General features: G+C 38.3%; 4 protein-coding genes and 1 long non-coding RNA gene across 9 annotated transcripts in view; 2 read left to right on the top strand and 3 right to left on the bottom strand.

Annotated features, from left to right (window-relative positions):
* Positions 1-12,572: 12,572 nt before the first annotated feature.
* On the bottom strand, positions 12,573-37,378 carry LOC148188726 (uncharacterized). Of its 2 annotated transcripts, none has more exons than XR_015777505.1 (4): positions 37,274-37,378; positions 28,951-29,155; positions 15,539-27,539; positions 12,573-14,516 (listed from the first exon to the last, which is right to left on the bottom strand). It is a non-coding gene; the product is annotated as an uncharacterized LOC148188726 (long non-coding RNA). The 2 variants fall into 2 exon arrangements; XR_015777504.1 differs by having other exon boundaries at positions 15,539-23,787.
* Positions 37,379-45,957: 8,579 nt separating this feature from the next.
* On the bottom strand, positions 45,958-54,206 carry cbx5 (chromobox homolog 5 (HP1 alpha homolog, Drosophila)). The gene is made up of 5 exons (XM_042492585.2): positions 54,052-54,206; positions 53,369-53,549; positions 51,835-52,066; positions 51,072-51,172; positions 45,958-47,749 (listed from the first exon to the last, which is right to left on the bottom strand). The coding sequence occupies exons 2-5, from the start codon at positions 53,497-53,499 to the stop codon at positions 47,608-47,610; spliced, it is 606 nt and encodes a 201-aa protein (XP_042348519.1). The 5' UTR covers positions 53,500-53,549; positions 54,052-54,206; the 3' UTR covers positions 45,958-47,607.
* Positions 54,207-54,680: 474 nt separating this feature from the next.
* On the top strand, positions 54,681-58,579 carry hnrnpa1b (heterogeneous nuclear ribonucleoprotein A1b). 3 transcript variants are annotated; one of them, XR_015777502.1, is made up of 12 exons: positions 54,681-54,835; positions 55,377-55,493; positions 55,604-55,750; positions 55,844-56,054; positions 56,143-56,238; positions 56,344-56,394; positions 56,471-56,530; positions 56,605-56,739; positions 56,864-56,998; positions 57,080-57,152; positions 58,317-58,383; positions 58,462-58,579. XR_015777502.1 is itself a non-coding variant. In XM_088082154.1 (11 exons), the coding sequence occupies exons 1-10, from the start codon at positions 54,815-54,817 to the stop codon at positions 57,139-57,141; spliced, it is 1,035 nt and encodes a 344-aa protein (XP_087938280.1). In that variant the 5' UTR covers positions 54,681-54,814; the 3' UTR covers positions 57,142-57,152; positions 58,317-58,579. The 3 variants fall into 3 exon arrangements, 2 of the variants coding, with proteins under 2 accessions (XP_087938280.1, XP_042348518.2); XM_088082154.1 differs by having other exon boundaries at positions 58,317-58,579; XM_042492584.2 differs by lacking the exons at positions 58,317-58,383; positions 58,462-58,579 and adding an exon at positions 57,313-57,630.
* nfe2 (nuclear factor, erythroid 2) lies at positions 58,259-64,079 on the bottom strand. Of its 2 annotated transcripts, none has more exons than XM_042492583.2 (4): positions 63,806-64,079; positions 61,860-61,938; positions 61,638-61,775; positions 58,259-60,028 (listed from the first exon to the last, which is right to left on the bottom strand). In XM_042492583.2, exons 2-4 carry the CDS (start codon positions 61,905-61,907, stop codon positions 58,754-58,756), a joined length of 1,461 nt encoding a protein of 486 aa, XP_042348517.1. In that variant the 5' UTR covers positions 61,908-61,938; positions 63,806-64,079; the 3' UTR covers positions 58,259-58,753. The 2 variants fall into 2 exon arrangements, with proteins under 2 accessions (XP_042348517.1, XP_087938279.1); XM_088082153.1 differs by lacking the exon at positions 63,806-64,079 and adding an exon at positions 62,055-63,752.
* A 7,761-nt stretch (positions 64,080-71,840) lies between these two features.
* The window catches only part of copz1 (COPI coat complex subunit zeta 1), a 6,661-nt gene continuing 6,412 nt past the window's right edge, over positions 71,841-72,089 (top strand). The window contains exon 1 of the mRNA XM_042491274.2: positions 71,841-71,977. Coding sequence (XP_042347208.1) covers positions 71,960-71,977 — 18 coding nt within the window. The 5' untranslated portion in view covers positions 71,841-71,959. The remainder of the gene's footprint in view (positions 71,978-72,089) is intronic.

Raw genomic sequence — 72,089 nt, 5'->3', positions numbered from 1 at the left:
GAAAAAATGAAAACAAAAGCAAGGCTATAGTATGGCAAAAATGTCAAAATTTGACATGTTCCAAAAACAGCTGAAAACAATTCAAAACAGCATATAATACCGTGCCGAGACACGCCATAGCATTTAAATGTGTAAAAATGGTCAAAAACACCATAATTTGGCAGGTCAAAAAAATGAAAAAAAAAGCAAGGCTATAGTATGGCAAAAATGTCAAAATTTGACATGTTCCAAAAACAGCTGAAAACAATTCAAAACAGCATAAAATAGCATGCTTACACACGCCATAGCATTAAAACGTGTAAATATGGTCAAAAACACCATAATTTGGCATGTCGAAAAAATGACCAAAAAGGAAGCAAGGCTATAGTATGGCAAAAATGTCAAAATTTGACATGTCTCAAAAACAACTGAAAACAATTCAAAACAGCATGAAATAGTGTGCTGACACACGCCATAGCATTTAAACGTGCAAAAGTGGTGAAAAACACCATAATTTAGCATGATGAAAAAATGACAAAAAAAGCAAGGCTATAGTATGGCAAAAATGTCAAAATTTGACATGTTCCAAAAACAGCTGAAAACAATTCAAAACAGCGTAAAATAGCATGCTTACACACGCCATAGCATTTAAATGTGTAAAAATGGTCAAAAACACCATAATTTGGCATGTCGAAAAAATGAAAAAAAAAGCAAGGCTATAGTATGGCAAAAATGTCAAAATTTGACATGTTCCAAAAACAACTGAAAACAATTCAAAACAGCACAAAATAGCGTGCTGAGTAACGCCATAGCCTTAAACCGTTCAAAAATGATCAAAAACACCATAATTTGGCATGTCGAAAAAATGAAAAAAAAAGCAAGGCTATAGTATGGCAAAAATGTCAAAATTTGACATGTTCCAAAAACAACTGAAAACAATTCAAAACAGCATGAAATAGCGTGCTGACACACGCCATAGCATTTAAACGTGCAAAAATGATCAAAAACACCATAATTTAGCATGATGAAAAAATGACAAAAAAAAGCAAGGCTATAGTATGGCAAAAGTGTCAAAATTTGACATGTCTCAAAAACAGCTGAAAACACTTCAAAACAGCATGAAATACAGTGCTGAGACACGCCATAGCATTAAAACATGTAAATATGGTCAAAAACACCATAATTTGGCATGTCAAAAAAATGAAAAAAAAAGCAAGGCTATAGTATGGCAAAAATGTCAAAATTTGACATGTTCCAAAAACAACTGAAAACACTTCAAAACAGCATAAAATACCATGCTGAGTAACGCCATAGCATTAAACCGTTCAAAAATGATCAAAAACACCATAATTTGGCATGTCGAAAAAATGAAAACAAAAGCAAGGCTATAGTATGGCAAAAATGTCAAAATTTGACATGTTCCAAAAACGACTGAAAACACTTCAAAACAGCATAAAATACCGTGCCGAGACACGCCATAGCATTTAAATGTGTAAAAATGGTCAAAAACACCATAATTTGGCAGGTCAAAAAAAGGACCAAAAAAGCAAGGCTATAGTATGGCAAAAATGTCAAAATTTGACATGTTCCAAAAACAACTGAAAACAATTCAAAACAGCATGAAATAGCGTGCTGACACACGCCATAGCATTTAAACGTGCAAAAGTGGTGAAAAACACCATAATTTAGCATGATGAAAAAATGACAAAAAAAGCAAGGCTATAGTATGGCAAAAATGTATAAATTTGACATGTTCCAAAAACAGCTGAAAACACTTCAAAACAGCATATAATACCATGCCGAGACACGCCATAGCATTTAAACGTGCAAAAGTAGTGAAAAACACCATAATTTAGCATATTGAAAAAATGACAAAAAAAAAAGCAAGGCTATAGTATGGCAAAAATGTCAAAATTTGACATGTTCCAAAAACAACTGAAAACAATTCAAAACAGCATAAAATACCATGCTGAGTAACGCCATAGCATTAAACCGTTCAAAAATGATCAAAAACACCATAATTTGGCAGGTCGAAAAAATGAAAAAAAAAGCAAGGCTATAGTATGGCAAAAATGTCAAAATTTGACATGTTCCAAAAACAACTGAAAACAATTCAAAACAGCATGAAATAGCGTGCTGACACACGCCATAGCATTTAAACGTACAAAAGTGGTGAAAAACACCATAATTTAGCATATTGAAAAAATGACAAAAAAAAAGCAAGGCTATAGTATGGCAAAAATGTCAAAATTTGACATGTTCCAAAAACAGCTGAAAACACTTCAAAACAGCATAAAATACCGTGCCGAGACACGCCATAGCATTTAAATGTGTAAAAATGGTCAAAAACACCATAATTTGGCAGGTCAAAAATGACCAAGAAAGCAAGGCTATAGTATGGCAAAAATGTCAAAATTTGACATGTTCCAAAAACAACTGAAAACAATTCAAAACAGCATGAAATAGCATGCTGACACACGCCATAGCATTTAAACGTGCAAAAGTGGTGAAAAACACCATAATTTAGCATGATGAAAAAATGACAAAAAAAGCAAGGCTATAGTATGGCAAAAATGTCAAAATTTGACATGTTCCAAAAACAGCTGAAAACACTTCAAAACAGCATATAATACCATGCCGAGACACGCCATAGCATTTAAACGTGCAAAAGTAGTGAAAAACACCATAATTTAGCATATTGAAAAAATGACAAAAAAAAAAGCAAGGCTATAGTATGGCAAAAATGTCAAAATTTGACATGTTCCAAAAACAACTGAAAACAATTCAAAACAGCATGAAATACAGTGCTGAGACACGCCATAGCATTAAAACGTGTAAATATGGTCAAAAACACCATAATTTGGCATGTCAAAAAAATGACAAAAAAAGCAAGGCTATAGTATGGCAAAAATGTCAAAATTTGACATGTTCCAAAAACAACTGAAAACAATTCAAAACAGCATAAAATACCGTGCCGAGACACGCCATAGCATTTAAATGTGTAAAAATGGTCAAAAACACCATAATTTGGCAGGTCAAAAAAAGGACCAAAAAAGCAAGGCTATAGTATGGCAAAAATGTCAAAATTTGACATGTTCCAAAAACAACTGAAAACAATTCAAAACAGCATGAAATAGCGTGCTGACACACGCCATAGCATTTAAACGTACAAAAGTGGTGAAAAACACCATAATTTAGCATATTGAAAAAATGACAAAAAAAAAGCAAGGCTATAGTATGGCAAAAATGTCAAAATTTGACATGTTCCAAAAACAGCTGAAAACACTTCAAAACAGCATAAAATACCGTGCCGAGACACGCCATAGCATTTAAATGTGTAAAAATGGTCAAAAACACCATAATTTGGCAGGTCAAAAAAAGGACCAAAAAAGCAAGGCTATAGTATGGCAAAAATGTCAAAATTTGACATGTTCCAAAAACAACTGAAAACAATTCAAAACAGCATGAAATAGCATGCTGACACACGCCATAGCATTTAAACGTGCAAAAGTGGTGAAAAACACCATAATTTAGCATGATGAAAAAATGACAAAAAAAGCAAGGCTATAGTATGGCAAAAATGTCAAAATTTGACATGTTCCAAAAACAGCTGAAAACAATTCAAAACAGCACAAAATAGCGTGCTGAGTAACGCCATAGCCTTAAACCGTTCAAAAATGATCAAAAACACCATAATTTGGCATGTCGAAAAAATGAAAAAAAAAGCAAGGCTATAGTATGGCAAAAATGTCAAAATTTGACATGTTCCAAAAACAACTGAAAACAATTCAAAACAGCATGAAATAGCGTGCTGACACACGCCATAGCATTTAAACGTACAAAAGTGGTGAAAAACACCATAATTTAGCATATTGAAAAAATGACAAAAAAAAAGCAAGGCTATAGTATGGCAAAAATGTCAAAATTTGACATGTTCCAAAAACAGCTGAAAACACTTCAAAACAGCATAAAATACCGTGCCGAGACACGCCATAGCATTTAAATGTGTAAAAATGGTCAAAAACACCATAATTTGGCAGGTCGAAAAAATGACAAAAAAAGCAAGGCTATAGTATGGCAAAAATGTCAAAATTTGACATGTTCCAAAAACAGCTGAAAACAATTCAAAACAGCACAAAATAGCGTGCTGAGTAACGCCATAGCCTTAAACCGTTCAAAAATGATCAAAAACACCATAATTTGGCATGTCGAAAAAATGAAAACAAAAGCAAGGCTATAGTATGGCAAAAATGTCAAAATTTGACATGTTCCAAAAACAGCTGAAAACAATTCAAAACAGCATAAAATAGCATGCTTACACACGCCATAGCATTAAAACGTGTAAATATGGTCAAAAACACCATAATTTGGCATGTCGAAAAAATGACCAAAAAGGAAGCAAGGCTATAGTATGGCAAAAATGTTAAAATTTGACATGTCTCAAAAACAACTGAAAATACTTCAAAACAGCATGAAATAGTGTGCTGACACACGCCATAGCATTTAAACGTGCAAAAGTGGTGAAAAACACCATAATTTAGCATGATGAAAAAATGACAAAAAAAAGCAAGGCTATAGTATGGCAAAAGTGTCAAAATTTGACATGTCTCAAAAACAGCTGAAAACACTTCAAAACAGCATGAAATACAGTGCTGAGACACGCCATAGCATTAAAACGTGTAAATATGGTCAAAAACACCATAATTTGGCATGTCAAAAAAATGAAAAAAAAAGCAAGGCTATAGTATGGCAAAAATGTCAAAATTTGACATGTTCCAAAAACAACTGAAAACACTTCAAAACAGCATAAAATACCATGCTGAGTAACGCCATAGCATTAAACCGTTCAAAAATGATCAAAAACACCATAATTTGGCAGGTCGAAAAAATGAAAAAAAAGCAAGGCTATAGTATGGCAAAAATGTCAAAATTTGACATGTTCCAAAAACAACTGAAAATAATTCAAAACAGCACAAAATAGCGTGCTGACACACGCCATAGCATTTAAACGTGCAAAAATGATCAAAAACACCATAATTTGGCAGGTCGAAAAAATGAAAAAAAAAAGCAAGGCTATAGTATGGCAAAAATGTCAAAATTTGACATGTTCCAAAAACAACTGAAAACACTTCAAAACAGCATAAAATACCGTGCCGAGACACGCCATAGCATTAAACCGTTCAAAATGATCAAAAACACCATAATTTGGCAGGTCGAAAAAATGAAAAAAAAGCAAGGCTATAGTATGGCAAAAATGTCAAAATTTGACATGTTCCAAAAACAACTGAAAACAATTCAAAACAGCATGAAATAGCGTGCTGACACACGCCATAGCATTTAAACGTACAAAAGTGGTGAAAAACACCATAATTTAGCATATTGAAAAAATGACAAAAAAAGCAAGGCTATAGTATGGCAAAAATGTCAAAATTTGACATGTTCCAAAAACAGCTGAAAACACTTCAAAACAGCATAAAATACCGTGCCGAGACACGCCATAGCATTTAAATGTGTAAAAATGGTCAAAAACACCATAATTTGGCAGGTCGAAAAAATGACAAAAAAAGCAAGGCTATAGTATGGCAAAAATGTCAAAATTTGACATGTTCCAAAAACAGCTGAAAACAATTCAAAACAGCACAAAATAGCGTGCTGAGTAACGCCATAGCCTTAAACCGTTCAAAAATGATCAAAAACACCATAATTTGGCATGTCGAAAAAATGAAAACAAAAGCAAGGCTATAGTATGGCAAAAATGTCAAAATTTGACATGTTCCAAAAACAGCTGAAAACAATTCAAAACAGCATAAAATAGCATGCTTACACACGCCATAGCATTAAAACGTGTAAATATGGTCAAAAACACCATAATTTGGCATGTCGAAAAAATGACCAAAAGGAAGCAAGGCTATAGTATGGCAAAAATGTCAAAATTTGACATGTCTCAAAAACAACTGAAAATACTTCAAAACAGCATGAAATAGCGTGCTGACACACGCCATAGCATTTAAACGTGCAAAAGTGGTGAAAAACACCATAATTTAGCATGATGAAAAAATGACAAAAAAAAAGCAAGGCTATCGTATGGCAAAAGTGTCAAAATTTGACATGTCTCAAAAACAACTGAAAACAATTCAAAACAGCATAAAATACAGTGCTGAGACACGCCATAGCATTTAAATGTGTAAAAATGGTCAAAAACACCATAATTTGGTAGGGCAAAAAAAGGGAAAAAAAAGCAAGGCTATAGTATGGCAAAAATGTCAAAATTTGACATGTTCCAAAAACAACTGAAAACACTTCAAAACAGCATAAAATACCATGCTGAGTAACGCCATAGCATTAAACCGTTCAAAAATGATCAAAAACACCATAATTTGGCAGGTCGAAAAAATGAAAAAAAAGCAAGGCTATAGTATGGCAAAAATGTCAAAATTTGACATGTTCCAAAAACAGCTGAAAACAATTCAAAACAGCACAAAATAGCGTGCTGAGTAGCATATAGCCTTAAACCGTTCAAAAATGATCAAAAACACCATAATTTGGCATGTCGAAAAAATGAAAACAAAAGCAAGGCTATAGTATGGCAAAAATGTCAAAATTTGACATGTTCCAAAAACAACTGAAAACACTTCAAAACAGCATAAAATACCATGCTGAGTAACGCCATAGCATTAAACCGTGTAAAATGAACAAAACCACAATAATTAGGCAGGACAAAAAAATGAAAAAAAAGCAAGGCTATAGTATGGCAAAAATGTCAAAATTTGACATGTTCCAAAAACAACTGAAAACAATTCAAAACAGCATGAAATAGCGTGCTGACACACGCCATAGCATTTAAACGTACAAAAGTGGTGAAAAACACCATAATTTAGCATATTGAAAAAATGACAAAAAAAAAGCAAGGCTATAGTATGGCAAAAATGTCAAAATTTGACATGTTCCAAAAACAGCTGAAAACACTTCAAAACAGCATAAAATACCGTGCCGAGACACGCCATAGCATTTAAATGTGTAAAAATGGTCAAAAACACCATAATTTGGCAGGTCGAAAAAATGACAAAAAAAGCAAGGCTATAGTATGGCAAAAATGTCAAAATTTGACATGTTCCAAAAACAGCTGAAAACAATTCAAAACAGCACAAAATAGCGTGCTGAGTAACGCCATAGCCTTAAACCGTTCAAAAATGATCAAAAACACCATAATTTGGCATGTCGAAAAAATGAAAACAAAAGCAAGGCTATAGTATGGCAAAAATGTCAAAATTTGACATGTTCCAAAAACAGCTGAAAACAATTCAAAACAGCATAAAATAGCATGCTTACACACGCCATAGCATTAAAACGTGTAAATATGGTCAAAAACACCATAATTTGGCATGTCGAAAAAATGACCAAAAAGGAAGCAAGGCTATAGTATGGCAAAAATGTCAAAATTTGACATGTCTCAAAAACAACTGAAAATACTTCAAAACAGCATGAAATAGCGTGCTGACACACGCCATAGCATTTAAACGTGCAAAAGTGGTGAAAAACACCATAATTTAGCATGATGAAAAAATGACAAAAAAAAAGCAAGGCTATCGTATGGCAAAAGTGTCAAAATTTGACATGTCTCAAAAACAACTGAAAACAATTCAAAACAGCATAAAATACAGTGCTGAGACACGCCATAGCATTTAAATGTGTAAAAATGGTCAAAAACACCATAATTTGGTAGGGCAAAAAAAGGGAAAAAAAAGCAAGGCTATAGTATGGCAAAAATGTCAAAATTTGACATGTTCCAAAAACAGCTGAAAACACTTCAAAACAGCATATAATACCATGCCGAGACACGCCATGGCATTTAAACGTGCAAAAGTAGTGAAAAACACCATAATTTAGCATATTGAAAAAATGACAAAAAAAAAAGCAAGGCTATAGTATGGCAAAAATGTCAAAATTTGACATGTTCCAAAAACAACTGAAAACACTTCAAAACAGCATAAAATACCATGCTGAGTAACGCCATAGCATTAAACCGTTCAAAAATGATCAAAAACACCATAATTTGGCAGGTCGAAAAAATGAAAAAAAAGCAAGGCTATAGTATGGCAAAAATGTCAAAATTTGACATGTTCCAAAAACAACTGAAAACAATTCAAAACAGCATGAAATAGCGTGCTGACACACGCCATAGCATTTAAACGTACAAAAGTGGTGAAAAACACCATAATTTAGCATATTGAAAAAATGACAAAAAAAAAGCAAGGCTATAGTATGGCAAAAATGTCAAAATTTGACATGTTCCAAAAACAGCTGAAAACACTTCAAAACAGCATAAAATACCGTGCCGAGACACGCCATAGCATTTAAATGTGTAAAAATGGTCAAAAACACCATAATTTGGCAGGTCGAAAAAATGACAAAAAAAGCAAGGCTATAGTATGGCAAAAATGTCAAAATTTGACATGTTCCAAAAACAGCTGAAAACAATTCAAAACAGCATAAAATACCGTGCCGAGACACGCCATAGCATTTAAATGTGTAAAAATGGTCAAAAACACCATAATTTGGCAGGTCGAAAAAATGACAAAAAAAGCAAGGCTATAGTATGGCAAAAATGTCAAAATTTGACATGTTCCAAAAACAACTGAAAACACTTCAAAACAGCACAAAATAGCGTGCTGAGTAACGCCATAGCCTTAAACCGTTCAAAAATGATCAAAAACACCATAATTTGGCATGTCGAAAAAATGAAAACAAAAGCAAGGCTATAGTATGGCAAAAATGTCAGAATTTGACATGTTCCAAAAACAGCTGAAAACACTTCAAAACAGCATAAAATAGCGTGCTGACACACGCCATAGCATTTAAACGTACAAAAGTGGTGAAAAACACCATAATTTAGCATATTGAAAAAATGACAAAAAAAAAAGCAAGGCTATAGTATGGCAAAAATGTCAAAATTTGACATGTTCCAAAAACAACTGAAAACACTTCAAAACAGCATAAAATACCGTGCCGAGACACGCCATAGCATTTAAATGTGTAAAAATGGTCAAAAACACCATAATTTGGCAGGTCGAAAAAATGACAAAAAAAGCAAGGCTATAGTATGGCAAAAATGTCAAAATTTGACATGTTCCAAAAACAGCTGAAAACAATTCAAAACAGCACAAAATAGCGTGCTGACACACGCCATAGCATTAAAGCGTTCAAAAATGATCAAAAACACCATAATTTGGCATGTCGAAAAAATGAAAACAAAAGCAAGGCTATAGTATGGCAAAAATGTCAAAATTTGACATGTTCCAAAAACAACTGAAAACACTTCAAAACAGCATAAAATACCATGCTGAGTAACGCCATAGCATTAAACCGTTCAAAAATGATCAAAAACACCATAATTTGGCAGGTCGAAAAAATGAAAAAAAAGCAAGGCTATAGTATGGCAAAAATGTCAAAATTTGACATGTTCCAAAAACAACTGAAAACAATTCAAAACAGCATGAAATAGCGTGCTGACACACGCCATAGCATTTAAACGTACAAAAGTGGTGAAAAACACCATAATTTAGCATATTGAAAAAATAACAAAAAAAAAGCAAGGCTATAGTATGGCAAAAATGTCAAAATTTGACATGTTCCAAAAACAACTGAAAACACTTCAAAACAGCATAAAATACCGTGCGAGACACGCCATAGCATTTAAATGTGTAAAAATGGTCAAAAACACCATAATTTGGCAGGTCAAAAAATGACAAAAAAGCAAGGCTATAGTATGGCAAAAATGTCAAAATTTGACATGTTCCAAAAACAACTGAAAACAATTCAAAACAGCACAAAATAGCGTGCTGAGTACGCATATAGCATTAAACCGTTCAAAAATGATCAAAAACACCATAATTTGGCATGTCGAAAAAATGAAAACAAAAGCAAGGCTATAGTATGGCAAAAATGTCAAAATTTGACATGTTCCAAAAACAGCTGAAAACAATTCAAAACAGCATAAAATAGCATGCTTACACACGCCATAGCATTAAAACGTGTAAATATGGTCAAAAACACCATAATTTGGCATGTCGAAAAAATGACCAAAAAGGAAGCAAGGCTATAGTATGGCAAAAATGTCAAAATTTGACATGTCTCAAAAACAACTGAAAATACTTCAAAACAGCATGAAATAGCGTGCTGACACACGCCATAGCATTTAAACGTGCAAAAGTGGTGAAAAACACCATAATTTAGCATGATGAAAAAATGACAAAAAAAAAGCAAGGCTATCGTATGGCAAAAGTGTCAAAATTTGACATGTCTCAAAAACAACTGAAAACAATTCAAAACAGCATAAAATACAGTGCTGAGACACGCCATAGCATTTAAATGTGTAAAAATGGTCAAAAACACCATAATTTGGCATGTCAAAAAAATGAAAAAAAAAGCAAGGCTATAGTATGGCAAAAATGTCAAAATTTGACATGTTCCAAAAACAGCTGAAAACACTTCAAAACAGCATAAAATACCGTGCTGAGACACGCCATAGCATTTAAATGCAAAAGTGGTGAAAAACACCATAATTTAGCATATTGAAAAAATGACTAAAAAAAGCAAGGCTATAGTATGTCAAGGCTATAGTGTGGCAAAGATATCAAAATTTGACATGTCCCAAACATGGTTAAAACACTTCAAAACAGCATAAAATACCGTGCTGAGTAACGCCATAGCCTTAAACCGTTCAAAAATGATCAAAAACACCATAATTTGGCAGGTCGAAAAAATGAAAAAAAAGCAAGGCTATAGTATGGCAAAAATGTCAAAATTTGACATGTTCCAAAAACAACTGAAAACAATTCAAAACAGCATGAAATAGCGTGCTGACACACGCCATAGCATTTAAACGTACAAAAGTGGTGAAAAACACCATAATTTAGCATATTGAAAAAATGACAAAAAAAAAGCAAGGCTATAGTATGGCAAAAATGTCAAAATTTGACATGTTCCAAAAACAACTGAAAACACTTCAAAACAGCATAAAATACCGTGCCGAGACACGCCATAGCATTTAAATGTGTAAAAATGGTCAAAAACACCATAATTTGGCAGGTCAAAAAAAGGACCAAAAAAGCAAGGCTATAGTATGGCAAAAATGTCAAAATTTGACATGTTCCAAAAACAACTGAAAACACTTCAAAACAGCATAAAATAGCGTGCTGAGACACGCCATAGCATTTAAACCTGTAAAAATGGTCAAAAACACCATAATTTGGCATGATGAAAAATGACAAAAAAAGCAAGGCTATAGTATGGCAAGGCTATAGTGTGGCAAAGATGTCAAAATTTGACATGTTCCAAAAACAACTGAAAACACTTCAAAACAGCATATAATACCGTGCCGAGACACGCCATAGCATTTAAATGTGTAAAAATGGTCAAAAACACCATAATTTGGCAGGTCAAAAAAAGGACCAAAAAAGCAAGGCTATAGTATGGCAAAAATGTCAAAATTTGACATGTTCCAAAAACAACTGAAAACACTTCAAAACAGCATAAAATACCATGCTGAGTAACGCCATAGCATTAAACCGTTCAAAAATGATCAAAAACACCATAATTTGGCAGGTCGAAAAAATGACAAAAAAAGCAAGGCTATAGTATGGCAAAAATGTCAAAATTTGACATGTTCCAAAAACAACTGAAAACAATTCAAAACAGCATGAAATAGCGTGCTGACACACGCCATAGCATTTAAACGTACAAAAGTGGTGAAAAACACCATAATTTAGCATATTGAAAAATGACAAAAAAGCAAGGCTGTAGTATGGCAAAAATGTCAAAATTTGACATGTTCCAAAAACAACTGAAAACACTTCAAAACAGCATAAAATAGCGTGCTGAGACACGCCATAGCATTTAAATGTGTAAAATGGTCAAAAACACCATAATTTGGCATGTCGAAAAAATGACCAAAAAAGCAAGGCTATAGTATGGCAAAAATGTTAAAATTTGACATGTTCCGGAAACAACTGAAAACACCTCAAAACAACATAGAATAGTCTGCTGAAACACGCAATAGCATTAATACCTGTAAAAGTGGCCTAAAACACAATAATTTGGCATGTCGAAAAAATGAAAAAAACAGCAAGGCTATAGTGTGGAAAAGATGTCAAAATTTGACATGTCCGAAAAATGGTTGAAAACACTTCAAAACAGCATGAAATAGCGTGCTGAGACATGCAATAGCATTAATACCTGTATAAACGGCCTAAAACACAATAATTTCGCCTGTCAAAAAAATGACCAAAAAAGCAAGGCTACAGTATGGCAAGGCTATAGTGTGGAAAAGATGTCAAAATTTGACATGTCCGAAAAACGGATGAAAACACTTCAAAACAGCATAAAATAGCGTACTAAGACACGCGATAGCATTAATACCTGTAAAAACGGCCTAAAACACAATAATTTGGCATGTCGAAAAAAATGACCAAAAAAGCAAGGCTATAGTATGGCAAAAATGTCAAAATTTGACATGTCCCAAAAAAATTTGAAAACACTTCAAAACAGCATACAGTAGTGTGCTGAGACACGTCATAGCATTAATACCTGTAAAAACAGCCTAAAGAAAATAATTTGGCATGTTGAAAAAAATGACCAAAAAAGCAAGGCTATAGTATGGCAAGGCTATAGTGTGGAAAAGATGTCAAAATTTGACATGTCCCAAAAACAGCTGAAAACACTTCAAAACAGCATGAAACAGCGTACTGAGACACGCTGTGACATTAAACGTCCAAATATGGTCAAAAACACCATAATTTGCGTTGTCAAAAAAATGACAAAAAAAGCAAGGCTATAGTATGGCAAAAATGTCAAAATTTGACATGTCCAAAAAACGGTTGAAAATACTTCAAAACAGCATAAAATAGCGTGCTGAGACACGCGATGGCATTAATACCTGTAAAAACGGCCTAAAACACAATAATTTCGCCTGTCGAAAAAATGACCAAAAAAGCAAGGCTATAGTATGGCAAGGCTATAGTGTGGAAAAGATGTCAAAATTTGACATATCCCAAAAAAATTTGAAAACACTTCAAAATAGCATGAAATAGCGTGCTGAGACACGCTAAAGCATTAATACCTGTAAAAACGGCCTAAAACACAATAATTTCGCCTGTTGAAAAAATGACCAAAAAAGCAAGGCTATAGTATGGCAAGGCTATAGTATGGCAAAGATGTCAAAATTTGACATATCCCAAAAAAATTTGAAAACACTTCAAAACAGCATAAAATAGCATGCTGAGACACGCTATAGCATTAATACCTGTAAAAACGGCCTAAAACACAATAATTTCGCCTGTCGAAAAAATGTCCAAAAAAGCAAGGCTATAGTATGGCAAGGCTATAGTGTGGCAAAGATGTCAAAATTTGACATGTCCCAAAAACAGCTGAAAACACTTCAAAACAGCATGAAATACCGTACTGAGACACGCCATAGCATTTAAACGTGCCAATATGGTCAAAAACACCATAATTTGCGTTGTCAAAACAATGACAAAAAAAGCAAGGCAAAAATGTATGGCAAAAATGTCAAAATTTGACATGTCCCAAAAAAAATTGAAAACACTTCAAAACAGCATACAGTAGTATGCTGAGACACGCTATAGCATTAATACCTGTAAAAACGGCCTAAAACACAATAATTTGGCATGTCGAAAAAAATGAAAAAAACAGCAAGGCTATAGTATGGCAAGGCTATAGTGTGGAAAAGATGTCAAAATTTGACATGTCCGAAAAATGGTTGAAAACACTTCAAAACAGCATGAAACAGCGTACTGAGACACGCTGTGACATTAAACGTCCAAATATGGTCAAAAACACCATAATTTGCGTTGTCAAAAAAATGACAAAAAAAGCAAGGTTATAGGATGGCAAAAATGTCAAAATTTGACATGTCCAAAAAACGGTTGAAAATACTTCAAAACAGCATAAAATAGCGTGCTGAGACACGCGATAGCATTAATACCTGTAAAAACGGCCTAAAACACAATAATTTCGCCTGTCGAAAAAATGACCAAAAAAGCAAGGCTATAGTATGGCAAGGCTATAGTGTGGCAAAGATGTCAAAATTTGACATGTCCCAAAAATGGTTAAAAACACCTCAAAACAGCATGAAATAGCGTACTGAGACACGTCATTGCATTAAAACCTGTAAAAACGGCCTAAAAAAAATTAATTTGGCATGTCGAAAAAAATGACCAAAAAGGCAAGGCTATAGTGTGGCAAAGATGTCAAAATTTGACGTGTCTCAAAAAACAGCTGAAAACACCTCAAAACAGCATACAGTAGTGTGCTGAGACACGCGATAGCATTAATACCTGTAAAAACGGCCCAAAACACAATAATTTCGCCTGTCGAAAAAATGACCAAAAAAGCAAGGCTATAGTATGGCAAGGCTATAGTGTGGCAAAGATGTCAAAATTTGACATGTCCCAAAAATGGTTAAAAACACCTCAAAACAGCATGAAATAGCGTACTGAGACACGTCATAGCATTAAAACCTGTAAAAACGGCCTAAAAAAATTAATTTGGCATGTCGAAAAAAATGACCAAAAAAGCAAGGCTATAGTATGGCAAGGCTATAGTGTGGAAAAGATGTCAAAATTTGACATGTCTCAAAAAACAGCTGAAAACACCTCAAAACAGCATAAAAAAGGCGGGCTGACACACGCCATGACATTTAAATGTGCAAATATGGTCAAAAACACCATAATTTGGCCTGTCAAAAAAATGACCAAAACAGCAAGACTATAGTATGTCAAGGCTATAGTATGGCAAAAATGTCAAAATTTGACATGTCCCAAAAAAAATTGAAAACACTTCAAAACAGCATACAGTAGTGTGCTGAGACACGCTATAGCATTAATACCTGTAAAAACGGCCTAAAACACAATAATTTCGCCTGTCGAAAAAATGACCAAAAAAGCAAGGCTATAGTATGGCAAGGCTATATGAAATAGCGTACTGAGACACGCCATAGCATTTAAACGTGCAAATATGGTCAAAAACACCATAATTTGCGTTGTCAAAACAATGACAAAAAAGCAAGGCTATAGTATGGCAAGGCTATAGTGTGGAAAAGATGTCAAAATTTGACATGTCCCAAAAACAGATGAAAACACTTCAAAACAGCATGAAACAGCGTACTGAGACACGCTATGACATTTAAACGTGCAAATATGGTCAAAAATGAATCTATAATTTATGCTGTCAAACAATGACAAAAAAAGCAAGGCTATAGTATGGCAAAAATGTCAAAATTTGACATGTCCAAAAAACGGTTGAAAATACTTCAAAACAGCATAAAATAGCGTGCTGAGACACGCGATAGCATTAATACCTGTAAAAACGGCCTAAAACACAATAATTTCGCCTGTCGAAAAAATGACCAAAAAAGCAAGGCTATAGTATGGCAAGGCTATAGTATGGCAAAAATGTCAAAATTTGACATGTCCCAAAAAAATTTGAAAACACTTCAAAACAGCATGCAGTAGTGTGCTGAGACACGCTATAGCATTAATACCTGTAAAAACGGCCTAAAACACAATAATTTGGCATGTCGAAAAAAATGACCAAAACAGCAAGACTTTAGTATGGCAAAAATGTCAAAATTTGACATGTCCCAAAAAAAATTGAAAACACTTCAAAACAGCATACAGTAGTGTGCTGAGACACGCGATAGCATTAATACCTGTAAAAACAGCCTAAAACACAATAATTTCGCCTGTCGAAAAAATGACCAAAAAAGCAAGGCTATAGTGTGGCAAAGATGTCAAAATTTGACATGTCCCAAAAACAGATGAAAACACCTCAAAACAGCATGAAATAGCGTACTGAGACACGTCATAGCATCAATACCTGTAAAAACGGCCTAAAACACAATAATTTGGCATGTCGAAAAAAATGGACAAAAAAAACAAGGCTATAGTATGGCAAAAATATCAAAATTTGACATGTCCCAAAAAAATTTGAAAACACTTCAAAACAGCATACAGTAGTGTGCTGAGACACGCGATAGCATTAATACCTGTAAAAACGGCCTAAAACACAATAATTTCGCCTGTCGAAAAAATGACCAAAAAAGCAAGGCTATAGTATGGCAAGGCTATAGTGTGGAAAAGATGTCAAAATTTGACATGTCCCAAAAACAGATGAAAACACCTCAAAACAGCATGAAATAGTGTACTGAGACACGTCATAGCATCAATACCTGTAAAAACGGCCTAAAACACAATAATTTGGCATGTCGAAAAAAATGGACAAAAAAACAAGGCTATAGTATGGCAAAAATATCAAAATTTGACATGTCCCAAAAAAATTTGAAAACACTTCAAAACAGCATAAAATAGCGTGCTGAGACACACTATAGCATTAATACCTGTAAAAACGGCCTAAAACACAATAATTTCGCCTGTCGAAAAAATGACCAAAAAAGCAAGGCTATAGTATGGCAAGGCTATAGTGTGGCAAAGATGTCAAAATTTGACATGTCCCAAAAATGGTTAAAAACACCTCAAAACAGCATGAAATAGCGTACTGAGACACGTCATAGCATTAAAACCTGTAAAAACGGCCTAAAAAAAAATAATTTGGCATGTCGAAAAAAATGACCAAAAAGGCAAGGCTATAGTGTGGCAAAGATGTCAAAATTTGACATGTCCCAAAAACAGCTGAAAACACTTCAAAACAGCATGAAATAGCGTACTGAGACACGCCATAGCATTTAAACATGCAAATATGGTCAAAAACACCATAATTTGCGTTGTCAAAACAATGACAAAAAAGCAAGGCTATAGTATGGCAAGGCTATAGTGTGGAAAAGATGTCAAAATTTGACATGTCTCAAAAAACAGCTGAAAACACCTCAAAACAGCATAAAAAAGGCGGGCTGACACACGCCATGACATTTAAATGTGCAAATATGGTCAAAAACACCATAATTTGGCATGTCAAAAAAATGACCAAAACAGCAAGACTATAGTATGTCAAGGCTATAGTATGGCAAAAATGTCAAAATTTGACATGTCCCAAAAAAAATTGAAAACACTTCAAAACAGCATACAGTAGTGTGCTGAGACACGCTATAGCATTAATACCTGTAAAAACGGCCTAAAACACAATAATTTCGCCTGTCGAAAAAATGACCAAAAAAGCAAGGCTATAGTATGGCAAGGCTATATGAAATAGCGTACTGAGACACGCCATAGCATTTAAACGTGCAAATATGGTCAAAAACACCATAATTTGCGTTGTCAAAACAATGACAAAAAAAGCAAGGCTATACTATGGCAAAAATGTCAAAATTTGACATGTCCCAAAAAAATTTGAAAACACTTCAAAACAGCATGCAGTAGTGTGCTGAGACACGCGATAGCATTAATACCTGTAAAAACAGCCTAAAACACAATAATTTCGCCTGTCGAAAAAATGACCAAAAAAGCAAGGCTATAGTATGGCAAGGCTATAGTGTGTCAAAGATGTCAAAATTTGACATGTCCCAAAAACAGCTGAAAACACTTCAAAACAGCATGAAATAGCGTACTGACACACGCCATAGCATTTAAACGTGCAAATATGGTCAAAAACACCATAATTTGCGTTGTCAAAACAATGACAAAAAAAGCAAGGTTATAGTATGGCAAAAATGTCAAAATTTGACATGTCCCAAAAACGGTTGAAAACACTTCAAAACAGCATAAAATAGCGTGCTGAGACACACTATAGCATTAATACCTGTAAAAACGGCCTAAAACACAATAATCTCGCCTGTCGAAAAAATGTCCAAAAAAGCAAGGCTATAGTATGGCAAGGCTATAGTGTGGCAAAGATGTCAAAATTTGACATGTCCCAAAAATGGTTAAAAACACCTCAAAACAGCATGAAATAGCGTACTGAGACACGTCATAGCATTAATACCTGTAAAAACGGCCTAAAACACAATAATTTGGCATGTCGAAAAAAATGGACAAAAAAACAAGGCTATAGTATGGCAAAAATATCAAAATTTGACATGTCCCAAAAAAATTTGAAAACACTTCAAAACAGCATACAGTAGTGTGCTGAGACACGCTATAGCATTAATACCTGTAAAAACGGCCTAAAACACAATAATTTGGCATGTCGAAAAAAATGAAAAAAACAGCAAGGCTATAGTATGGCAAGGCTATAGTGTGGAAAAGATGTCAAAATTTGACATGTCCGAAAAACGGTTGAAAACACTTCAAAACAGCATGAAATAGCGTGCTGAGACACGCCATAGCATTAATACCTGTAAAAACGGCCTAAAACACAATAATTTCGCCTGTCGAAAAAATGACCAAAAAAGCAAGGCTATAGTATGGCAAGGCTATAGTGTGGAAAAGATGTCAAAATTTGACATATCCCAAAAACAGCTGAAAACACCTCAAAACAGCATAAAAAAGGCGGGCTGACACACGCCATGACATTTAAACGTGCAAATATGGTCAAAAACACCATAATTTGCATTGTCAAAAAAATGACCAAAACAGCAAGACTATAGTATGGCAAAAATGTCAAAATTTGACATGTCCCAAAAAAATTTGAAAAACATTTCAAAACAGCATACAGTAGTGTGCTGAGACACGCGATAGCATTAATACCTGTAAAAACGGCCTAAAACACAATAATTTCGCCTGTCGAAAAAATGACCAAAAAAGCAAGGCTATAGTATGGCAAGGCTATAGTGTGGAAAAGATGTCAAAATTTGACATGTCCCAAAAACAGCTGAAAACACTTCAAAACAGCATGAAATAGCGTACTGAGATACGCCATAGAATTTAAACGTGCAAATATGGTCAAAAACACCATAATTTGCATTGTCAAAAAAATGACAAAAAAAGCAAGGCTATAGTATGGCAAAAATGTCAAAATTTGACATGTCCGAAAAACGGTTGAAAACACTTCAAAACAGCACAAAATAGCGTGCTGAGACACACTATAGCATTAATACCTGTAAAAACGGCCTAAAACACAATAATTTCGCCTGTCGAAAAAATGACCAAAAAAGCAAGGCTATAGTATGGCAAAGATGTCAAAATTTGACATGTCTCAAAAAACAGCTGAAAACACCTCAAAACAGCATAAAAAAGGCGGGCTGACACACGCCATGACATTTAAACGTGCAAATATGGTCAAAAACACCATAATTTGGCATGTCAAAAAAATGACCAAAAAAGCAAGGCTATAGTATGTCAAGGCTATAGTGTGGCAAAGATGTCAAAATTTGACATGTCCCAAAAATGGTTAAAAACACCTCAAAACAGCATGAAATAGCGTACTGAGACACGCTATAGCATTAATACCTGTAAAAACGGCCAAAAACACAATAATTTGGCATGTCGAAAAAAATGACCAAAACAGCAAGACTATAGTATGGCAAAAATGTCAAAATTTGACATGTCCCAAAAAAATTTGAAAACACTTCAAAACAGCATACAGTCGTGTGCTGAGACACGCCATAGCATTTAAACGTGCAAATATGGTCAGAAACACCATAATTTGCGTTGTCAAAAAAAAGACAAAAAAAGCAAGGCTATAGTATGGAAAAGATGTCAAAATTTGACATGTCCCAAAAACAGCTGAAAACACTTCAAAACAGCATAAAATAGCATGCTGAGACACACTATTGCATTAATACCTGTAAAAACGGCCTAAAACACAATAATTTCGCCTGTCGAAAAAATGACCAAAAAAGCAAGGCTATAGTATGGCAAGGCTATAGTGTGGAAAAGATGTCAAAATTTGACATATCCCAAAAACAGCTGAAAACACTTCAAAACAGCATGAAATAGCGTACTGAGACACGCCATAGAATTTAAACGTGCAAATATGGTCAAAAACACCATAATTTGCATTGTCAAAAAAATGACAAAAAAAGCAAGGCTATAGTATGGCAAAACTGCCAAAATTTGCCATATCCAAAAAAGGGCTGAAAACCACTTAGTATAGTATATTGAGGCATGTTATAGTATACAGTGTTGAAAAAACATCCAAAAACGGCCCAAAAATCTATAAAATAGCAAGTAATAGCAAAAATGACCAAAAAGGCAAGGCTATAGTATGGCAGAAAATGTCCAAAAAACAGCTGAAAATCACCTAGTATAGCATGTAGGGGCATATTATAGCATACAGTGTTGAAAAAACATCCAAAAATGGCGCAAAAACCTGCAAGCATGTGGAAAATATGACCAAAAAAGCAAGGGTAGTATGGCGAAAAATGTCAAAATATGGCCTGTCCCAAAAACCGCTGAAAACTGCATAAAATAGCATGGCAAGACACGCCATAGCATAGAATGTTGCATAAACTTCCCAAAGCACTATAATCTAGCAGGTCAAAAAAACAATGGAAAATGCCATACTATAGTATTGCAAAAAATGTCAAAATATGACATGTCCCAAAAGCCACTGAAAACCACATAAAATAGCATACCCAGACACATCATAGCGTAGGACACTGCAAAACTACCCCAAAGCACCATAATACAGCAAATAGAAAAAAAACAATAGAAAATGTCATACTATAGTGTGGCTAAAATTGTCAAAATATGACATGTCCCAAAAACCGCATAAAATGGCGTGCGGAGACATGCCATAGCATAGAATATTGCAAAAACAACCCCAAGCACTATAATATAGCAAAAAAAAAACAAAACAAAAAAAACAAAACTAAAATGCCTTACTATAGTATGGCAAAAAATGTTAAAACATGACGTGTCCCATGAACAGCTGAAAACTGCATAAAACCACATAAGATAGCATGCCAAGACACATTGTAGCATAGAATGTTGCAGAAACAGCCAAAAACACCATATTATAGCGGGACGAAAAAACTATGGAAAATGCCATACTATAGTATGGCGAAAAATGTCATGACATGACATGTCCAAAAAACAGCTTAAAACTGTATAAAATAGCGTGCCGAGACACTCAATAGCATAAGATCTTGCAAAAACACTATAATATTGCATGACTTTGACCACATGCTATAGTATGACTTTTTATGCTACTTTGGACGACATACTATAATATGAGTTTTTTCATGCTATTTAGGTCCATATGCTATAGTATAACTTTTTTATGCTATGTTGGACTGTATGGTTTGGTATAATTTTTTTTTTATCATATTTTTGTATCACTTTTTTATGGACAACCTGCTATACTATGAGTTGTTCATATTTCAGACGACATGCAATAGTATGATAGTAATATTTTATGTTATTTTGGAAACATGGTATACTCTGACTGTTTTTGGACAACATGCTGTTGTATATTTTTTTAAGTGTGTGAAACATCAAACTGTGGCTTATGCTACTATGAAATGTATAAAACAAGTTGAAAATTTAAACGTGTGCAGCTACAACAATGAACAGCAAGATATACAAATTGAGAATACATATAACAATATATACAATGTGTAACATGTGAAACATGGCCTGCATTCAAGAGAAGAATATTGCACATTTGAGTGAATGCACACAGGATCACTGTAGTTGAAATAGTAATATTGCACCAAATCTTGCAGTGAAATTATAGTATAGTGTGTTGTTCAAAATATCATAAAAAGTTAAAGTTTAGTATGTTGTTAAGAATATAATAGAAAAGGCATAGTATGTCATTAAAAGTATCATAAAATAGTCCTTATATTGTATGTCATTCAAAACATCATAAGGAAGTTATAGTATATATGACACTGAAAATAATAAAAATCTCATCATATAGTATGCTGTTCAAAATATCATGAAAAACATATAGTACAGTATGTTATCAAAAATAGCATATAAAAGTCATACTAAAGTGTAACCTTCAAAATATCATTAAAAAGTCAAAAATAGTTTGTCCTTTAAAATATCATCTAAAAGTCTTAGTACAGTACGTAGTCTGAAATACTATAAAACGTCATATCATAGTATTTTGTCCAAAATACAAAAAAACCCCTCCTTATTACTATTACTTATTACTGTATGTTGTCCGAAGTGGCATTAAAGAGACCAAAGTATGTTGTTAAAAATGGTATTGAATATAATAAAAAATTTAATCAAAGTCATTGTTTAGTAGTCATAGTACTACTATAGTACTTTAATGAAAAATATCATCGTATAGTAAGTCAAAAGTCATCGTATACATTTTTCACAAAATATCAGTGTTGTATGTCAAAAACTAATAATACAGTATGTAATAAAAAAGTTAGCATATGGTATGTCATGAAAATCTAAGTGTAGTATGTCAAAAATACAGTTTCGAATTTTTAAAAAAAGTTGTATCAAATTGTAATGAAAAATCATAAAATACAGAATTACATGTATCAGAATTGTATGTTGCAAACAAATGTGTTAAAAATGTCATAGTATAATAGGATGTAAATAATGTAATGACAAATGTATAGTATCGAATGTCAAATTGTATAAAAAAGGCATGGTATTGTGTGTAAAGAAAGTCAAATTATAGTCAACAAGTCACAGTAAAGTTTGACCAAAAATAAATACAAATCTTAGTATAGTATGTCAAAAATGGTATAGATTGGTCACAAAAAGTAATGGTACAGTATGTCAAAAGTTGTTTTTTTAAGTCATACGGTTTGTCAAAAGAGTCATACTAAAAAATGTAATGAAAATGTCAAAGTATAGTTTGTCGAAAGATTCTCATTATATGTAAAAAATGACATGGCATAGTATGTCAAAAACGTGACACTACACTGTGTCATAAAGAAGTTATAGTATAGTATGTCAAACGGTCATAGTGTAGTATATCAAAGAGTCATAGTGTAGTAAGTTAAAAAAAGAATAAACTTACACTATAGTATGTCAAGAAGTCATGATATAGTAGGTCAAAAAATGTCACAGTATAGTTCTTCAAAAATGTCCTCATCTAGTATGTAAATTTATAGTAATGTATGTAAAAAGTAGCCATAGTTAAGATTGTAAAAAATAAAAACAAAAAAGTCAAAGTTGTTGCATGTGAAACAAAGAAGAGAAAAAAGCAATAATAACTTTAAAGTTATTTAATAATAATAATAATAATAATAATAATAATAATAATAATAATAATAATAATAATAATAATAATAAAATCATAGTTTATGCACTTTTCCTGTACAGCCTTCAATAATATGCTGGCTCCCTAAATGACACTCACTCATCAAAACTTTGAGGACCCTTGATTTAATATTTTGATTTCAAACTTTTCTAATAAAATGGCAAGTTAGTTTAGTTTCTGAAAAAAGTTACATAGAGTAAAAACGTTACATGGAGTAATTCGCCACAGAACCGCCTTGAGCGTTGAGTTGCAGAAGATGTTACTTGAAACTATAATTTGCAATAATTTTGGCAATCCATTAATTGTTCCCTTTTCTAAGATAAATATGGCAAGCATCACATAGTTCCACCTTCTTGATTGTGAGGATTTACTGCATTGTTCTGATTTTTGTTCTTGCAAACAGAATGTGTTTGGGTTTTAGACTGCAGACTGACGGTTCAATAGAACAAACTATCTGAAGATGTACCATTGTGATAGAGAGTCTTCACTACTTTATGACAAACCATTGGCTAATCAATTAAGAAAATATCTGTGCATTAATCAGTCATAAAAAATAATCATTAGTTACAGTCTTTGTGTTGGAATAAATGCACTTACTTTCCGCCTCTGGAGCACACAGTAGAGTGCATGGACTCAAGCTTTGGGTAAATAACCATCACTACCACTGAAGTGTCCTTGAGCAGGTCACTGAATCCCTGCAACCTCCGGGGATGCTCTGCCCTGTTGGTGAAAAGAAAAATAATAATATGAAAATGATACAACATTTTTATACTCTTTATTCCTCCCTCTCTGTCTATGATGGTATGATTGTGGGTATTGGCATATTCTACTCTTAGCACTTAAAACATGCGCTGTTTAACAGCATCAGCAAGATGCCTAAACTGTGAGGCAAACTGAATGACTCGGGACTGTATTTCAAAAGGGATTCCACATGGACATGAATTTTGAGCTCATGGTGGAGCTTAATCTGGATCTAAGAGACTTATTCCATCATTTATGATTCAGAAAATTGGGGGGGAACACGACATTCATCACCTGCTTCAGCAACATTTCTGATTTAGTGGTCAAATGGATGGATATTGCCTCTATTAGTCCTCATTATTACTGTAAATTCTGCAATACTGCCAGGTCGGCTCGGTAGGGATTATGGACCATTATGAGCGGAGTGGAGACAGAGACAGAGATACCTTCTCTAGCAGATGCAAAGCAGATAAAGTGGAGGGGCAAGAGAGAGGAGTGTGACCAGGCTCCATATAATGTTAATACAGGAGACAGAGCTCTGATTAGGGTACAACACAATCCCATTCTGCTACACTTAACAGCATCCTCCATAACAGCATCGCTTGGTTCGGAGAGCCAAATGTCTGGATGCTGGACGATGCACACATTCACTCAAACACACACACACAGCCTGCCCTCCAAATACCAGTGCATTACTGCCTTGGCGCTCATTGACAGAGCTGCCACTCACCACGAAGACGGATGCTCCTCCTGGGACAATTCCAAACCTCCTTCATTGACTCATTTGTTTTGCTGATCTAACTACCTTTGAACACAACGCTGAGATGAGTGTGTGTGCTCTTTAAGAGGCAGGAAATCTGTGTTTTGTGTGTTCATTTTTGTGCCAAACAGTGACCACAGTTCCCACCACTCCCTCAGTGTTGGTAAAACACCCTCATGGGGACTGCTAACAGTCGGCACAGGATTAGAAAGCCTGCAACCAATCTTTTCTCCGGCTAACTTTAAACTACAAGTGATGCTCTCCCTCATGAGATGCTGCACAAATAAGTCCTGTTGCTCATTTATGCATGTTTCCCTCCAAGTTCCTTGATTAAAAACATGTAAATGACTGGTCTAAGATCCCAGCTTCCCTGAGCATTATATTAACCCAAACAAGCCTTTAAAATTTGCATTTTCATTCAATTCGAGGAGGCTCTGGGATCCTCCAGCCACCAGTCTCTCTTCCACTTCAAACCTCCAATAACATCTTCATCTCCTATCAGTCTCCCATTGGAGTGTGTCACGACCATGGACTACACACGCATCTTGGCAGACAGCCCCACATTCATCACACACTCCCGGCCATGTCGATAGTCACCAGGCTGAGCAGGCTCATAATGAATTTGAAGAGTTGCACACCTATAGCAAAGTCATTTACTTTATCAGTCTGATAAAAGGAAGTGATAAGATTGTGGCTCGGCACTGTAAGAGTATCAGCCTCACTCTGCTATTCATCTCACCAAGATCTACAAATGGCAAAGCTCATCCCTCAAGGCAGCCGCACTGAGCCTTTATCTATAGAATTTAAAGAAGGGCTAATATCTCATAAGAATGTGTGCTTATGAAAACCATCATTTCCATATCATTATCAGCCTGGATATCTGACTGCCATACTAAGAAGCTTCTCTATTCTGCTTCTGGTTCAGGAATTGCTGGCAGAATACAGGTGCAAATATGATTTGGGCCTATTCCTCTTATGAAGTTGACCCTCCGTAATTGACACAGACACACTGGCAATTTGATTAGCTCTTCCTGCTGCTTGAGGGCATTTGACCATTGCAACCCTCATGGTCTGCTTTATGTACATAGCTCCACCTATTGGTGAAGTGCAGGGACAGCACACAGAGCAGGATAAGTTGCCTGACTCACATTGTGTTTGGAATTTAGCCACTGGGCCAAATCCAAGAATACTTAACAAGAAAGGCCACGGCTGAACCACACACCTAAACCAATTAATGAAGCCAGATCATCGCTGCAGGAGCAAGGCTACATAATAAAACTGGAAAATGCATAAATATATATTTTTTCTGTTGCATTGTCAATCAATAAACATTTATTTTTCCTTAATGCTTCATGCATAAGTGATTCTCCAGATGTCTGTGTGTGGAGACATGCATATACAATAACCTACATGCAGATTTGGATGTGTGTGAGTGAGCAAACTCTTGTGTCCGCAGCTAGCCCCGTGTGTAGGCGTGTGTGCATGTGCCACTAAAAGTAGTTTGTCCCGTTATTACAAAGAGAACTGATAAGAGCCTCTTGAAACACTTGAGATAAGCTCGCCGGCTTAAGTGCACATGACATTGTCGCCAAACATGCAAGGCACAGGAATGAGAGTCAAGAAAAATGGGAGGAAACACACACACAGAGTTCAATAGTAGTGTCATTGACAGCAGCAAAAGAAAAAAGAATGCGCTCAATAGCAAAACAGTGTGTCACATGAAGTGAAAATTACTGTACATCGATTCATCAAGATACATCATTAAAGCTGTCAAACATCAAAGGCTCTCTGATCACAGCTCATTCTTGAGAGACACCAATAGCCTCATTTATCATATTTGTTTGAGCAATGAGAGACAGAGTAAGGCAAGATGAGAAAGAGGGAGACGGAAGAGAGTATAAGTCAGATAAAGAAAAGGAAATGAATAGAACTAGACCACTTTTTAAAAAGGGTGGAAAGAAACAACAGATGTATAAACAGAAAAGACTGCAAAAGCAGCTAAAAAAAACAGAAAAGAGAAACCTAGAAAGTGATTAAATAGCAGAGTCATATGAGAGATAATTAATAGCAAGCAGCAACAGAGATTTCTAACACTTCTGTTTGTAGTGGGACGCCACCTGGACTGAGCCCTAACCCCTGAGGCTCTCCAAGCTAAGCATGCTGGTTCAGAGCTTCACACACCTGCATGCACCCAAAAATGTGCACAAACCACTATCTCTCCCACCATCTTATTATTTTTTATTATCTGCATCGCTCACTCTCACCTTTATTTGACCTCGTGAGGCTTCCAGCACATCACTCACTTTAGTCCAGATTTATTATCATTTATCATTTTATTAACATGGGAAACATTTTAGGGTGGAGGGGGTGGGGGGATGAGATTGTATTGCTAATTTCTATCCAAATAATGCTTGTAAGAGGACATTTTTAAAGTTTATGCGGCCCGTGATCAAATGGTTTTTATATATCCCCAGGCTCTTGTATTCTCCAAATTGCTTCAATAAATAACTTGTAAGTCTAATTATGCAGCAATTAATTGCAGCCAACATGGAATGCCCATCAATCTTGTGACTTGAAAAAGTCTTTTCCAGCACAGCCTGGCAGTCCAAATAAGAAATTTGATTAGATTTTGCAAGCACGTATGGGATTGTGCGTGTGTGTGCCAGTGTGTCATTATGCGTGCATGTGAGTGTGACTGTGTGTGTGTGTGAACATGTGTGAGTGCCCATGGAGGTTACAGCCAGATCACAGACGAGAGAGCTCCATCCCAGCAGCTCTCCGCAGTCTGCTCTCTCTGCCGTCTCGTCCAGTTGCTATGGCAGCAGCAGTGAAGGCTGTATCCATGGCCAAAGGAGGAAGCTGGCATCCCCCAATAACAGACCTTCCACCCCGCCTCTCTCCCTGTCTCCCCCCGCCAGGCTCCTGACCCGCTGGTGAACCTGCCTGGGGGTCGGAGGTCAATGGCTCAGAGCTGCCGAGTGACAGTGAGGGATGATGGGGGAGAGAATGAGAAAGAGAGGAGTTACACCACACAGATGGGGAGGAGAGATGAGAAAATGAAAAGATGAGACCAAATTTGATTACTATCAAGAGGTGGGGGTGTGAGTGGCGAGTTTTAGAAAATGGCTGCTGTTTTCCCCGTTGTTTTTAAAATGGAGGTGGATTTTATTTTATATTCCATAATTTTAGTTCATGGTTTATTGTCTTGTTTGTGGGTGCATGCTGAGCTGAGGGGGTTAAGGGGCAGGGGACAAGGGACAAGGGAAGGAGACAAGCAGTTTGAGGCAGGGAAGGATTCTCAGTGACTTCCACTTTTTGATTTTTGATTTTTGGGACCACAAGAGAAAGTGTTTCTCTCCTTGACTGTGTACAACCCGTCTGGGGAGAGTAAAGGTATGTGGGACAGGAGTTATCTGTGTTTAGTATGTAGTCAAAGGGGTTGATATGGTCGAGGGGGGGTCAAGTGAGTTGACCCCTGACCCTTCTGCCTCTGAGAGGTCAGACAGTTGTAGGTTAGCTCCAAACACAACTTCCTCACCTTGAAGATTTGTGTGCTCTCATACCTAGGGGCCTTTAAAAGTATGCAGTTGTTCATCAGCGTTTGTCAGCCGCTATTTCCCAAAGCAAAGATTTGACATCCTTCTACATTTTTCTGCTCAACGATGAAATGTGGTTTTAATTTAGTTTACCTGAACGTGTGCGTTAAATTATCTTCAATAGTTTTCAGCGTGCATGGGCTGACGATTGGTTTAGCAAAATCTTTAAGTGATCAAGAAAGAAAAAAGGATCCATAAGGAGAATGGAGCCAGAGAGGAGGGGCAGAAGAGATGACCCCCACCTACAGACACACACCACCATCTCCTGCAATGTTACAACCTGTGACCATACATTATCATCAACCCTGCTGCCAATACGAACCAGGAAATCACCTCACTATTGCCTGAAATAAGCACCACAGTGGCTCGTTTGAATACTGTGAGGATAAGATTACCCCCTAGTGGCTAATGTTTGCAACAGCACCCTGAAACTCATCCGTATGAGTGAATGTCAACAGCTAACCATACAATCAATCTCCATCCCTAACACTCTGTGGTCCATACAGTAGCTATGGAAGAGAGACTCTAACACTGCCTATTCCATCTGATACACGCAATATGTCAGCACTATCAGATGTAACTCTATAATTTTCCTGCATCTTTGTCATTATCATGGGCTGGTGTGGACTGTAGGAGCCAGTCAGTCAGGATTCTCAACCTTGGGGCCCACACAGTAGCCAAGAGGGCATGGCAGAGGGTGTGTGTTTGTTTCCACACATAAACACACACACAAACATGCTTGGGGCGCTATGCAGACACTTTACACACACACTCTTTTACACTCACCGCTGCATCTTTTTTTCTTGCATGTTCTCCAGATGTCGTGTCCTCTTCGTCACCCCGTTCCTCCGCTCCGCTCCGCTCGGTTCCCCCGCCCGGAGACTTGTCACAGCCCCTAACCGCATCAGGAGCACTGCTAGATTGGATATACATGATCTGTCCATCCATCAATGGAGAGAGAGAAAGAGAGAGAGAGGAGGTGGTTGTCTATCTGTGAAGAGTGAGATAGAGATGTGAAGATGTGAGGAGAAGGAGAAGAATTGGGATTGAGTGTCGTCTGCACGCAACACAAAGGAAATAATATATTTAAGAGAAGACATACAGAATTCAAAATTACACAACACATGTAAAGTTTATGTAGGACAAGTTAATACTCTATGCAGCTCATGATCTCGGGGTCTGTGTTTCTCAGCACAGTTATTGGCAGTGGTGGAATGTGGGGTGAATTCTGGTTTAGCAGGACACTTTCTGATAATTTAACTTCTGTGTCTTTTTCAATCATGATCCTAATGTCTTAGCCCTTCATATGATATATCCCAAATAGCATAAAAACTCTACTATACTGTACAGAAAATGTTTAATTCTTTGAAGTAGAATGAAGTAAATAATTGCAGTGATGTCATAGCCTCATAACCTTTATTTTTTAATCACATACTTGCTAATGTAAGTATATAGACGTACTGATAAAAATGATAAAGCTTAACTCTCCCGCTTTACTAGTATTTCCCCTAATTTATTCAAATACTGCACTTAAGTAGCCTACAAGTTTTTTCCTTTTCATGCCACTTTATACTTTTACTCTACTGCATTTCAGAGGGAAATATTGTACTTTTCCTTCACTGCATAATATCTGATACCTTAAATTACTACTTTACATAGGAAGTTTATAAAATAGCCTCTGATGTTTTGTTATAAATTATACTACTTAACAGTTACAGCTGAAATAAATTAGTTGATTAAGAAATAAGCTGACTGACAGATAATCAATTGGCAAGTATTTTTTATAAACACATTTCATTTTTTTTTTAGAATTGTCAGTTTTTTGGGTGTTTGAGGGCTTTTTTATTTGTTTCATAAACCGTTTTTAGATTTTTCTGCACTGGGTACTTTTACTTTTCATATTTTAGATACATTTTTCTTACTTACTTTTACGTAAGTAGCATTTCCAACGCAGGACTTTTACTTTCAAAATAGTCCACACTGCTTATTGGTCAGTAATATAATTAGCTCTGTTGGGTGGGGAGTTCCAAGTTACATGTAATGAAGTTACGTGATCAAATTATAAAATTAATGTAATTGTGACCATTAGGTACTGAGAAGAAAATATGTGATTAAATCAGTAACTAATTAAATGTTGGTGATTACAAATGGATTAGATCTATATATTTTTTTTTCTGTAAAAAGCCTAATGTATATGCAGAATACATTTTATTTTCATCATTTTATCTAAGAATACTTAATAAAGGTTTGACAGTAATCAGTGTTGAGATTAAGATTAGAATTTTACTTTAGTATTGTTGTGAGATTTACACTACCTGATTTAAATTGAGTTTTTTTTTTTACTTTTCAGGTTTCTTGCCCAGTTGAAAATATTTTTTTAAAAAGTAATCAAATTCAAATCAAAATCAATTATAATAAGTTACTTCAATGACATAATTAAAATAGTTACATTACTATTACATTTGTACACGGTAACTAGTAATCTGTAACCTATTACATTTCAAAAGTAACTTTCCCAATACTGGTGATTAGTGAAAATGTACTTCTGGAAAGACGTGCACTACCTGCCCGTCTCCCTGAAAACTGAAAGAGAGTTTTAGCCTTCATCTGTGTGTCTCTGTCCCCTCATCATCTGTCTCCCGGTGTAGCTACTGATGCTGAATCATCTCTCCACCCCCCCCACCCCCCACCCCCTCTGTCATTCTGTGGGTTGAATGAGCTGGAACATGTGTGTTACACAGCCCCTGCAAAATGTGTTACTATGTGGGCACACATAGTTGAGACCTCTGGGAGTTGAGCTAACAGTTGGCTCTATGCATTTTTTCTGCAGGTGTTCCAGTCTAGTTTGATGCTTCCCTGTTGCAAAACATGTTCATCATCTTCAAAGAAAAGCTGAAATGTGTGATATTTTTCTCAGAATTTGCCTTGAGGTTCCATCTGTGTTTTGCATGTGAGCTATGACAATTGTAATCATCTTTGACATATTATATGTTGATGATTTAATTTAAAGTGTGATATTACATGTGATTATAGACTATTAAGGGTTTCGACAGTTAATACCAAGCAGCAAGAGAGCAATATTTCTGGAGATGCTACCCTGCCATCTGTAAGAGTGTGCTTGCAAATGACAGCCATTTTTTTCTTCAGCTGTCAAATAAATGAATCTAAATGCAAAACACAACATCTGACTGCAATAAAAACAACACTGTTCCTACCATTTCTACAACGTGCTGTCATATTTTTTTGATGCTGAATATACAGTATGAGGAGGGTTCAATCTGAGGTTGCCCTAACACTCCATCGTTTTATCTCGTGATATTCATCTACGTCTGCTCCTCTATCTTTTCCATACATTTCCAGGTGATGCAGTATCACAAGCACATCTGCACATCTCCTCCTTCTCCCTTCTGTCTCCATCTTGCTCTCCTTATTCTCTCAGTCTCCTTCCCTCTCTCCTCTCCCCTCTGTTTTTCCTCCCACCTGCCTTCTCCTATCTTTCCTTCCATTTTCATACTGACGCCCCCCACGCCTCTCTCTCCCTCCATCCCTCTCTCCCTTTCTCTCTGTCCCCTCTCCGCTCTCTCTCTCTCCGCTGTGCTCTGATGAATTGCCTTCCCCTCCCGGTGAACTCGACCGATAATCCTGGGGAAGCAGTAAAAGATCATCGATCAGCCCTGCAGACAGGCCCACAAGCCACAGCACAGGAACAACACGCTAACAACAAGCCTCTGCACTTGGCTCTCAGTGTATACTGTATGTGCATGCATGCACAGGCCTGCATGTGTTTGTGCAAGTGTTTGTATGCATGCATGCATGCATTTGCATGCTTAATGAATGCATGTAGGAGGTTGAACACACATAGACAAGTTCTAGATTCAGTCATTGCTGCGGGTAGTGTTTCATGTGCTATGTTTAGCTGCATGTGTCACAGGCATGCTTAGCATACACTGAAGAGTTTCCTCTGCTCATCCTGCTTCCTCACGTGATCCACCTCCTGCTATGTGTCATCAACTTAGAATGTGTGCACATATGTGGTAACGTGCATGTTTGCATGTGTTTGCCTCTTTGAGTGTGTATGCTTGTCAGCATGTGTGTATAGTATTTGTATATGTATGCAGCACTCACAGAGGCCATAAATCATGTGGCATTCTCCAGGCTCATCCTGAAGGAGAGGGGTAGAGAATGCACATGATCTTGGGTAAAGCTTGATGGCTATGAAATTGACCAATTGATTGATTGAAATAATTAATTTCGCACCGTGCTTTTATGGCTGAGAAGCCAAGCGATCATTAGTTTGCAACAACCAAGTGAAGACAGCCCGATTGTTTTATAATTTCCACTGAAACATAGCAAAGCACTACTGCTGCAGGCTTAGGATAATGATAAGCTACCATCTATTTGGTTTAAGTTATATGACATGATATGATAGCTAGGACTGTGCAAAGTCATGTATGAAGTCCATTCGTCTTCATCCTCCATTTTGCACACAAAAATAAGCCATCTTGAGCGATTCAAGTACGAGGCAGCCAATGGTCATTATTCTATCCCCTTAAATATGACAAATGGAGGACTGCTTCTATTGAATCCCATTCTTTACATGCCATATTACAACGCACTGCTGTTCGCCAGTGTGGAGGAGCTTGACCATAAAAAGCCAGTTGCTTGGAAAATAAATCACTACTTTGACAAGGGATGAACTGCTTTTCATTGAGGAGGCTCACCATTCATACTTTATCTCCCTTTTTATTTTGGAACTGTTTGTGAGTTGTCCTTCAGTGCCTTTCTCTCTGCTGCCTTTGTTCCTAATGTACTGGCAAGGCTGACTTCATTAAGCCCTGTATGTGGCAAACACATTTATGTCCTATTTTGATTTTTTCCTATTTCATTTTGCCGTGATACACCACAGCACTGCCACCAAAGCGGAAAATAAAGCCCCTATCATGCTTGAAGCCATCTGCTCTTTGTGAGCAAGGTGACACCTTGTGGTCAAAGCAGAGAATCGCACCTCCTGCTGAAATCTAGCAAACACAAAAGGAAGATCAGCTGACATACTGTACAATGCAACCTGTCTCAGCAGAGAGCTAGCCTGCAATTATCAGCAATTTTGAGCTGAGAGAATGCGTCCCATGCGGAACAAGAGTAAGGCACGCACACACACCACCCCACAAGCCTCAAAGGACACCTGCAACAGGTATCTGAAGCATTTCACAAGTATGAGAAGGCGTTACGGGCCATGATTCTTCCAATACCTAGGGAATGACTTAATGTGTGGGTGTGTGTGCGAAGCTTCGTGTGTCCCTGTGCATTTTCCTGAGAGTGAAACGCCACCAGGACATTGACAGATCGCAGGGGAATGTTCAATTGCAGGTTGTTGCGTCCTGCTGTCATTGGGCTCATCTGTCATAGGGCAAGGCTAGCTGGGAGGCAGGAGGAGGCAGGAGTGAGGGGCGTCACTCCTCCCATAGATGATGATCACACCGGAGCTCCTGCCAAGCAGGCTGCTGGCCCTGTCTTGCTCCTGTGGTCCCTAGGAATTCTTCTCCTTCTCAGTCAGCTCCAGAGCAATAACATTACAGCTTTGATAGAACACACTGTAGATGACAGTATGAAGCAGACAGGGATTTTCCTACTTGAATACACAACAGGTCTGTGTTTTTATCTCTCTATCTTTTGGCCATGATGCTGTGTTGACTGCACCAAATCTTTGTTGAGATTAATTTGGCAGCTTGTGGGACCATTTTGGCTGGATAATGAGACATTTCTCTCAACAAATGCCACACACAGATGCTCTGTTTCAGAGATGAGTCAATGCAGAGCCCTGCAGGAACATAACTGATCTGACCTGCTTTTTCTCTCTCCCTGCAAGTTTGCCTCACCCTAGTTGCACTCCAATAACCTTGCTTGTGTCTTTCCCACGTAACTAATACTTCCTCATCCTTCCTTTTTCCTCCTTTGTTTCTTCTTCCTGTTAAAAAGTCTGTTGTTGTTACACTGACCCAAGGCCGCACTTTCACATGTGCACCCTCTACAGTCAAGGCTGGGAAGTGCCTTTGTTGTTACAAGAAGGAAAGATACAAACAGGAAGGCCAATTACAGCCCAGCAGTCATCTATCTGTCAACCATTTGACAGGAACATAGCACAGCCAAATATATGACTCCCCCATAAATCACAGCATCTCACTCTAACTAGCCTGTCTTGTGTGAGTAATTAGTAGTATCATGCAGAAGCATTTCGGCGTCCCGAAATACCATTAGATCATTTTACTTTTGATTTTCAGTCACTTTTCTCCCAAACCCACACACTCAAATAGCCAAATGTTCCTGAAAATTATATGCATAAAACTGATTTAGGAGGCACTCAGGAAATCGATCATGCAACAGAATCGTTTAATGTTTAAGGAAGGGCCTTATGATTTGTGGATGTTGAAACAGAGTTCATATTCCACATTTAAAGATTAAAAAGAGGACCTTGTATTTTCATAGTGGGCCCTAACCGCCTTGTACCCCCTTGCAGCAGTCCCACCCCGAGAGCTCCATTGCTATTGCAGATGCTTTATGACGGGCAATTTAGCTTCAGCTGCTATCTGGGCCATCTCAGGAATGGACGCGCTTAGAATCAAGTGCAATAAAGCAGAGAGGGAAGTGGTGAAAAAAGAAGGGGGGAAGAGAGAAAATAAAGAGAGACAACAAGCTCGTCTGGACAGCCCCTCTGGACAAAAGGTTTGGGGGTAGGGTCTCCTGTGGTCACACACACTCACACAAATACAAACACTGGTTTCCCAGGCACTCGGCTAGACAAGGAAGAGGCATACCTGTTTGTTTTCACAGAAGCTTCCAAACAAGGCCAAGCTTGTGTGAGTGAATCACACATGCTGGCTTTTTGTGTATTATGTGCACAAGTTTTTTTTTCCCCTTGTGCATGTGTGTGGGTGTGTGTGCATGTGTGTGTGAAACATTTGGTCCTCCACACCGGCTAGGCTTTGTTGAGTCTGCTGAGCTCCAGGAAATCTCCTGAGACGGGGAGACAGATTTACACCCTTCCCCCTGAGAGGGCTTTACAGCCTGGGACCCAGCAGAGCAATGGAAGGGCCAAGAGCGCCAAGTGAAGAGCAGGGTGATGAGACAGAGAGGGAGAGGAGAGGAAAGAAGGGGAGGATAAAGGGAGAGAGGACGGATGAAATACGGCTGAGATTGGGAAGCGGGGGGGCTGTGATATCGATGGAATGCAACATGGCCGCTATTTGCTTGCCGCCCTTCGCCTCCACTCACATGCACTCTTTTTCTTGTACCTTGTGTCTCTCGCTCTCAATTTATCCCTACTGCTCCTACACACATAGACACACATGCACAAAGAGAGGCCATAAATCTGCCACTGAGTGCTGCTGGGATAGAGACACCTAAGACAGGCCTATGCTGTGTTTGGAGAGAATGCAGATGTACCTGCCTCCAGCACATCATCCTCTGTCCCTCGTCCTCTCCCTCATTCTCCGCCTCTTCATTTTATCCTCTCGATCTCTCTCCAGAGTTATCTGTCTCATGTTCTTAACCCCTTTCAACCTTAACTCGGCTCATCTCTCCTCCATTCCCTCTTCCCCTTTGGTCTCACTTTAAGGACTGATGCTCTCCCACTTGGGGGGAACAAAAAACTCCAGCCGAGTCCCATGCCATTGTTGTGTCCCGAGACAAGGCTGAGCCAGAGGACGCACAATGGGGCAAACAGAAGGGGAGATGTGGCTCACACTATAGGCGGCACCTTGTGAGGGAATAATGGTAACAAATACAGGGACTATGCAACCTGTTTGCTGCAGTTCCTCTGTCTAAGAGCCGGCATCCATCATCCTGTGACAGCTCTAACTACCTGCTGAGTGATACCTGATGTCCTCAGATGGGCTACATTCACAGCTACACCTCTACATGATATGTCTGGGATAAAGACAGACAGGGACATCAAAAAAGAAACAGGAAAACTCTTGAGTAGGTGTCATGTTTGCCCATAATGCAGAATGGTGACGGCAGGTGTAGGTTTTGAGGGGATCTATAAAAGCATCTTTGTTCGTCAGACAGCATAATAACTATAACTATAGCTAATGTTTCAACCCATCTGCATCGGCCGTGATGGCCTCCAGACAGAGCAGACCTACAAACCCGTGCACACGCCCTCACATTCACTGCAAAGCAGTAACACCTATGCCTTGACATTATCACTACCCTTGTTTCCCAGCTAAAAACAAGGCCTCAAACACAGGCACACACACGTAAACACATACTGTCCAAACAGACGTGGCCCGTATGACCTGATTTACAGCGAAGTAAACGGTTTAAGCCGCACATCTCACTCCAACACCTAAACACCTGACAGGCCTCTCATAAATAAGGCTGGCCAGCGACTCCCACATAATTTACACCTTGGCTATCTCCTAAGCTAACATGTAACAGGTCTCCACTCCATATTTCACCACCCAAAGCTCAGCACTCACTGGAAAAGATAGACGTGCAAAAGTTAGTCCAGAAGAAAGGGGGCAGGGGAACTTCAAAAGCTTACGAGAAAAGGTCTGGGTTTTGAATGTGGTGCGAGGATTGAAGTTCTCCTGGCCTGGAGTCATGCGTGCGTGAGTGAGTGTGCATGTGAATGACCCTGGCCCGGGGCGTAGCCTAGTTTAGCCTAGCCGCAGCACAGCTCAGATCAAGGCCCACAGCCAGGAGTTCCACTTCTCCGTCTACCATAAATCGTCCCGCCTTTATCTGTTCTCTCTTTCACTGGCTGAAACTTATCCTCTTCCATTAAGAGTGATGGATCAGCACCTCTCAGGGCGTAAGAGACTCTGAGGTTACAGGTCCTTGCAAAGATTGTGCTTTACACTGCAAATGTGAAAGAAATATACACACAGGCATACTTCCACATACGCCCCTAAACCATTCAGGCAACATGAGACATGAAATAAATTTCCAGGCAGGGATGGGAGTTGTTGGAGTTGTTTGATGTTGGAATAATTTCATAGCAGCTGATATGCATCTGTAATGGTAATTCATTGTAGAATGAGTGCAAACAATGATGTATCTTTTTAATGTTTTAAGTTGCAGGCCTTGTGGTTTTTTAATTGTCAGGTACCTTCTTTTGGATTTAGCAGCATCTGTGCTCCCTCTGGTGGCTGCTCCCCGCCATGATCACTTCATGTGTCAGTTGGATCTTCTATGACTCTTTCTTCATTTGGTCTGAAACAAGAATAAATTTAAATTTACTACGAGTTTACTACGAATTAACTTTCTGTGTCAATCATACATGTAGTACCACCACTAACAATTAGAATAACCAAATAAGGTTATACTTTGTCTTTATTACAATTAACACAGATTTAAAATTATAGACTACTATTAAATAACGTGCGTTATATCACTATAAAGACATGTAAACAGAATACAAAGCGAGCATTTTGTCCCATGCAAAAGCACTTGGCTGTGTTTGTAAGGCTGTTTTTCCTGCTGCATGGGTGAGATTATAGTTTGGCAAGAGATTTGACAAAACTTCTCCACATGTTACAACAACGACCTCAGATCAGTAGCTGCCTGTGTGTTTACTTTAAAATTGTGTAGCAGTAACACCTGATTGGTGTTTTGCTGTATTGTGTTACTTGTGAAATGAGGGCTGCTGAAAGGACTAATAGCTTTATTATTATTGCAGAATATTTAGAATGTCAATATCTTTACTATAAAAATGAAAATAAACCAGACCCAGCCCAGATATGAGACCTCTGCAAAACGCAATAAATAGGCCTCTCGAGAAATTGCAACATCCTTTATATTTGCAAACAAATGCTAAATGTTGCAGACCTAAGCAGTCGTGCATTGATATTCCAATACACAATATTATCTTTGGGTGTTGTTGCTTCAGGCTGCAGCTGCAGGCCGGCTGAGTGATGTTTGCCTCCGGTGGTGAGAGAGTAAAACAGCAGCAGTGAATGTGAAGTCCATCAGCCAGCTGAAAGATTCACTACTGATGCTTTCATCTGCTCGCCTGAATAGTACCCCATTCGTGTTTAAATGAATCGTGTTTTTGATTTAGATTGTGTGTGTGTCTTGTGTTGAGCGGTGGTTGTGTGTCGCACATGCGCAGTGATCGGGGTGAGCGGTGGCCTTTGTCTAGGAATGCTGGCCTCGTGCGCTTGCGCGTTGCTCCACCGGACAGCAGAGGCACATAAAGCCTGGTAAATTGCACCAGGGCAATAAAATGGCAATAAAATGACAACAACAGTGCATTAATCCATCACCAGGGAGCGCTGAAGGTACTGTAAAGAGCTCTGGCTGGAGTCGGGAATGATTTCTAGGGTTTATCAGCTCAGTGGTTGCAGCGCCCATTCAGGATGCCAGGGGGCAGTGAGGAGCTGGGGAGGGCTGAGATTCTCCCTCCCCATGGACTAGGGTTATATTAATCTCAAGCAGGTAGGAAACAGTAATAAAAAGATGCTGCAACTTTATATTGAGTGGTCCGGCTTCTTTTAATTAGAAGACAGAATTAATAAAATGAAGGAGTGGAGCTTTGAACTAGCAGGGGGGTTGATGGAAATCCCCAACTCTCTGCTTCTTTTAGCTTAGCCTTATTTGGAGCAATATTTTCCATAACATGTTCTCACAAGGAGGCTGAGCTTCTCTGCTGTGGCAGCACCGCCCCTCCGGTGTGCAGCCTCCCCTCCGGCTCCCTGTGGCTCCTGCAGAAAGAGAGCTTTATTCAGGAGCACCTGGATTTATGTGGGGGAACCAGAAGCAGCAGGTGATGGAAACTGCTGGCCCAGTAGGTTGGCTGTGGCCAGGGGGTTCTGGCAAGGTGGTAAGTGGACCCAGTGGGTCACACTGCCATTTCCTGTTTCTCTACCCTTTTACTCTCTCTCTCTCTCTCTCTCTCTTTTTTAACCATCCTTCTCTCCCAGCCTGCCTTCATCTGCTGCCCCTGCCTTCCTGCCAGAATCACTTCCTCCAATAGGAAACAGATGAGTAGCTCCAAGTCTGTGGTGGCCGTGCTTTGCCCTTCAAGTCATCAAGGCAACACATCTGACATACATTTTCACATAGTTGGGGCTAAAATATGCCTTTTAAAGATGTCATTTTGAAGTAATGCAGCCACACTAACAAAACTTATCAAAGGTTATTTTTCTTGGCCTGTTAACATCTTTATGAAACTTTTTTTTTTTTAACAAGATTGTTGCCTAAAGGTGAAACTACTCTCTTCAGGTTTCAACTTCTCAAGCACTGGCTCCCAGGCTCACCACTGAGTCTTTGATTATGTTTTTTTTTTTTTTTTTGTACCTGCATCTCTTCGCTGCTGACATTAATTTCAGATTGCACACAGAATAACCTTTAAGAGGGAATCTGTGGTGTAAACATTTAGACCTCCTCTCCGCAGATGAAACCACCAGCCGCTTTGCCGTCAGCTATTCCACAGAAACAGCATTCTAAACTGAACCAGGTGTGTACATGCCACAGTGGAGAGGTCAAAAGTGGAAACACATGATCCACCCTTTCTTCTTCTCCATCCTGCTCGTCTTCCTCTAATAACCGCGGCCTGGTAAAAGTAAAAAAAAAAAAAAAAGTGCTAAAATGGACCATTAAACCTTCCAACAATGCTTATGTAATGTGCGGTGTGGTTCATGGCGAACAGATTTCAAACCAGGCAACACAACCACAGTAAGAAGAGAGAGGGAATTAGACAAATGGACAGTCAGGTAAAGTGGGGGATAGACATAGAAGTAGGAGGTGTCTATGTTATGGAAAGACATCTGTTTGGCCTGCTCTGCCTGCCGGATTCTCTCACGTTTACTGGACCCCTGTCACACAGCTTTGCCTGGGTTTATTTCTGGCCAACATTTGAGATGAAGGACTTAATGTTTAGACATGAGCTGTTTGGATAAATTAGCTCGTATGCGTTACAGATCCTGTGAGTAAAGCCCTGTATCACTCCTGCGGCTTTTGAAGCATGACACCTAAGACACTTTATATTTCACCGAGATTCTACCATGAATCAGCGCACAGGCCATCCTCCTCTATTCCACTAAGTTTTATTACAAATGTGTTTACTGCTAATCAGTGTAATGGACTCAACTGTGAGCGCTTGGATGTGTGTTTAACGTATATATCCTGTGGGCCTTGGGAGATGACAGGGCCCTTACAAGGGTGGCGGTTGTAATATTGAATTATAAAACCTATTCAAGAAGCTGTCAAGAGCCCCTTTATCCAGTGTGGAGTAACATCTATGCCTTCTTTTATGTGTTAGATTTGTTATGCAACGTGGCTTTATAAAGTATTTATCAAGGCTTTATAAGCTACTAAAATTATAATCAGTCCAGGAGCCACCTCCAGCAGCAGACCAGCCCATGTTGTTGAAAGCTCTCTTTTCCGAGGCCTGGGCAAGCCTTGCAGCATTTTAAGTTCTGCCAGAGCTATTCCTTGTGGATCACTTAATATGAACTTCAACATCTCCTGTTGAAACAAATACCGCCACAGAAAATCCCAGGGATTTCATGGCCTCTCTGAACTCTAATCCTTGATGGAAATAGAAAGGACTGAAACTTTATGTTCATTTGACATCCTACGATTAAAACTTAAGATTTCTGTAGACAGATGTGATTTTTTTTTCTCTGAGGCAGCTGGCCTCTTCTCACTCAGTTATAAGCCTTGCATATTGGACCTCAAGCATATAATACTTCACGTTCATATACAGTGTAACATTAGATAGTTTATGGCGCTGTATTATGTCGAGGCTGGCTATGGCTTGGAGCAGGAGTGGGAGAATGTTGTGGTCAGCGGTGGGTCAAAGACTGTCAGAGCTCAGGGGCTGGCAGAGAGCCAGGCTCTGTACGTGTCTGCCCTGAATGTTAATGGATTAACGCTCGCCACACATACAGCCAGACTGGGAAACTCAAGATGACTTTTAACGTGAAAGGCCGCCAATAAGTCGCCATCATAAATTCAGGGACACATGCTGTCTGTAGCAGCGCGGCAGTCAGGCGTGTTTCCTCCGGGAGGCCAGGGCTGAGGGACTGTGTGATGGAGAATGGGGGAGCAGGTGGGCTCTGCATTGGCTGACCTTGCCTCTCAAGCCCCACAAGATATGATCAGAGTATGCTGGCAGCTGTGGCCTTGCCTGGACAGCGCCCAAGGTATCATGTAGAGCAGGTAGTGCAGTTTGCAGCGACAGACTACTGTAATTGCACCCTCATCCACTTCATAACATCTTGCAGTCTGTATACAGTGTTTTAAACTCAGATCCTGCTGATTTAGCATTTTCCGCCACAAGAAAAGCCAATTCTGTTACATAACTTTCCTCCTAATTGCTTTAACGAGTAACTTAGGCTTGTCTAATGTGAATTTCCACATGGCAAAGAGAGCAGCGGCAGTAGCGCTCAGACATTGTGCAGCGACAGCCCCAATCACTGTGTAATTTAGCAGCAGGGGACAATGAGCTAATCTTGCAGGAGAGTGTATACTCCCAATTTAAAATCAATCAAAATGCATTTTGTTTTTTAGGACCTCCGCTTCAGCTGTGCTGTAAATAAGAGCTAGGTTCCAATTGTTGTCTGCCTGCGTGGGGGGTCATTTTAAATCCAGTGATGGATTCACAGCACATTTCACTGCAAAGTTTCACACACATTTTGACACTAATATGCCCCATTTTTCCTAATCATTTTGCTGCTGCACTGCAAGTAATTAGGTATAATTATGTCAGTGGATGATTTCTCGCCATTTATTGAAGAACTGACTTACAAGTAATCATTAGCAGCAGCATGGTTTTAAATACTTGCAAGAAAAACAAGTGACACATGCAGGGACAGGAAAGTTATGGTGTTGGAATTTGTAATCCAATTATCTTATTCTACTGAATAAAACACTGCGCCGAGGTTCCCTATGATTTTCTGTCTCCAACCACGGAGGACTTACTTAATGCCTTCAATCTTTCCTGCTCACTCTCCTCTCTGCAAATTAATTTATGGTCTAATTACAGGACAAGCCTCCAGATATGAAGGAACACAAATCACTGGTCCTTACCAGATGGCAGAAAAACGGCACAGGATAATTGAAAATCTAGAAGTGGATCAATATTTAGCAGCCCAAGGTTACACAAAGTATGACAATACTATTAACATGGAAATATGATGCATTACATCCACAGGCAAATTGGTGTTATTTGATGGGAAATGGGTACTGACTGAAATGCTACTAATGCTGGTTTCTAGATACAAAGATACCACACACCCCTAGATGATCAAAAATGCACCGTTGCAGAATCTGTGCATACCACATGTGAACACTGTTGGCCAGGGGTGTGTGGATCAGGTCTGGAGGTCTCCTTTCCGCCAGAATGTACCATGAAGGCTCAGAGCGCCACCGTGTCACAGACTACCTCTGGCCCACCCCACCCTCCTCTAGCATTTACCTCTGGCCTGTTAAAAATGATATCAGCTCATGGAGGGCAAGCATTAGCATTTGCATTTTATTGGAAGCACGGAGATTTAGAGCAGAGGATATATCAGCTCTGAGCAGACAGAATTAGTTAACAATGCATTACCTGCCTTTTATGGCAGCTATAACTCTTTCCCCTGGTGGGGAGAGGAGATGAAGGGAGGAGTGGGGGGAGAAGGGGAAACACAGCCAGCAGAGGGTTGGCGGGGAGATCCGTGGCGCAGTGGAGGGGGCATTTAGAACGAAGAAGCTTTGTCTATGGGGCTTTACTGCACATTAAGTGTGATAGCCACCCAAATTAGAGCATCACATCGCAATCACCTTCACACAGATCAGTGCACTGCGCGGAGAAATGATGCAGCAGTCGTCACTGCAGACTTTTTTGTAATCTGGTTGCAACACGAGAATGTAGGCACAGCTGTTGGGCAGCTGTGCCTCCATGATCACAGCACGAGGAGAGGCCACATCAAATTACATCGGCCTCTGTGATACTCGTGACTTACAACACTTTCAGAGACATTTTTCGGTTTCTAAGGGACACTAACTGAAGACTATGACTCTTTTTTTTCTTTCATACACTAGATAGCAACACATTTCGGCCTGCATTTGTGTTATCTGTATGAGTGCACATTTATTTGTTTGCTGTTTCGAACAAGCTGTGTAACACTGATGAGGCCCACTGCAGCAGTCCCTTCCTTCGCCACAGCTCCCCTGACACTCATTTGGTGTAATGTGCTGCAAGACGACCCACCTCTGCCGTGGGCAGCCCCCTGAGGAACTCATTTGCACTGGAAGTTGCTGGTACAGGAGGGACTTTAAGTGCAGAGAGGCTGTTGCAAAAAATAAATAAATAAATTTACACCAAAAATGCAACTATATTAACACATAGTCCCCGCTGAGACATTGAACGTAGTTTGCAAGACACATCTGGCTAAAAAGTAGTATTACTGTTGTCAACTGAAATCAAGTGCAAGTTACTGCTGCAAGTTACACTAAAATGCATGTTTAATTTATAGAAATGTATTCACAAATATCAGATAATTCTACAGTGCAATGTCAAAAATCTATGAATGCATCCTCCTGACATAGGTACAGATTTGGGGGTGGGGGGTGGACACAATGGGCATTTGTATCCCATAAATAATAACATGAAAGTAGCAGAGGACCTTACCATACATTATTGCAGAAAATGCACAAACTGATGCATAAAAAATCATCAGACTGCAGGAGATTGTTTTTAAATAGCGGACGACCTGGAATACCTCTGTTTCATATATGTCCCCTCAATGTTAAAACTAAACCCTTGCATCCTTAAGAGCTGACACTTCTTAGTTAACCAAGGCACACAGCTTCTTATTGACTTTGCCACACACACAGCACTCATTTCTAGCATGAGTCCTGAATCCGATTTTCCTCATTTAGATTTTTAGCTTCGCTGAAGCTTCACTCTGCACGCCCGTTGACCACGTACCAGCACTGCCTCTACATCTGTATTTGCCACACACATCACAGGCAGAGCTCCCATGAGTGCCACTGTGGCTTTCCCAACCAAACCTACTGGCCTGGGTTTGTCAGCAGACAGCTCCAGGCTCCATAAAACAGCCTGCTGCTCGCTCCCTTTGCCCAGCTTAATGGTCCCAGGGGCTGGAAATTTACTAGTGACCTTTGCATTCCATTTGGAGTGTAAAAGCCTTTTTGCTAGGAAAATTCCATCACTTTAGACGTAGCTGAGCAGCACTTTGTGTGTGTGTGTGTGTGTGTATGTTACAAAGAGAGAGAGTCACGATAAAAGGCAGCAAGAAAGAAAAAGAGGGTGGTGAGAGAAGAACAAGGATTAGACTCAACCTTCACTGCAGTTTATTACTGATATTGCAGTAGTTCTTCACTGCAGGTCACTACTCTATTTATTATAATAAAAGACTTATTTCCTGTTTTTGTCATGGTGGCCAGATTGTGACAAAATGTCTGTACATTTTAAACATGAGTGGTTTTGCTCCCTTGTTATATTTGATGAATCACTTTCAAATTAAGAAAAAAAAAGTCCCAAAATCATACAGTATCACATATTCCCTGTATTGGGTTTGTCATTCAAGCCTTGTGGTTCTTACACTGACATCATTTTTTATGGCTGCATCATTACATCAAATGGAAGTGGGATGCCTCAGCGGGGGCCTGGGGCGTTAAGGCACCAACCATGCATGAACTATAATGTCCTTGGTTTTCACCCGGCCAGAGACCTTTTGTTGCAGGTCGTTTTTGTTCTCCTTCACTCTGCCCCCTCGTTTTTGTGGATTATTATCTGATATCCATTAAGGAATGAAATGCCAAAAAAAAAAAAAACACCAACTGTACTAAACCCTGAACAATATAAAACGGACTATGCATGTTAATCTGCTTTTATCAGTTGCTGTTTTAACACTCCCTTTTTTATGTTTGTAATGTGTTTTAAATGTGAATGTGTGTATTGCTGAGCCCTGTCAGAGGAAAATTTCTGCTTCTGTTGGGATAAACAGTAACAATAACATTTATAATATATTTTATCAAATAGAAGCATATTCCATGTATTCTTAATGTGCTTTATTTTAGACACGTCAGCCTGACATATTGTATTTCAAAACTACGCAAGAATTTAGGATAAATCTGTGTGAGTCTGAACACAGCGTAGGATTGCAGACCTACAGGTGGGTTCAGCAGATGTTAAGAGGAGCAAAACTGACTGAGAAGCCAATAAGCATCCTGGAGAAAGCTTTGGTGTTAGTCAGTAAACACAACATGAATCCATGCCTCGCTAAAAGGTGCATAATAATCTATAAAGGCTGCTGAGAATTGATTACTTCATGAGTTGTACTTTGTATGTGTAAGTATTTGAACTGTGAATGACTTGCACTAAAATGCAGTTATGACTTTCGCATTGGTCTTGTTTAACAGCGCCATCTGCTGGGTGAGAGTGGCCGATGCTCTTGAAACATTTTTCTTCAACAAAGAAAACATAAAAAATGGTCTCATTTCAACAGAGGCCACATTAAACAGCTTTGGTCTCATGATATTTGTGACTTATGAGTTTTTATTATTCCCCAAGGACAAATGGTTGTTTTTCCCTCATGGTATTAGGAAACGTCCTGATGTTGCGCAAGGTTTAGTGCAATTTGTTTTCCTACTCGTTTCAGCCAAAATAATCCCAACTAATTGAGTCATTTTGACATTTTTTTAAAATTCTCAACTCAGTGATTTATCAAATCCTGCAGTGTAGGTTTGAATTAATGTAACTTATTTTTTTCTTCTTTCTTTTTGCAGGTATTTGAATGATCTCTTGACATGCTGAAACAAAAGCCACCTGACAGCAACTTCAACATTGGAAATGTTTATTAAAGGGTGCTACTGTACACATATTTGTAACATTTAGTTGACACAAGAAATACTCTTTTTTAAAAATTCTGCACTGCCAAAAATTGAGGACAAAGCTCAACAGTGTGAAAGGACAAAATATTTTTAATGAAAGGAAATACACCAAAGCCATAAGCCTGTGTGGCATGATTAATGTACTGTATGTATGAAAGGGGAAAAACTAACAGGCCTCATTTACAATGCTGATTTAAAGAATGTCGGTAGATGCTTAACATTTGGTCCTAAGAGTCCATGTTGGAGCACCACAGACCAAAAAACAAAACCGGCATCCACCTTGTGTATAAGAACTGACGTCCACTTGCCAGGTAGCAACACTGTCCATCTTAAAATCTGAATACTGACAGCCAAAAACAATCAAATTAATCATCACAATAAAACCCAGGGTATAATAATCAAATATGAAACTGGTTTTAATGTTGCAAATTAACAGTACATGAGATCAACAACAAATACTCTACTTGTAGAGTGGATTTCTCCACTTTACGCTGTGTAAAAAAAAAATAAAATAAAATAAAAAAAAAAGTCAAAGTATCACTAACCGACAAGATCAATAACACCGTTAAAACTGCAGGGTTGTCATCATAGAGATTGGTCACAAAGTCCAAAAGATTTTTATCTTTTAGCCACAAGGTGGCAGACCCCAATGACTGTGATGAATGCTGGTTTCATTTCATGTGGATACAGTGTAGATGATCTAATCTGCCAACATGACCGTTATAAAAGTTCAAAACAAACAAAAAAAGGGGGTACAAAACTGAGCAAAACATGTTTTATTGTCATTTTCTTTAACTGGTGATAGCATAATGACATTAAAAAAACCCAAAAAAAAAAAAACCGCACACAACATTCACGTTAAAACTCGGAAATAAGAGATAAAAAAATGACATTTTTTAAAAATGAACAAGATATCATCACTACTTAAAAAGACATAATTGGCCTTTGTCGTCTGAAAGTTTTCAAATTGAGTAATTATGTCACGGTAGATGGGGAAAATTGAAAAAGAAAAAAAAAAATCTACAAGAGATAAAAAGTCTTTAAAAAGGAAGTGATTATGCAGTCAGGAAAGTGCTGCGGTGGTTGCTTCCTGAATATTCTTTCTACTTTTTTTTTTTTATCCTCAGTGGTGTTAGTGGGTTCTTCAAGCAAAGAGGTGCATTGCCTATAAAGACTTTATGATGGAGGGCTGTGCACCTGCCACAGGACAAGCTCATGGTTAAAACTGCTTATACTCACTCTGGCTCTTGAGACTATGTTCTGAGTTTTAACAGATGGCCATCTGTGCTCTTGGATGCAACATACCATACTGACACAACTGTATCCTGTAAGCACTAAAACATAATGTGTTAAGACAATAAAAAGAAGGTAAAGATTACAAAGACAGAACAGCAGAAACCCTCCCCAGTAGCATGTCACCCATGTCCGCTACAGCTTCCCCTCATGTCTGATGGATCCTTCTCAGCAGTCTGGGGCCCTTGTGCTCCAATGGGGCATGGATGGAGATATTTTTTTGGGATTTGGGTGTGAAAAATGTCTGACTCAAGGTTGTCCCTGCAGTGGAGGAGGTCCCCGTTTCCTCCCGAGGTGATGCACTCACGCACTGACAGCATCCTTCTCCTTCTTGTCACTGTCTTCATGCCAGGTCAGACGCTCCTCGTAGAAGGCTATGACAATCTGTGGGCACTTATGATTGGCCTCCTTGGCAAGCACAAGATCAGCCTCTTCAGAGTCTTTCCTGTTAGAGATAAAAGACCAAAGTTTGTGTTTATAATCAGTTGAGAACAGTTCATCTGCACAAGTTAGATACCACACTCCCATTTATCCCCTTACTCGTAGTATCTGTCTTGTAGTTTTTTTAAAGAGGGCAACTATTAATATCATATACATTACAAGTGTACATCATATACAAATAGTCTTTTGTAAGCTTATACATCATTGTTATTAAAAATACGTGTTTTAATTATGTTTATGAATGTGAACTTCTATGGCAACTTTATAATTTTAACAAAAAAATAATCAATTAAAGCAGTGATTATATAATTTAAGTCATCCTTGCAAACGCCTTTATAAAAATGTGACAACACAGCTAAAGAGACAGAGCGCAAAATGTCATACTCAGAATACCATGCCCACCCAAAGTGAAAACTACCAACGCCACAATATGCAACAATAGGCTGAAATGCTGACAAAGTGCCTGTAGCTAGCTAAAAACATAAGGTATCAGCATAACAAATGATTATTCTAGCAACCTATGTCTCCCAGAAATGAAAAGTTATATTAACAAACTCAATATTGTCAGTTTGTCTCAGTATTGTCTTTGCTTACCTTGCTTATCTTGCAGAAATGATCCCACTGAATGGCCAGAAGTGAAATACTTTGATGTTTACCGCAATTTGATTAAATCACTCGGTAAGATCACCGTTTAAAATAACAAAGATCAATAAAGATCAGGTGTGAAATAGCTTAGTTAGCTTAGATCTCTACAGTTTGTTGCCAAAAATCAGCAAAATGCTTGCTGTTTACAGCATACTGAGTGTACAGTTTTCCCATATATCTTCTGCTGGTGCTGCACATCTTACTGTTTAAAAGTTTATTTTTTTGGTTCAGCAGCTTGTAAAAACTTAGTTATGTATTCTCTACCATATTGGGAAAGCATCCCAACGTAAAGTAGCTTTTAGGTATTTTTGTGTCGTTTGCTGGCAAACGTTAATGACAAGGAGACACCTTAGCAATACCAAGTCTGTGCAGAGCAATGAATTATTTTCCCCTCCAGTGGGGGTGCTAGTTAAATGTCGCTATACAATTCTTTCTTTCACAATTAGGCTTGAATGAAACCGCCATTAGCAAGTCAGTCTCTTCAAACCATCATTCAAAAATAATAATTCCGTTAATTTAATTTAACTTCAGTGAACATTAACCATAAAGTAAAATATTATCTTCTTTGGGTGGGACTTTATTCACAGATGGAAATTTTTGTGAAATTTCATTCATTTGAGTCTGATGTCTTAATACAAGACTATACATCTTTCTTAGGTGGAGCTTGTGAACCATTTTAGGATTGGCCATGTTTATATTTACATTTATTTCCTAATATTCCAGTAACCCCCCCTCATTTAAATAATTAAATGAACAAATCACAGCTAAGGTGCCACTGTTGCCTCGTTTTGCGCTTGCACACACTCTGGAATGGAGCTTGACCGGGCATGAGTGACGAGGTACTACACATATATCCTTCTAGCTAATATGCAATGACATAAAATTTTATGGTGTGGCTTACTGTTTGTATATGAATGGACAGCAAGGCTATTAGTGCTGCTAATGGGTAATTTGTCAGCAGCAATCTGGCACATTGAAAGCTGCCGTTTAAAAGAATCATGCCATGACAAGTCACAAGTAGTAGCAGTTCATACGGAAACCACTGCAGACAACACCCGCAGTACCAAAGGGTTAAGACCGAGAAACCAGATGAGGACTAATACTGTGGGAAATGCATACTTATTTTTTGATCACCCTGATGTATAAAGAAATCGCACAATCAGAACCAGCTGACACATAATTAAATATTTTTGTTACTTTAGAAGTGAGTTACAAATTATTGGTGTATGCATTTGCCATCTGCACTCATAGTGATGTCACGATGTTCAGAAGATGAGAAACAATGGTACCAGAGAAGGTGAGTACATAGAACAGAGTTTGAGTTCAAGAAATAATGGTGTCAGAAAGTCGAAAATCAGAGGATGTAATAACAGGAGTGCACTGCCAACTAGGTCTACAACAGGAGGGGAATGTGAACTGTATGAAGTTAAATGCAATATTGAGACAGTTTTTTCTGCCCCCAGGACCAGCTCGGCTTTTTGTGTGTAATCTTTGACGAGTCCCAGTATACCTAGGATCTCACGCAACTGGTCTGATGCAGAATTTTTATCCCACAGTGCCGTTTTTTTAGAGGAAATACGGATAATAGGTACCTGAGTAAGTGGAAAGAGGGATGAAGAGTACTTATGTCTCATTAATGCCATTATCATTAGCAGAATGAAGTTGGGGCTTTTCAATAATTGCAGTAGACTATCATTACCCATACAACTGCAGCTTAAAAACTGCACCCATACAATGCACTGAAGCCTGGCCTTCACATGCTACAATATTCAAACATATCAAATTAACTTTTGTTATTTCTTTATTGGAAAAAATAAAGAAATGTATGTGGAAGATTGTCAGAACTTTTCAGTTTCTCTCAAGTATCGCCTGTGGAACCTTAATTATTTGTAGATGCAGAATGCTAAGAAACTGTAACAACACAGTTTAAGAGTTATGGATAATGGAAACAGAAGGCAGCACAGCACTAGACAGTGTAATGCTGAGCAGCGCGACTTCTGTTTGTGTCTCAGACAACCTCAGCTCCAGTGGTGACTATCAGTGAAGTCAACTTAACCAGCAGTTCCCAACTGGTGGGTCGCGGTCCAAAAGTGGGTCACGGGTCCATTCTGAATGGACTGCAAGTGACTCGAGAACATTTGTAAAAAACACTTTGGAGTACAGTAAATTTCCAGCACATAGCTTTTATTCTGAGGTGCCATCTCTGTTTATTCCTGCATTATGTTGTATTTCTTTTTTTTAAGCCACAGTTTTGCTTACATTTTATGAAATAAAATTGAACATGCAGCAATTTATCTAATGTATGGACCTTGAATTATTGACTAGAGAGAAAGATGGACCCCATGGCTGGACCAAATGGGAACTACTGGACTGAACTACAATGAAGCAGATGCTGGTACAACCTCCTCCACTGTGGTCCAGAGTAACTGACAGCACTGTCAGCAGCCCAGCAGGAGGGACGCTCTGGAGCACAGGGCTTTAGAACGTAACCAAGTAAGCAGATATAAGGGGTTATGGTATCTAGGGTGGCAGCTGCAAGTATACTGAAAAAACATTTAACGGGCAAAGGGCAAAATAATATATTTGTCATACTTGTAAGTAAAGTGTATTTAAGATAAAAAGGTTGAGTGTTAATAAAAACCAAAAATATTTTTAGATATGAAAATATCAACAAAACCTACCACTTCATAAGAAACATTAGGTCTCCACATGAGTCCGTTGCTCCAATGATCTTTTCTGGCTCAAGGCCTCTCTCAAAGCCTCGTGCAACTAGAATGTCGTCCTGAAAAAAAACAAAGAGACAACAAAATGTTACTCCAGTACACTAAAAAATACTTGTTGGAGTACAACAATATGTTTAGACTGTTGACTAGTTACACATGGATATATTGGCAATAGATGCATAATATTCACAAAGGGACTCCAGTTCTATACAATTCTAAATTACAAAAAAATACACTGTAGTTGGATTATTTGTTTCAGTTGGTTGTAAGTTTCCTTTTTTTTTAGACAAAATCTATTCATATTTGGCTTTCCAATATTAAATAAATCATCTTAATAAAAGGTGAAGTTCTCCATCACTTTAGGACAAAACCCATTTTATATGTGTTAACTGTATGCCCAAGAAAACTGTCAACAGATCTGGCAAATCAATGACCAGTTGCTAAATTGAATCCTTGGATTATGTAAAAGAAAATGTTTCTCTATTCCAAGATGAGATACCCATCAGCTGCTCATTAACAAATAATGAGGTTTTAATCTAAAGCTCAGCAGTTGTTTCAAACAAGAGTGGAAATACTATTTTTAAGCCCCCACAGTGCAGCACACAAAGCACAAAAAAGATATTAACCTCACACGTGCAAATTAAAATGAATTATATCCCATACACTGCAGACTTCCAATGCTATAATCTAAACCCATGATAAAACTAGACACATTACACACCTCCTTCTTCTTTTTGGGCTTACTTCCACCCTCCTCATCATCATCTGAGCTCCTCTTCTTTGAGCTACTGGAGTCTTTGGAGCGTCCCAAGGGGCCTGATTTGCTGGCCCCGCTGCTGGGCGTAGAGCTTCCACCACTGCTGCTGCTGCTGCTTTTCTTGTAGGTCTTCATGAATTCTGAAATAAGCTCAGGGCAGTCCAGATTCTTCTCTGGTTCCCAGGTGTTGTGTTTTCTGAGGAAAACCACAACACAGTGCACAAAGTCAGAACCAGTAGAGCTCTTAATTAACAGCACAGATAAGAGGTGATCTTGTGTGATTAATAATCAAACTTCATATATTCTGTGATGTTCATTCGATTATAATTTATTTTCTAACTTTGATTAGCTATTACTTTCCTCGTCTGCATTTTGCTTACAGTAGGCAAATGCATTTTTGTATGTTATCATTGTATCTAGGGCTGCAAAAGAATGGGATTTTTTCACAGCATGATAGCTCTATGTATTTTATTAATCCTGAGAGAAACTACGGATAATTGTCTAGGATAATAGACACAAAAACATCTCAGAAAACATCATTGTATCACAAAATCAGTATTATTACGAGTTACAATTACCCTTAAAGTAATGAAACCATAAGTGTTTTTCAATTGAACAAACACCTTATTATAACTGAAACTTTTTCTTAAAGGAAATATATGTAAAAACTCACATACAGGTGAGATTGTATGACCGGCAGCTATGTTTGTCAATACTGTAGATAAGAAAATGTGCATGGTATGATATAGGGGTCACAAGATTATCAGGGCAAAAATTTTGCATGTTGCCAATTATCTGTATCAGTGTTTTATTTTGATGATCAGCAATAAAATAAATTAATGAAAAAGTGTGCGCATTTCACTCAACTAACACCAGGGAAGGCAGCCTGCAATACATGCAAATAAAGTGTCAGTACGGAAGCTATTTTGATTCATTCATTTCTTTATTTAAATTTTCACTGAACTTTTTAAAAAATAAAAGAAAGATGCAAGGAACTTGCTTTACATGATCTTAAAAGTCCTAGTTTTTATTAAATATTTGCTAAAGGCATTTAAAGAATGTGTTGCGTTTTCTTCTATTCCAAATTCTGACAAATATTTTCATTTTTATTGTAAATGCATATCGTTCCCAAATATCAGTTATCAGCAACTACTAATAATCTGTATTAGCCCTTGCAAAATAATATGTCGAACCCTAGTATGATACCCATAATTTCTCTTTCCACAGTATACTGCTGCTACTCTAGTTGAATCTGACTCAAAAGAATAAGTAAATGGCAGTAAATTCCCCTGCTGGCTTGGCTAATAACACCCACACACCTGCCTGTTGGTGAAAGTTTGCTTCTAGGTTCAAAATTTCCAACAGTATTGTCCAAAATATCAAATACCTGTTGTATTTAATGTTTTTTAAAGCCCAGCACAGGGTTGATGATGTAGCTTAAATTTGTAGAGGTGTGAGTGTGAGTTCTGGTGAGCACACCAGCAGATAAACAACTTACTCTGAATATCCTTTCCACTTCAGGAAGAACTCGACCCTGCCTTTCACCACCCTCCTGTCCAGCACCTTTTCCACAACATATTCTTCCTCATCAGAGGAGGAGGAGTCCTCTTCGCGAGACTTTTTGCCCATAGTGTAGTTTGTTGCTGAACACCACGCTGCCGCAGGCCAATGGCACTTCCCTGTAACGCACAGGAAAATTATTGCGATGCTAATGTTATAGAGAATAAGCATCTCTTATAGTCGATACATAAAGTTATATAACGAAAAGCACAAAGCAGCACCCCTCTGCATCCCTTAAATGCTACCGTGCATCAAAGAAAAAACATATTTTCATTGTCGTTTCTCCGGTCTGCAACAGGCACGAAAAACTGGAAAAAGCTAATTGGAGGTCTGAAGACCCCTTATTTACGTTATCCGTCTACTCGCTCGACTATTTAAACGTTGAAAATAATGTTCCCAAACGTATTACGTGCATATAGTAGTGAAGATATAATGTTGTGTTTGCTGGGCAACTAGCTAACCAAAGGGCATGAAAGGCAAACTTGCTTGCAGCAGGTAACGTTAGCATCCGAGCTAACGCTCCGACAAGCTAACATTAGCTAACGTTGACACCAAAACGCAAATGTATAACGATACTCGTAGCAGGATAATGCACCTTGATGCAATAAAACAATTTCTTACCCTCTGGGTGTGTGGACCGCCGGTCTTGACCAGTGGACTTTAGCGATAACGGGTGTCTTTTGTGGAACCGTGGTCTGTGAGGCCAACAGTGGGGCTACTTTAGCACCTAGCTTGGATCACACAAAGATGCTGTGCGTAAAAAGCGCGCGTTAAAGGCGACGCACAAAGAATGTACCCGCCCCTCGGTCAGCTGATGACCTACATTGGCTTGCTGATATGTCTCCTTTCGTGTTTTTGACTGTACCTTTCAAGAAGTTGAAACACGTTATTGGTGATTAATTTGCTGGGCTTGTCTCGATATGAAATACGCATTAGACATGTACGTTGGAGTAGTGAAATGTCTATCGGTTGCTACAGTGACAGAGGCTCCATCCGCAAGCCAAGCTCATATTCATGCAATAGTTATCTTTTGTTGTAAAGTACTGATTTTTGTGTCCTCGGTTTGTTGTGCCTATTGTTTTAGTTGCATGTTTCACATATGGTTACATAAAATATCCACAACTCAGATTGTATCGCCCAGATTCTGTATGTACCGCCTACCGCCAGGTGATTGGCCGTTCTTCGTGATGTGCTTAAATTTGGACCAATCAAAATCCAAAGAGTGCTGACGACAGACTGCAGCGGGAACTACTGACCAATCGTTGCGTAGAAGAGGAGTTTCCTTTGCTATTTATTCTACTGTCGAGAGTCTGGCTGTGCTCGACTGACGCAGATCGCTTCTCCGGCCTGTTCACAAGGAGTCTTCAAGGATTTGCCTGAAAAAATGGCGAATAGCGCGAATAACGTGAGTTTTGTATTCACTGAACGTTTAATGTCTTTCCCGTGCATGTTAGGTATGTACAAACGGTCGCGAATGCGAAAACATTGATAACACGTAATGCTAAATGCCGACTACTTTTTTTCCAGCCACCGCAGCTATCAAGCCTTGTAAAGCCGCCATTTTGTTGCAGCTGGTCCTCGTGGCCTTTTGTCCATGCGGGCAGCTATATAAACATACAAAAAAATCACTAAACGCATATCTTAAGTCATAATAACCGAAATGCACAAACGCCATATTAGCAGACACGCGTGTTTTGTGTTTTCATACGACTGCGGCTGAAAGCGCGCTATACCAGCAGGCCTGTCCCCCCAACGTTAATGGCGGCGGCTCTCCATCCCCCACCCTGTCCTAATTTTCAAAATATGACGCAGGATAAGATTAACAAATGATTTTACATTGAAGTGGAAGTTTATTGTGGAATCTCTTCACTGAAAAGCCACCGTGTGCTTCTTAAATGCGGGCGGATGCGCCCTGATGCCTGTATATTGCTCTGTCCTTTGTTTAGGTCCCACGCGAGCCGGAGCAGCTTCGCAAGCTGTTCATTGGAGGTTTGAGCTTCGAGACCACAGATGAAAGTCTGCGTGCTCATTTTGAGCAATGGGGTAGCCTTACAGACTGTGTGGTAAGTGGGTTAACATCACCCCGTCACATTTTTATATTTTGCACATATTTAATAGCAGCATTTGCAGGGATTAGTATGCAACACTGGTAGTAAATCGTTTTTTTCTTTAGGTCATGAGGGATCCCACCAGTAAGAGGTCCAGGGGCTTTGGCTTTGTAACCTACTCATCAGTGGATGAAGTTGATGCTGCCATGTCTGCCCGCCCTCACAAGGTTGATGGGAGAGTTGTTGAACCTAAAAGAGCCGTTTCCAGGGAGGTAAGTCAAACATCACATATTTGAAACCGAAATAAATGAAGTCTGCATAAAAGGATGTGTATAGTTATCGCTGACAAATGTCTTTGATCACAGGATTCAAACCGACCAGGTGCCCATGTAACAGTGAAAAAGATCTTTGTTGGGGGCATCAAGGAAGATACAGAGGAGTCACACCTGCGAGATTATTTCTCGCAGTTTGGAAAGCTCGAAGTCATTGATATCATGACTGACCGTAATACGGGGAAGAAGAGGGGCTTTGCCTTTGTGACATTTGATGATCACGATTCAGTCGACAGGATTGTCAGTAAGTAGAAGTGTTCTCTGCTTTCGTTGCAGTGTGCTACCTAAAAAAATGGTTTGAGCTGTAAATTGAAACCTTTTCCATTCCTCAGTCCAGAAATATCACACAATCAACTGCCATAACTGTGAAGTGAGGAAGGCCCTCACCAGACAGGAGATGCAGACTGCAGGCATGGGAATGAGAGCAGGTAAGCTCCAGTTTGTGGTTAATCCAGATTAGTGTTCTAACAGTGGTTTCAAAACATTGGCACAATCTTCATTACTTAAGAATTAATGGTTGTGTTTTGGTTTAGGCGGACGCAGTGGTGGAAGACCCTATGACTACGATAGAGGCTTCAATCAAGGTAAGTTAATTTTCATGAATAATCTAAAATGATATGCTGTGTGTGAAGCCTGACTCTGTATACTTGTACTTCAAAGGTGGCAGGGGCAGATTTGATGATGGTCCCTTCAACTGCAACGGAGGTGGCGGTGGTGGCGGTAAGTACGCAACTTTTTCAGTAACTATTTAACTATTAAAGCCTGTCAAAATACTGATAGATTTTGTGTTGTAGGCTATGGAGGTGGTCCCGGCGGTCCTGGTGGATATAATAATGGCGGCAGCAACCGAGGGTATAACCAATGTTACAACCAGGGTGGTGGAGGAGGCGGGGGCTATGGTGGAAACGGTTATGACAGCAACGGTTATAGTAAGTGTTTTGGATCCCCTCATCTGCCATGATGACTTACAAGCCTCAGTACTAGTAACATGTTATACCCATTCTGTGTTCCCGATGTGTTAAGTCTTTCTTACTTGTGAATAAAATCTCATAGGTAATTGTGGTGGCGGCGGCGGCAGTGGCAATAACTACAACATGGGCCAGTACGACCCCCACAACTCCAACTTTGGCCCAATGAAGAACAACTTCAGTGGTGGTGGTGGTGGCGGCAGTGGTGGCAGGAGCTATGGTAAGATGGAGCAAGCAAAAACAAGGATGCATACTGTTCTGCAAATTTCTGTAAGCTGAGTTTTCTGTTCTTTGTTTCCAGGTGGCTACGGAGGTGGCTCCAACAGCGGTGGAGGATATGGTGGCCGTATGGGACGATTTTGAAATGTGAACTGGTAAGTACTGGATGGCATTAAATTTGTATCATAAAACCAGAGTTTGTAGTTGCAGGGACTCGCTAAGTGTAGTTAATCTTTAAAAAAAAAATTCACTCTGGATCTCAGGTCATACAAAGTCAGTGCACAGTTAACAATGTTGTTCCGTATTGTTCAACAGGACTGAGTACTTAGGAGAGGAGAGCAAGGAGAGGAGAGCAAGCGAAGTGACAGGGCAGCTGCAGGTTTACCTCCTAAATCTGCTCAGCCAAACAGTTGTGGCAGGTTACAGCTGCTGCAAGAAGAGATGTACAGTAGATAAATCACAGAGGGTCTTCATTTAAACGTTTTGTGTTTTTTTTTTTGTTTTTTTCCCCATCTAAATGTGTTTCTGGAAAGCAAGCATTCCAATGAGGTTTTTATGTAGATTTTTTTTCTGGTTTTTATTTGTAACTGCATCCAATCAAGCTGAAATAAACCATCTTTCAGTTTTTTAAAAGTCTTGTTAGCCTCTTGAGTGGTTTGGGAAAGGGAGGGTTCACTTATTAGGTGATGCACAATGTGGGATCAGGGACATGTTATACGTATGTGAGGAGCCAAAAAAAAAAACTTCTGTGATGTGTGAGAAGCCCTGCACTGTCACGACATACACCATAAGTCAATGCATTGACCGGTTGAGGAAGGAGAAGTGGTGCACAATGCTTCGTCATAAAGAGCCCATCACTTGGTACAGACTACCCTGAGCTCTGCAAACATCATCTGGAAGATGCTAGCTTACATGCAAAGTCTTTGAGGCTAGTCATGGAAGCCAGCTGAGGGAGAGAAGTAGCAAAACCACCGCCAGGATCATTGAAGCAGGGGAGAGTGAGAACAGAAGCCTGAGGCTAGCAGGCAGCAGCTACCAAAAGGCTTAAGTGCTGTCAGTAGGTAAGACCAGACTTCTCAACTACTGATAGTATGTCTTGATTTTGTTATGTAGCTGGTAGTAAGTTGTGTAGCCAAGTAATGACGTAACATTTTTGTGCAAACAAGTTTTATTATGACTTACACCAATGTTGACTGGTAAAATTGGCCTCCTTGTGCATAGAGGTCCTGCAACATATTGCATGCTGTTAAGAAAGATGAACTTTCTTTTTTTTTGTGGAAAAGATTGCTTTTTACTCACTTAACATTTCTGCTTTCCAGGAAAACTCCTCACATGGTCTCCTAAACCTGACTTCATTTCTGCATTTCAGTGACATGAGTCTATCAGGTAAAAATCATTGAAACCTTGCACATCACTTTTTTTGGTCTTTCAGAGTTGGTTTTATTATAATCTTTTTTTTCACAGGTTTCCTGAACAATTATGCTGGTGATGAAGACTATTTTTTATATACATTTTTATCTCCTTTTTACCACAGACTGCTGTGCAGTGTCTTACTTTTTTAATAAAGTATTTTTCTATGGCACTTTGGTGTGGTTTCAGTCACTTTTAAGAGCATGAAAAATGTCCATTGATACATGTATGGCAAGTTTTAGATAATGGGTTAAGTCCTAACCATATGAAATGTAACATCCAGACAGTTTTTTTCAGTTGGCACAATCAGGCAGTTTACCTTTTGTAAGGGCATTAAATAATGTGTTTAGCAGTGCTCCCTTTTTTGCATAGTTGTGTGAGGTACCAAATAAATTTTACCATCAGGTGTCTGTTGTAGGCTGTATTCATCTATCGAGTAGGGCTGTCCATCTTCATCTCTTAAGTGAGAAAATACTTCAGAATATAGGTCTGTAAGGCGACACTTGATAAAGGACAAGCTGCGCTGGAACTCGAGTCTTTCCTGTGTCAGATGATCTCTTTGGGCCTGCAGCTGGTTCAGTTCTCTTTCAAGGTGAATTATGCTCTCAAGCTTCCTTTTCCTGCAGTTCTGAGCCGCCACCTTGTTCTTCCCTCTCCGTCTTATGTCCCTGACCAGTGCTAGTTGAGAATCTGTCAGAGTAAACTGTGTCAAAAGCTCGTTGAAGTCATCCACAGGTAGATTGATAATCTTCTCCATGGGGAATGGGATCTTCAAAGCCATGGCGCGCCGCTCGTCTCTGCTCAGCGGAGCTGGGGTGGAGATACTTCCTGGTGGTTTCATGTACATGTTATGTTGTGGGCTCCCTCTGCTGGACACTCCAGAGTCAATATACATGTTGCTTAGCGCAGAGGTCTGGCCCTGCTGTTTCACTGACCGAGGGGTCAAAGCATTGGGTTGTGTTTGAGATGAAATGGGATGGGATGAATAAAAGGATAGATGGGCACCTGAGTGTATATACGAGTGAGACTGACTCTGGTAGTCCATGGGGTAATGGACGTGTGCTCTTCTGGTGTGCTCAGCCATGATGTCTGGTTCACCATCACTATATGTCATGCCTATTTCTACACTCGGGTAACTTGGGGCACCACCAACAGGATTATCTGGGGAGGCTAAAGGTGGGCTAGAACCCAGAGACAGACCAGAGTCTGACTCTAGATCATCAGCTGGTCGAGAGTGTGAACCTGGTCCATGTGTAGTCCACAGCATGTGCTGACGTAGGTCCTGAGAGAGGCAAGCGTTGGCCCTCCTGTGCCCCTGACTGGAAATCTGTTCCCTAACAGCAACATGTGAGGGCTGCGTGTGAGAAGAGATGGGGAGCATTCTTTGATTGAGCTGAGAGTCCGAGTGTCCGTACACCAACTCTACGTTGGTGTTTAGACGACAGGCAGGCACTTCTCCAGAGTAACATCCATCATAAGTGTGGGCAGAGTTGAGCTCAGTGGCAGCAGGAGGAGGCTCTGAATGTGGCTGAGCCATCCCATATCCTCCCATAGGCACCATGGGCTCCATGGTTTGGTATTGTGTTGTTTCATAGGAGCCTTCACTTGGGACTTCAAACTCCTGCAACACAAAGAAGCAGATACTAAATATGATTGTATACACCTCATTACCAGCAATTAAATGACTGAAGGCAATTACTACATTTAATTTAATTTAGTACAAGACCTCTAAGTAAATTAGTGTCTTTTTCACATTTCATCTGCCTCACTATATAGCACACAGTTTGCCCCCTGTTTCAGCACGCCACCCATCGCCTATGAGGAGCTCTCATAGACGTGATCAGGTTTCACCTGGAAACAGATGGGTATTGTGCGGTGCAGGGGGCCGCTAGCAACATACAGCACTTGCCCCCTCTCAAAATCTCTTCATCCTGCCATCACTCAAATGGCTCATTGTTGCCTCCCACTGTTGACTGTGTATTGGTTTTTTAACAGTTAGTATGCAGAATGCAGCACATATTCTGTTCATGAAGTCATTATTAAGAGCCACATTTTTACAATTGTATGTCATACTTGTCTTTCAACATGACACAGAACTACATATGTTCATCACTGGTTAGAATTAATTGATGAAATACGTTCATTTTGAGTCACTCCACCTTGTGTCGGCCTCAGCAGTCAGTCAATGTGGGACATCAAGTAAAATGGGACAGTTTTGACATCTTTTAATATTAGGAACAAAACATTATACTTTACGCTTTACATGTAATTTTGATTGATCTGAGTTTACTATCATGGGTAGCACAAATACTCACAAATCACCAGTAACAGAACTTTTCAGAAAAGCCATGTGACATGTTGGTTTTCTCATGTTGGTAATAAGAGAACCGCAGCGGAAACAACAAGGGTTTAACACCTTAAATGTATGTAAGGATGTTGAATTTTGGTCACCGTTTGACATGTAATCCAAAATATTTTTTTTACAATACATTTATGTTTTAATTGGAAAGGGTTTTTAGGGAGAACATTCAGCTAAAATGTGACATTTGTCTGAAGCAAAACCTGCAAATGTTTAGGCTACCATGTGCCATATAATTAAGTTATTAATTAAATGATTAAGTTATTATGGTGTGCCACCCTGTCACATCATATTTTTGTCACTTAAAAAATATTAAAGATAATGCACTGAATTCTTGTCAACCACAATAGTGAAGATTTAGCAAGCATTGTTACAAACAGACAAGCACACACATGCAGGTCCATATTGGACAGTATGGCACATACAAAAGAACTGGGAAAGTATGGCAGAAAAATTGGAATATAAATATATATATATCTCTCTCTCTATATATATATATACACAAATTGTTAGGTGATATGGATGATTTAATGAGTAAATGACCTACTAAATAAATGTATTTCAGCATTTTAGGGAAATGCTGAGGAAGGGGATCTTGCTGTGTTTTAGCGTCTAGATTTTTAAAAATATTTTTCAACATATTTTCTTTATGGAAAGATAGTACCGATACATAGCAAGCTCAAAAGTTGAATTTAGGGTTGTTTTCAGAACTTAAGCTGGTTTTCTTGGTTATCTACCAAAAGTGTCCCACGTGTCTTACGTGTGTACCTAGACCTTGGTGTGTTCTGAAAAGCATAAAATTGTAATTGTCTTGATTGGAAAAACACTAGATTTTCACTGTGCTCTGCGTGTGTCAGTGCAGAAGAGTTACCTGCAGCTCTGTGATGGCCATCAGCTCCTGCCAAGCCACATCCATCTCTGCGTCCTGAGCAGCTCCATGAGACCTGGCTCCAGGGAAATTAGTTGACATGGACACTCCCCCACAAAGCCTGCCTGGAGTACCTAATACCTTGTAATAGAAAAGAAAATTGATTATCTCATTCATAAATCTATTTCAGGCTTGATTGTGACATGGTGTCTTGGACAGACTTACCTCACAGGGTCTCCTCAGAGGGAGAACACAGTTGGCAGTTGAACACATTCAGAACAGGCTTTTGCTGCAACAGATCAAGCTGGTAAGGACATAGAACAGACGGTTATTGTGACCTGCGGCATCTAAACTGTGACACAAAAAAAAGAAGACATCTGCGAACCATGAAGTCACACTATACACATTTGTAATACATACAGCACATTATACATCGGTAGATCTGTCGCTGCCAAATAAATGACTGTTGTGTGGGGTCTTTAGGAGCACATGAAGGGTTCAGTTCAGTTGAGCTGACTCCTCCCATTAGCTGTCCTGGGTGCAGCTATGCCGACCCCTGATAAGACAATCTGCGGGAAAACAGTGTGCTCTGTAAGACACACTGGGGCCTGATGGCTGCTCTGGAAAATTTGGTGTAAAGCAAACATGTCGGCAGTTATCCTTAAACTGTTTTGGTTACGCTCAAACAAAAGACATTATTTGAAATAGTTTTCCAACTTGTATATCGGAATTTTGAAAATATTGCACGGCATTAAAAACAAAATCAGAATTTAAAGGTTTACATACTGTAGCTTACATTATGCTCACACATATTTGCACACGTCAGCTCATACATGCACTGTATGAACACAAATGCATATACACATAAACACATTCTGTTTAGTCCGATCTGTTGTTAAGGTGTTTTAACAAATTTAAAATCCAACCACTGACGGGAATGCAAACTGGCTAGACCTTTAGAAGCCCTATACCTGTTGCATTGCTTCTTTGTGTGTAACAGTGCTTATCTGTGTACCCCTGTTAAATACACGGATAAACAAAATATTGGTGATAGTCTGCTGTATTGCCTGAGTCACTGAGAATTCATCTATTGCGCGGGCTGGAATTACGGCTTTACTATCAAGCTTTTGACTGTTGAAAGGTCACTTTAATAATTTGCATATGTCATTCCGTATACAATGTCCATTCAATAAAAATGTTGAGAAAACAATCAGGAGTTTTTCCATGAATAAAGACAAAGTGTGATGTCATCAAGTGGCACCCTCAAGCAAGTCCTGACAATGATACAATAACTGCTTTGTGGTTACTACACAGCAAAGGGAGTGGATGCAGGTACCTTTGAAGTCAGAACAATTACATTTTTTAAAAGTTATCATAGGTTAATTGGAGTGAAACAACAGGCTGTGTCACAATGAAGTGTGCGGTCTTGCAAGTTTTGCCTTTAACGAGAATTAAATGGATTGGATCAATTACACTACCTGAGATCTGATAGAGAAAATCAAATTGTGCTTCACCTCAGACATACATTTTTCAAGTAATTCTACTTGGCAATGGTGTAATCCATGAAGAAATGCTTTCTTCTTTTTTAAGATTTTAAATTCAAATTTCCTCTCACTGACCTTTTAAATGAACTAGGTGCATTAAATTTGTTATTATTTCAGTGAAAACTATGAGGCTATGTGCTGTCATCTGTCATGTATGAATTATTCTGTAATATTTAAAGGTTATGAAATATGGGGTTATAACAATTATATCCTGCTATAACCGGCGTTGTGTTTGTGGTAAGTTTCTTAAGGCTGTTTCCTTTATCATAATTCACTGTCAAAGCTCAAAACTCTATTCATTGGTTCAGTCAGTAAAATGAAGAAGCTTAAGAAAACAGTGAGTCAAATTTAGCACAAAAGTTAAAATAAGGTCTAATTTGCGAAAATCAATTTCACTGTGTCATTATAGTATTTAACCGTGTTATTTACAACTTAAATGCTTGGAAGCTTCAGCAACAGTATAATTACATTGCTCAATAGCTCACTTTGTTACATGATGACATGTAAAGTCATTATATATTGTGTTACATCTACCTTAATATACTGCAATGGAGAGTTCATTTAAGTGGAAATGTTGTAAGCTCAAACAATCAAAAAAGAGAGGAACAAAGATGTGAATGAACATACCTGAGCAACATTCTCTGCTTCTCCAACAAGTGATGAGTAAAAAAAAAAAAAACAAGAACAAAAACTTAAAATGTGAAGCACAATCCTGGTGGTGAGAAGGAAAAAATAAGTAAAAGGAGACTGTCCTTTTCCACATATGCTGTGGTGTTGCTGACTTGAGGCCTCTTGCTCTATCTCTCATTCAACTGTCTGTGTCTGTCTGTTCAGCTGCACATACAGCCACCGGCATAAATGGGATGGCTCTGTGCAGACAAACGCAATCTTCCTGTAATGCACCCACACCACAATTTTTTTGCACTCTTGTATCCTTAATAGCACACTTGCACCCCAACCTCCAAATTTCCCTTTTGCCCACATGACAAACCACAAACCAACAGTCTGGCATACTCCACGACAATCATTCTCTCAGGCCACACTGAAGTAGTAGGTGTTTACAAAAACAAAAAAAAAAGCTGTAGGCGATTTGGATTCTAATTATGCTGTTACTATAATATACACAAACTCATTAAACAACTAAATGTGAGTGCAACCTAGCCCGATTGTTGTCTTTGTCCTGGCCAAACGGTACAAAAACTGCGTCCGTTCAAATCCTCCCAAATGAACGGTATGAGTGTGATGTGGAGCACCTGGAGCCGGCATTGCAGTGAGGGCCCTGTTGGTGCAGGAGTGGGTTGGAGGCAGGATTGAGACTTAGTTTAGCGGAGATGGAATGTACACCCTCCGACAGGTAAGAAAGACTACATTGTTCCTCTATCTGGCAGAGCAACCGCCAAGGGAGAGAGAGGAGCAGGGGGAGAATGGAGGGGAGCGTGTCTTACATAGCAAGTGACCATTAAAATCCCTCACAAAAAAATCCCCTCATTGCCCTGATCTGAAGCACTGTGAGCAGGGAACTCACAAAGGCTATGTGTTGTGCAGAATTGCTCTATTGTGCCACAGCTTTCACACAATTACTGATAGTAAAGATGTTGCGTATTTATTGTTCTATAGAGCAATTTATCTTTATGCACAGTAATAGATAGCCGTCTGTCTCACAGCGACACAGATGACTTTAGAAACTAATTGGCATGACATGAAATACGCAAGATATTCATGCCCACAGAAAGACTCCCTACTGTGAGCATTGTGAACAATATAAACATGAATAACCCGTTTATAAAGCGTATCCCAGTTATGATTGTATTCAGGATATGGTGTTTACATGAGTACAGAGAAATCAGGTTATTCATATTGCCAAAATTCATAGTGGTTGCTTTCAAAGTACTCCAACTAGCATACTCAGGTTTCTTATAAATATACTGATAAAAAAATACAGTCTAAGTTAAAAATAGCCCAAATTTTATAAAAGTCATACTTTGGACAACCATACACTGGTTTTTAAATTCACAAATATCACAGTTTAAATATACTTGTGTTTTTAAAACAAGCAGATGAAAAGTGGCATATTTGTAGAATTATCCTCATATAAAGGATCCCTAATCTGTTGTTTTCTTTTTTTTTTTATAAAGAGAACAAGTCTGCAGTCCTTTGCACAGAAAGCAGTAGTAAAGTGTGAAACAAATGTACGCAGAGTACTAATGTGAGAAAGCGTTTAAAACTACACAGAGTTTCTAATTCTCAGAAATGCAAAGCTGGAAAAAGATTTCAGAATAACATTCTTCCTTGAATTGTAGCAAGAGAATTTTATTTTTTGACACTGTTGAACAGAGACCAAAAGTGCTTTGAGTCTAAACTAATCTCCAATGAACCGCACACACACAGTATGTTGAAACTGTTAGTAATTTTCGATTCTTAGTACAAATAAAGAAGAATATACACACTTTAAATAATTAATTATTTTATTATTAAAATAACTGATTGGAAGTGTTCACCCTCTATATTAATAACACATGATGACTTTAATGTATAAAACAACACAAAAATGTACAGGATGGTCAAGTACATTTACATATACAAGGAATTTGACTTGGTGTTTTACTGCAAAACAACTAACATAAAGGAAAAATAAAAATATTGAATCTAAATAGTATAAGACATAAGATAAAGATATAGAAGCAATTTAATAATATAAATGAAAAAAGAATATAAAGAACACAAAATGTATGTACAAAAGGTGCAATGAAGGGATTGTGTAGTTGTGCAGAAGTTGGAGCTACAGTGTAAATAAGTCTAATATAGATATACAACACTGTATGTTCTATGGGATTCACAGCAGCATTATGTTTAAACATCAAAAGATAAAGCTGGTGTGAGTGTGCTAACAAATAAGTTTATGATAGCCAAATTTATTTAAATGTTTGTTCTGTATACTGACCAGAAGTTTGACAATTTATTGTGAAATAAACATACATTTTTGTGCTCATAATGAACAAAAATAGAGCTCAGACTTTTAGTAAGGCACTGTATATCCAAAAACCATGAGAACATGGAAGGTTTTGTCTGGTCCATTACAATATCACATCCCACGGAGACATAAATCTCAATGTTTTCTTTGTCATTGTTCTAAGATGGAAAAAAAGTAGGTGGCTGACAGAGTCAAGAAAGGTGAATGTCTACCAGGAATCAAAGAAGGGACTTCCCAACCCAAGTTCCTAGCACCCAGCCCCTGACTCAACCACTGCCCCAGCATGCCAAAGAGCACCCTGTTATTACTGCGACCACAGCGGTTTTGAATCTGGACACAGTTCCCAGGTCAACGCCCACTTTCCCTGTTTGTGTTTGTTTGCTTCAATTAATCTTTGACATCTCTGCTTTCCAGCTTGCCTGAACCTCTCAGCGCTGTTAGATTTTTTCCTGTTCTGCACCTCAGAGAACAACTCTGCTTCTTAAATAGACTGGACATGTTGGCTGGGAACTGCCCGCAGTTGACTCACTTAAATAATCTTAATGATCATTGAGTTTTACACAAGGCTGTGTTGAATTTGTATGTGAAATTAATGGTTAGACAAGTTCGTCCGTTTGGTTGTTTCCCACCTTCTCTGGTCTTTCCGTGGCATTTCATTTGTTTATTAAAGATGGAGGAATGTGGCATATTTGGTTCTGTTTGAGCATCCAGAAGGCTGTATCAGACAGGAGTGGAAAAACCACCTCACTACTAAACAAAATGAGTGTCTGCTTTGGGTTGTGGTATCAAAATGAGAATATTTTTGGAGTCAGCTTCTGGGAAAGGAAAAAAAAATAGAGAGAGCAGATGGAGTATTATTATTTTTCTTATATTAACAAACTAACTAGGGGTAATTTATTTTTTTTTTTAAAATAAGGATTTTTAAACTTATTTTTCCATTGTTAATTTGTAATTTTCATAAAAAAATAACACTGAAAAAAGGGAAATAAAAAGGGTAAAACATCAGTCATTGTGTTATTCTCAACTTTGTGAATTTGATCCAGCAGCAGTATAAGTGCACTGTTCATCTGATATGTATTTACCTTATCCTAGTGGATGATATTAAAAGATGCATATTCTATTTTGAGCATTTATAATCTCTCATATAAGCAGGTTGCAAAACGATGTTTATTGCGCACAGTCCTCCTCAGAGCAACTGATGCAGATGGAAATGGGATTTAGAGATAACCTTTCCACTGTTGTTCCTTTAAAATGTCTATCATGATTGGTCACACACTGTCACTACCTGAAAATGAGGAACCTGAATATGCAACATCATTTTTCTGAGTGTCACTGCGCCCATCTCAAGATGTTTAGATGAAGATAAAGTTTTGTAACAGCTGCACTGTATTTCTAAAATGTTTTTTTCAGATTTTCCCCTTCATGTTTACATTTATAAATTTACATATTATGTAACTGGTGTTGTGAAATAGGCTACAAATAAGAGAACAAACAAACAAAAATTGAACAGAAAAAACTTTCTTACTTTTTATTTAAGGAGCTGTATATTTATATGCATGCGTGTATAGACAATTGCATACATGTGATTAAGCAATGTGTTTATAACCATGCACTTCACTTCTGGTTGGTAGTAAAGACACAGAGAGGGAAGGTAAGGAAAGGAGGATGTTGGCTGGCGGAAGCTCTGCTTAATGCTGATAAAAGGAGCTCTTGGTTCTTAGGAAGGGAACTGCTAACTGCTGTGGTTGCTGGCTTAAGCTGTAAAATGGGGAGCAGCCAGTACTATCACATTACTTCATTCTCTCTATTGATATGTTATTCATTTTGATATGTTATTCATTTTCTACTTCTTTGAGAGCAATAAACAGGGTGTTATGCAGATTGTAACACAGTGCTATAGGGTTAATGTCTGCTGAACTTTCAGGTCATAGGTGTCATCTGCAGTGGGGAAATTACAGAAATGTGCCCCCTACTTTTTGAGATAACTGATTTCGTCATCATGACCTTTTTTAAGTTTGTAAGAAAATTTCAGAAAAATAGCTTACGTTTATATGCAAAATAAGAAAACATACAATACAATGTAAATTACAAAAAGTACTTCCCCAAAAAAAGTAAGGTTAAAAAAGTCCCCTCTAACCTCCTCTTCTTCTTATCACAGTTTATCCTTCTCTCTATGAACTTGACAGCACATATGAGTTATTAAAGCCAAGACCATTAAAAAAAAACAAGATAAAAACAGGTAAAAACACTGAAAGAAGCAGTTTCATGTTACAAACCATTGTTTCTGCATGCTGTGTAACGTGTCTGAGACAGGCAGCTTGCCCAGCACATGCTAATGTGTGTGCAACTTTTTCTCTGACAACTTAATATCTGGACATTCAGGAAGTTTTCACCTGCAGCTAAATTATCTACAGAGGTCTCCTCTCCTAAACAAACGGATCTGGTGATTTAAACCGGTAAAAACAGTGAATAAAGCAGTTTCACATTATAAATCAATGTTTCTCCAATGTTGCTCTCCGAGGAGGGGCGGCTAACTACAGTGGCTGACACAGAAACACGAACGGCCCTGTTTAGAGCCAGTTCGGTCTGGACTATTGTAGAAACATGGCAGTGCAACATAAAGATGCACTGCAGACAAGGATCCACACCCTATGTAGATATAAATGGCTTTCTTGTTTTCAGGCAAACTGCTGTAATTATTTACTCTATTATTCTATTACTCTATGCATAAAATAGTATATGCTGACAATGTTTAAAAGCCCTTATGTCTCCACCACTTTTCAACACAAAATGATGCGCCTGTTTAAGCTGCAGCTAAACCGTAACCTCATGTTGCGCTTCAAGATTTTCTGAAGAGATCACCGTACGCTTCACTCATGCATTATTCGTTAGGATTCTTCTATAAAGTGTTGCTCTGAACATTTTGTACAACTTATTTGAAAAAAATGATTTTGATGGTTTGTTTCCAGCACCATCATAATCAGAAGTCCACTGTTACTACTGAAATATATAATGATCGTTATATACATTTTGCATGTTCATTCATCATACATGTTGATTCATTATGCAACTTTCACTCATCGTCATCACCAACTCCGTCAGTCATCATCATCATCACTGTGATGGTTTTTAAATACATATAAGGGTATGAATGTGTTTGACTTCTAACGTGATGTGGCGTGCAATCACATCTGATCTTTTAACCTATAAGTAAGAGCTAGTTCAAGGCAACACACTGTTTCCTCTCCAGTCAGGGTAATTTTGAAATCTTAGTGGCTGAATTGTGTAAACATAGCGCAGTATTGCAACATTTTTTGGTTGCCCGCAGTCGTGTTATGAATAGTTTGTATCTTTTTACCATACACTTTCTGCATTTAAATAATGGCTGTACACCACTTGCTTTCTGGAGGCTACATATTCCAGTATTATTTCAAACTCAAGCCCAAAAATATCTTACAGTAAGGCCAGGCAGTGATGTCATTTACGGAGTGAGATAGAGGGAAATCCCCATCAGCCTGGGTTTCCAGATGCTTCCCAGAAGTGGGAACTAAGATAATTGGAGTTGGTTAAATGTAGGAGGATCCTGAAAAAAGATGTTGATGAGTACAAGCAAGCTAAAGTGGCTTGTAAATGATGTTTTTTTTGTTGTTATTTTGTTACCATGCCGTCCAATTTTAAAACAATGGAAAAAATAGCAGCTGTCTCAGTTGCCAAATTTCTAATGGCTCACAATAATAATTTAGTTTGACTCCTGTAGGCTTCACATTGTGGATTTGAACCCTGTCATTAACCTCAATGCACTGTTAAAACAAACATATATAATAATAATAATAATGATAATAATAATACTCAATAAATGTGAGGTAACATTTTGCACTTTTTGTCCGACTAAATTTCATGTCATGTCTTGAGGAAAAAGGTCCTAAATTTAACAGCTATGACACACTAACACTTCAAAGGTAAAGATTTTTTTAATAAGTAGCCTAATCAATACGACTCATTTACCAGGTAATTTCAATTTTCCATAACCGCTTGTTGCAGTACAGGGTTGCATGGAGGGTTGAAGCCTATCCAAGATGACATTGGCCGAGAGGCGGGTACGCGCTGGACACGGACAGACTATCACAGAGCTGACACATAGATACATACACTCATTCACACCTGCAGGCAATTTAGTGACACCATTTATCTTAACCTGCATGTTTTTGGACTGGCGCAGGTAATTGGGGAACCTGGAGAAAACCCACACAGACCCTGGGATGGTGGGTTTGAACCCAGAACCCTTGTGAGGGTTAAGCCAAAAGTTCTAACCACTGTACCACCTTACATCCTGATACAATAGGCTATTGATTATGTCAGTTTTTTGACCAATTGACCACACCATGCTCAAGTGATTAGAGTGATCTAGGAGATGTAGGCACATGTATTGCTTGAATGCAGCTCAACACTCTCAAGTCCCACAAATGAAAATAATTTTGGCTTTTCTGCATGGGCACTTACACATGCAAATGCTGCAGGGATTAAACAATATATATAATACACACAAGACAATTTACTGATAAATTTTGGATTATTTTTTAAAATGTACACCTGGTTTATGAAATTCTTAATAGTTTGGCCCTTCCCTCACTATGTGACTTTGTGTATACTCGCTCAGTAAGTTCCATTAGATCCTCAGGATTATACTTTGAATGAGACTATAACATACCATTTCATCAAACTGCTTTTTCTGTAAACGCTGTAAATCAGTGGAATACTTTGCCTAATGATGTGAGGAGCTGCAGCTCTATAAGTACTTTTAAAACCACCTTGAAAAGACGCTTAAAAGCTGCTCAGCTCTGTAATCACTGACCTGGAACTCAGGACTTAATTACAATTATATTGTGTTTTGTGTGTGATGTGCTTTTTTGTGTAGTTTTATGTTGCACTGTCTGTGTTGTGTCCAATTTGTACCACTTTATATCGAGTGCTATTGTTTGTCTTGTGTGGGTTTTTGTTCTTTTTCTCTTTTTTTTGTACAACTTTCTATTGTTATGCTATTGTGCTGTGTCTTTGTTCTGACCTTTGCTATAATCTCGTCGCATCAAATTGTAACATTTATGTTTTAAACTATACATAGTTTATTTTAAATAAATACAATAAAATAAATAAATATCTTGGGATATATTTAATTTTTTTTAAGTTGCAGTTGTTTCTGTTAACAAATAGCCTAGTAGGTAAAGTAGGTATAATTTACCCATTGTTAACTATCTCACTTGCTGACGATTATAGGCCCTATTTAGGTATAATTCAAATGATAGGCTATACATGAATTTTATTTAACATCCTCCAAAATAATTTTAAAGTATGGTACTATGTAGAAAAGAGTCCCTATGCACTTGGGAAAAGATAACCTTTAAATATTGTTTTGGCATAGGCATCTTTTTTTTTTTGTGGTAACAGAAAGTTTGAGAAGATCACAATGTTTGGCTTTACCTGAGAGACATTATGAAGTTGTATCTTTTCCTCTGTAAATCTGTTGCAGATGCCGATGAGTCTGAATGTACTTTGAGACTGGCCACATCAGTTCACTCTGGATGTAAATGAAATGTCAACGGGTTTGTGGCCAATAAACTGAAAAAAGAACAAGAAACAGAAATAAGATGTGGCCTATTTTCTCGTCTGGCTCCGCGCCCTGCAGTGAACTGCCCTTTGCCCTGTACGCACAACGTAGGCAATGCGTCAGCCAATAGGAAAGAGCCTCATTTACTGTACGTATGACGTAGCTCGTTGCTGATAGCCTGCTAGCTGGTTTGCTAACAAGAAAGAAGATGGATTCTCCCATACTGGTAATGTTAGCATATGTGTTGTTTTGACACAGTATATATTTAATTCAAGCTCCCCGTTACAACTATTTCACATAACTCTATGCTGTTGTTGTTTCTCGTAACGTAGCGAAAT

This window comes from Plectropomus leopardus, chromosome 9, assembly GCF_026936395.1.
Source record: "Plectropomus leopardus strain MGB_pleo_1.0 chromosome 9, ASM2693639v1, whole genome shotgun sequence".
NCBI classification, from domain to species: domain Eukaryota; kingdom Metazoa; phylum Chordata; class Actinopteri; order Perciformes; family Serranidae; genus Plectropomus; species Plectropomus leopardus.
This window is presented reverse-complemented; position numbering and strand designations above follow the sequence as displayed.

What these genes read in the sequence shown, in the direction of transcription:
- nfe2 (XM_042492583.2), bottom strand. Translation starts at nt 61,907, where the DNA reads ATGTGTTCAACTGCCAACTGTGTTCTCCCTCTGAGGAGACCCTGTGAG. An exon ending in CTCTGAGGAGACCCTGTGAG is followed by an intron (nt 61,776 to 61,859) that starts GTAAGTCTGTCC and finishes TTCTATTACAAG; the next exon opens with GTATTAGGTACTCCAGGCAG. An exon ending in TGGCCATCACAGAGCTGCAG is followed by an intron (nt 60,029 to 61,637) that starts GTAACTCTTCTG and finishes TTTGTGTTGCAG; the next exon opens with GAGTTTGAAGTCCCAAGTGA.
- cbx5 (XM_042492585.2), bottom strand. Translation starts at nt 53,499, where the DNA reads ATGGGCAAAAAGTCTCGCGAAGAGGACTCCTCCTCCTCTGATGAGGAA. An exon ending in AAGTGGAAAGGATATTCAGA is followed by an intron (nt 52,067 to 53,368) that starts GTAAGTTGTTTA and finishes GGTTTTCCTCAG; the next exon opens with AAAACACAACACCTGGGAAC. An exon ending in CTAATGTTTCTTATGAAGTG is followed by an intron (nt 47,750 to 51,071) that starts GTAGGTTTTGTT and finishes TATCTCTAACAG; the next exon opens with GAAAGACTCTGAAGAGGCTG.
- hnrnpa1b (XM_088082154.1), top strand. Translation starts at nt 54,815, where the DNA reads ATGGCGAATAGCGCGAATAAC. An exon ending in TTCAGTCGACAGGATTGTCA is followed by an intron (nt 56,055 to 56,142) that starts GTAAGTAGAAGT and finishes TCCATTCCTCAG; the next exon opens with TCCAGAAATATCACACAATC. An exon ending in CGATAGAGGCTTCAATCAAG is followed by an intron (nt 56,395 to 56,470) that starts GTAAGTTAATTT and finishes TGTACTTCAAAG; the next exon opens with GTGGCAGGGGCAGATTTGAT.